A 62,487-nucleotide genomic window follows, 5' to 3' on the forward strand; every position below is an offset into this window, starting at 1 on the left:
GTGGCAGCACCGTTGAGCCTAGCACATACAGGTGGATGGCAGCCCAGGCTGGGCTCAGGAGGTGTGAGTGGAGGTGTGAGTGGAGGTCTGTGCATGGTACATTCCAGCCCAGGGCATGTGGTCTGAGGCTATGTAGTGGTTTTAACTGCTTAGGTGTTTGTGGTAAGTGCATCACAGGGTGGGATGCGCGGCTCTGCCATAGAGAATCCCAGTCTCAGTTAGAGCTCACACCCTCTGCCCCTGGCTTGGACAACAGGGAGCCATCCCTCCTGAACAGACAGAAGAGCAGGTCCTCTGACACCCAACCTCCCACCTTTTCCATTTAACTCATTAAGAAACTGACTTCCATGCTAGTGACACAACTTTATTTATGTTGATTTCTTTGGAACAGCTTTGCTGCCACTTTCTTTAGACAGTGCTTTACATTTTAAACTTGAATGAAGTCCTAATACAGAGTCCTTATTCTCACTGCCCTGCACCAACTCTTCTATTTAATTTTAATGCCATTTGACGTAAACATTTTTGATATAAGTTTTTCCCCAGTACAAGCAATTGCAATTTATTCTGACCTTGTATTGTAATGACCATTTTGTAACTGTTACATTGCTGTAAAGTTCTCTAAAGCAAGCTACATATGCCTTTGCTATGGGATTGTGCATTATTAGCAACTAAAAGTCAGTATGTTTGTGACTTATAGAAACACCATCCTTTCTTTTTCTGCATGGTTTCACTCTGATTTTTTTAAAATTTTTGATATTTGAAATAGCCTGTTTCTTTGTGACAACTGCACAAACACTGATCCGAGATGGGGATGAGGGACAAAACCCAATCCTTTACCATTGCCAGGAATTTTTGGCAGGGGAAATCAAACATTTTACACAAATTTGCATAAGGCAGAGAATTGTCAGCAACAATCTCGATCATTAGATTAGGATCTGGAATGCTGTGGTTGTCTGAATCAGAGCTGAATCATGCATCTGAATGTTTCCCATTAGTAGTATGTCCCTTCAACCCTGCTAGTGAGTCCCAGTTGAACACAGCAAATATAAATTGTGTGCTGTATGTGTTTTGCATCAATGTGTTACATGTGGGAGCTGAATTTCAGCTTCTTCACTGGCTTCAGATTCGGACTTTGCTAGCTTGGAAGATGCTTCCTTAAATTCCTTGTTGACAAAGTAGTAACAAATGGCATCCAGGCAGCAGTTGGTGTTTGCGAGGATGGAGGCGAAGTGAACAAAGTTGCTAATGCTCTGTATTGCCGAGCAGTCGGAGCTGATGGAGTCCATTATGAAGCGGAGGAGATGCCCGAGGTAAAGAGGCAAAAAGCACACAATGAACACAGCCATGTTTGCAGACATGACGTAGACAGCCTTCCTGGTTAGCTTTTCATTGTGACAGTTTTCATTCCTCTTTCTCATGAGTTCTGCAATGGTTCGTACGGAGCAGTAACTTAAGATGACCAGCGGTATGAAAAACCCCGTAATAATGGTACACAGCGTGATCACCGAGGGCGTCACAGAAGATTTCTCAAAGCAAAAGTCATCTTGGCTTCGGTCCTCTAAGCTTTTAATGAGGGAAGTCTCACAGATGATGATTATCCAAAGAAATCCAGAGGCAAAAGCTGCCTTCAGAGGTGACCTCAGTGCCTTGGATCTCAAAGGATACTTGATTGCAAGATACCTATCAGCAGCTATGAAGGTGATGATACCGATGCTCATAAAGCGGTTCATGAAATAGCCACCTTCCAGAACCAGGCACCATGCATCTACCTTCAGGTGCTGGAACTGGGACAAAGTTTTAAATGGCAAAGTGAAGAGCAGCAAGCAGTCAGCCACAGCCAAGTTGACCATGTATACTGTGGTTTCTGTCCATTTGCTGAGTTTGCAACAGAACACCCACAGCACCAACACATTCAGCACAATGCCCAAAACCAAAACTGGGATGTAAACACACAGCTGGACAAGCGAAAATACTTCGTAGGCTGTGATATTGCAGCTGCTGTGGTTCATTTTGGGCGTATCAAAAGGTACAGTTCCTGCAAAAGCAAATAAAGCCTTTTTCAAGGGAGGTTCTGGACTGAATCAGTGATTAATACTAATTGAGAGAGTTCAGGGCTTTACCAGCCATGAAAACCTGACAATTGAGATGGCTGTGCATGGCTGGGTGTAGGGTACCTGGTGGGAAGAAGAGGAACAGGGACACAAGCTTGATCAGTTGTGAAGGAGAGAAAAACGTGGATTCTCCCTGGGTCCCGTGCGGGGAAGACTACTCCTGGAGGATGGCAGGGAAAAGAGTTTGGGCCCCTATTTTGGCTCAGAATTGGATCAGGCAGCAGCAGATATCCTGCAGCAAGGAGTTATGTGAGCCATTGCAAACATTTAATAATGGAAAGGGGATGCCTAAACCCAGCTCTCATCCCTTCCCTTATAGCAGGGCTCAGTGCAAGCCAGCCGGAGTCCTCACAGCTTAAAATGTTCCAGGAGATGTGTAGCAGAAGGACAGCTGTCCTCTCCTTCAGTCCTGAGATGTCTCTGCATCACTTCTCATTAGTGATACGAGCAATTATTTGTATACCTCTTATTAGTATATCTCTCACTAGTTTCATCTGCCATCGAATCCTGTACTCAGAGGTCTGCAGTGAGAATCGGAGAACCCTCACTGCCTTTCAAGGATTGTCAAAGCCGGTCTTTATCCCAGAAGTATTACATCAAACTGCCACAATTCCAAGACAAAAGAAACTCACTGATGCCATGGCAGGAATGTGATCAGCAGCCATGTGAAAGAAATAAGCTGTGTTTGGTCTAGTGGGTGGTTTCCTCACCTTGGATCTAAGGGCAATATTGCTGTTTGCCCTCCAGCTTTGGAGGAGTTAGTGCAGAAGCACTTTCCAGGTGCAACAGTTCATGGACAGAAAAGACCCAGGATGACATGTCTTTGGGTTTCCCCTGCAAGGGAAGTGTGGCTACATGGGTGAAGGTTCCTGGGTCTCAAAAGCATCCCCAGCGAGCAAACCATTAAGGCAGTGCTGCAGCATTTATGTGCATCTGTGGCTCGTGGTTAGCCTTGAAAATCATGCAGCAGAAGAATCATGCCAGGAGACCTCTGAAGAGGTGAGGGAATGTGGTACAGCAGATAGCTGCAGAAGCTCTGTCCTCTGGACATGAGAAATGCATTACGAGCCCATAAGATACAAGGGAACATCATAACAGGGAGACCTAGCAAAGGCTGAGACAGCCCTTAAGCATCCAAAAACATGTCAGATGTGGTCAGTATCAAAATGATACTTTGAAAATACATTGGCTCCAGCCCTCTCTTTCTCCATCACTGTTCTGGTGTCCCACCATGGCTGGGGAAAGGTGATGCCTTGCAGAATTCAAGTAACCTTGTCAGTAAATAGCCAACAGAATTACCTGTTCTCTTGCTGTCCTTGGAGAGAGCGAGTTCCTCCAGCCCAGGCGTGGAGCGCTGTGCAGGCACGATGAGCAGTGCTCCTTGCACATGACCAGGAAGGTGTCCTGTGATAACCAATTTCTGGTGGCTGTGAGAGCAGCAACAGTGCCTGAGGAAGCACCCGTACCCCTCCTGAACATTTCCCCAGGGTAGAGCTTCCTCTGTCAGCACTGGTGTGGCTTGTACCACCTCCTGTTGACTGAGGAGCCTGCGAAAGTCCTGCAGTGAGGTGAAAGGCTTGTCTGCTGTGCATCCCTGCAACAGTTCCTCCAGTGATGGAATGACTTCAGGTTTTTCCTTTGCTTTACTTTCCATTGCCTGATGTCTCAGTGGGCAATGCCTGTTGACCCTCCTTGCCCAACAGACTGTGCTTGGAGGGGACCCATCGCCCTGGAAAGGTCCTGAGGTCTTCTCTCTGCCTTCCAGAGTGCCAGCCCTGTTGGGATTGGAACAGGAGTGGCTTCTGTTGCCACACTGGCTGAGCCCTGGGACAGAACAGCCCTAATAGGCCCCCAGTCCTGCAGCTGTTGGAGAGGTGAGGGCAGTGGTTTGCAGGCAGTTTTGTGATTGTTAACAAGTGTTTCACTCTGAATCACGGTAGTTCTTTTGTCTTCCATAGTTCTTCTCAGCCAACAATTCTGAGAAAACGTGGCACCATGACCCTGTGACCTGCTGGCTTTGTGACTGTTCTGTGTCTGCAGGCACCTGCTGCCCAGGGGCTGCTCTTGGGCTCCCCGTGGCAGCATACTTACCAGAAAAGCTGACAAGTTGATCAATGAGCTTAAAGGTCCTGATATTAGTGCCTTGAATTGCTGTCTTAGGCAAATGTATTTCCCCTTTCCACTTTTCGGGTCATCTTAGACAAGCTTCTGGAGTATTTCTGCACTGTCTGTCTGCACATCACAAGCCAGCCCTTGAGAATAATTCCGTGCCAATGTACAGCCAGTGTAGAGCTTACCTTGCAAACCCCCTTTCTTTGGGGTGGCTTCTTGGTGAATGCTTACAAGTAGTTACTGACATATTAATGTGCCCAGCTCATTGATCCCCAACCAACAACATTCTTATGTCATGGTCCTTGTTGGTACTTTAGTTTTCAAAGTCATCCAGCTTCTGGGTTGTGATAGCTTCATCACTGTATAGAAAACTTTGCATCATCCTCAAGTGTTGTTCACACACTCCTCTTGTCTATGCCCAGGCAATCACTAGTGGTATAAACCATGAGCAGTCAAAATCAAGCTTGGAGGGGCTCAGCTCATAACACCTCTCCAGTGTGATGGTTCCCATCCAGAGCTTGGTGCTGTGGTTGCCAGATGAGGGTCTCATCAGCCCAGTGAGGTCTCAAGAGAGGGACAAGCCATGTCACCAGGCACAAAGCAGCTGGCTGTGAGCAGCAGGTTCATCAGGATGTGTCAAAGCAAACTCAACACCAGCTACCAGTAGGCAAAGCTAGGATGAAGTGCTGTCCGTGGAGAACTTACATGTCTCCTGCTGAGGCTTTTGGGTCTCTGCCTGATTCCTGGCCACCGCTGCATCACGGTCCCCATCATTCTCTCCAGCTCGTCTTCCCATCAGCCACCCTCATCTGCAGCTGCTCACGGTCCCCTCCTTCCATGCAGTCACAGGTTTCATCACCCCTGCCATGGACCAATGATGCTCACTTGGTATTTCCCCTGTCTCTGCAGTTTTCAGCCTGTCTCAATGCCTGTGAGTGCTGTCACCGTGTGGCGCAGTGGAGATGACACTTGTGCTGCGTTCTCACTTCCCTGCTGGCAGCTCTTGGGCAGGGTATTCCGGGGCCCAAGAGCACTGCAGAGCACTGGTGCCTGTACAGGCTGCAGCGCTGCCTGCAACAAGCTCCAAAGGACCTTGCGCTGACACCAGAATCCACCCCATTGTGCCTGGAAAAGTGCTTTTCTTAATGAAAGTAGCCAGTGGGGCAAAATATTTCTGTAAGGTAAAGAACCACTGGTACAGCCTGCTGACAGACAGATTGATGGGCTCCTGCCTCCTTTCCCTGCCAGGGAAAATCTCCATGCTCCCTGCATCCCAGAGACTGTGTCCTGTATACCTGCAGCTGCTGGTATATCACAGTGGGGCAGAGCCTCTGGCAAGATGGGAGGGGTACTGGGACCACCTCCACACATGGGAGAGGGACACAGGACTCTGGGCCACCCTGCAGCACCTGGGCTCTGCAGTGCCTCTGCCCCGTGTGTGGTTTGTTTCCCGGTTTTCTCACGGCAAGATGGGATGGCGCAACATCTTGACCAAAAGAGAACTGCGGGGCTCAGAGCAAAACGTCAGTGTTATTTTTAGCATGGATAGCCTGTGAAATGGCAGTGTGAGGCTAAGCACACCAATCTCACACAGTGCCCAGCCCTGCCTGTTGGGGCCGTTTCCCCTTTCCCCTTCCTCAGCACCGCACGGAACTGCCTGTGGCAGAAAACGCTGTCAGGGCTCTCTGTGCTGCAGCCCTCCCCACACTCCTGCAGCAGCAGGGACCAGCTGTGTATCTGTGCACACACACTGGGCAGGGCATGGAAAAGCCCGTGCTTCCCAGCTGCCTGACGCTGCTTCAGTGCTTGTGGCGTTCCCTGGAGGCTGCCGGGCAGTGCTACCACTGGAACAGCTGTGCTGCGCCAAGGAAACAAAGCCAGAGATACCTCCAACACCTGAAAGCAGCACCCAGCCCACAGCTCCCCAGTATGTGTCCTTCAGTCCCCTGGAGCTCAAACCTCTGGTAAGACCTCAGGTTTCAGGCCTGCCCAAATGCCACCAAAGAGCAAAATACTGTCTTATGCCAGCCCCTGCCTTCCATGCATAGGAGGGCCAAAAATGCTATATCCGATGGCTACTCGCTCACATAAAAGCAAGATTCTGAATTACTTTGTAGCCTTTTCCTTGTGTTTTTGTTTGGTTTTTTTTTCTCTCAAGCCTGAAGTGGAAACCATTATTAGCATTTTTTTCTTTTAAGGGACAGGAAAGTTGTATCTTGCAGAAATGTTGGTAAAATGCAGTGATTCAGCCTTGCTGCTTGGGGCAGCTGATGGACTTTGGCAGCTGTGGCTGGTCCCCACTATCATTTCCCAGACTCTTGCGCTAGGAAATGGAGAAGATTTGGGGATAAGCATGTCGCCATCCTCCTGGACTGCTACTGGATGGTGGCCATTAGTTTGTTGTGGCCCAGCATCTGATAACTCATCTGTTCCATTTACTGGGAGCTCTCAGGGAGCTGAGGATTTGTTCAGACTGAAGGAGGATGCCAGAAACCCATCCTAAACTTGACATATAAACCAGATAATAATTTTTGTTCAAGGTAGAACATACATCTTCAGATAATCAGAAAGTTCCTTGCCCATCTTTGGGTTTCACTGTTAAGTACCCTGCTGTAAGGCAGATCTTATATCTTGGAAAAAAGTCTTTTTTCCCAATCTCTAGTATAGGTTTCGCATTAGTAGAGGACTTTGATGTATAACGGTAATAAATGAATATTTATTTATAGATATATTACTGTGACACACCTTTATTTTCACTTGCAAATGTATGGATTTTTTTGTTTTCATACATTCAGTGAAAACAGCAGAAAATATTATGTAACGATGACAGGGATTGAGAAGTCAACTAATTTCCCCTTTACAATGAGAAAAAGGAACACTTACACTAAACCACGAGGCCTTTATGTGAGGCCACATGTATAAAAGCATTGCTGTTCTGTATTTCAGAGTGGATGACCTATTTGGAGCCCCTTGGAAACTGAACAAGTTCTCCTTGTCAACTGGGAGAAAACATGAGCATTACTGGATCTGCAAAAAAAAGCACATTGTTTGCTTTCTAGATTAACAGTAGGTTAACAGCTTGATATGAATCTTCATCTCTTTTTTCAAAATAATAAAAAATTTCATAGTAATCTTTTTGGAACATGCATTCATTATAAGCAACGAGATGCAAGGTCCCAGAAGGGAATCCCAGATCCAAAAATGTTTTTGAACGCCCTTTGTGCTGTTTCTGAAGTGGAAGTCCTTTTCCTTGCTGAACACCACTTGCCTGGATAGTAAGTGGTGTCTGTCAAGAAGCCTCTTGCTCTCTGGGGGTAGTTAATTGCAACACATTTGTTGATGGCTACAAGGATGACAAGACTCACACATCTCCCTAAGGAATAGATGGTTGTTAAGATCAGGCACTATTTGTCTCCCATATCTTTTCCTGTCTTTGAAAAGAGAATTTAGAAGGCAGAACAAGGGCTAAACAGTGTGCAATGATTAAATTGGTCACATACACAGGCCACTTGCTCTGTTTGCAGTGAAATACCAGTAATGCCAGAGCATTAAAAAATACACCAGTAAAGAAAATTGGGACATAAATTATCAGCTGAATGACCTAAGTAGTTTCATCTGGTTTTACGGCACAGTGGCTCACTGCAGCTTCCACCGCATTGTCTGCCAAAGAACTGACATAAAGCAGGTGGATGTAATGCTTGGATACGGGATACTTTCTGTGCTGGGAATAGTCCTTTGTGTGTTTATTTGACCAAAGTCTAGTCAGTGGTTTCAGACTGTGATCTGAACAAGTGTCACTACATGGTGACAGACTTGTAGGGGAACTTTATGTCAGTTGTCACCAAGGAAGTTAATTGCCTCTAAGTTTAAATGAGCTGAATATGAGCTTGCAGTCCCAGGAGGAAATTTTTTAGAGGTTTGCAAGTCAGAAGACACTGAAAGTGAAGGACCATGAAGCCAACCAAGACAAGCTGTCACCAGGAGGCGCCTGGAGCTGCGATGCAACGATGCAAGACAGTAGTCAGAGCTGGAGTCAAGTCACTGAGGACAGCAGGACAAAATTCAAGTTAACATCAGACCCTTTGGAGGGTCTGCACATATGCCTATTCCTACAATAATTGCAAATACTGTAGGTGGTTCCTATTCCCTGTGCCTGAAAACTTCATGGCACTTAACACCTGCCGTGCACTACACTTCGTTTATGCCATCACTTGATCCGTGGGTGGCTGTGACTCTTCGCTTTGGTTCATCTTGGACCTCATAAATATACACTTGGGGAACATACAAGAAAACTCTGGAAATTCCTTGGCTGCAAAATAATAGCAAAATGCATCCAAACAGCAGTTACAATTTGCTAAGCATGCAGAGATCTTAACATAGGTTGTAACTCCCGAGAGCAGAGAAGAAGCTCCAGCAACTTGCAATGCAAACCTCAAGAGCAGTGTGATGTAGAGAGGTGAGAAACAGGCAGTGAACACACACAAATTCACAGAAACAATGTGCACAGCCTTCTGGAGTAATTTTGTTTCATGAGGGTTCATGGCCATCTTCTTTTTTAGACATCTGATGACTTGTACTGAGCAAAAAATCACAATCCCTAAAGGAATAAAATACCCACAGATACTGGAGAATAATGAGAAATACATAGGTTGACTAGATTTTCTACGAAAGCAGCAACCTTCCCGGTCACTGTGAAGTTGTGGATACAAATTGGAAACAATTATCAGTGTTATCCAAAGAAAGCCACAGATGGAAGCTGATTTCCGTGGGGATCGAAGAATCTTTGCTTTTAGAGGGAACTTGATTGCAATGTATCGATCAATCGCAATCAGGGTGATGATAAGGATGCTCATAGGCATGTTTGTAAAATAGATGTTTTGTATGGCAAAACACAGCCGGTCTATGGGATGTTTGTACTTGGTAAAATACAGCAGGAAAGGCAGCGTGAAGAGCAGGAAACTGTCTGCGATGATGAGGTTGATCATGTACACCTTGGTCTCGCTCCACCTCTTGAGTTTGCAGCAGAAGACCCAGAAGGCAATTGTGTTCAGTGGGATCCCCAAAGTGAGCACTGGGATGTAGACAACCAACTGAAATAGCACAATGCCACGCTCCACTTCAGTGCAGTTGCTCATGTTGGGCCGTCTCTGCAAGGAGAGAGTGCAGGCATGAGACTGAGCTTGGCGACTGGGCTGGGTCCTGAGGCAGGGCCCCCCTCTCATGGCCCTGCAGCTCCTCGTGTCCCTGCATTGCTTATGTAGGCAGCCTCTGGAGGGGTTCAGTGGCTCATCAGCACCATCAGTCCCTCAGCCATCCAAGTCACACTGTCACTCACTGCCAGCTAAGACAAAAACACAGAGACAGCCCTCTCTTGTAGCTGTTGTAGGGTTAAGCCTGCCTCACCCTCCCTCCAGTCCTGGTAGGAACAGTTTGGGTCACAGCAAGGCAGAATGGTAATTTTTGTGGTCCCTTACCTTCACCTCCACTGTGGTTGTTAGAGCCACTGGCTTTAGGGCAGCCCACACCAGAGCTGGGCAGTGTTCCCCATTTGCCCTCTACAGCGCTTGCTTTGCTGCTGAAGCCACCCCATGGGTTTGCTCTGGGTCTTGCCAGGCCTGAGAACATCCTCAGGGCTTGAGCCCTTCCACCTGTGGGGTAGCTCAGGTGGCTTTGCTCCCAGGGGCAGTGGGAATGCTGCTGCAGGCTGCCCCCGAGCACAAATCCACTCCTCTGCTGGGGAGGAACAGCTCAGCAGGGGTACCACTGGCCCTAGCAGTGAAAGAAGGGAAAGTGAGCACATGTGTCTGATCTCAGCCTTCAAAGGTAGGAAGACAAAATTTTGCCATGTCAGGAAACATGAATCTGAGAACTTAGACTATCTCCTGCTCTTCCGTTAAATATTTCAGGGCATTCGCCACCAGCAAGGAGAATGAATCAGACTGTCTCCGCAGCTCAAAAAGGAAGTGTTTACAATGAGCCAGGCATGGAAAATGCTCAGATTCCTACAATCTGTCACAAATACATTGCCTTATAAGTCAGCAGCTTCTAAACATGTATATGTAATTTGTAGAGAAAATACATGATTGCATGAAGTAAGTGAACTGTTTTTAGTGTCCAAGATTGGGAGACAGATCTGGCAATCCCAGAGGGAAGCACAACACCTGCCCTAACACCAGAACTGGTACAGGAACACTGAACCACAGGTGTACAGTCATTTTTAGGGTGGAATTTATGGAGAAACTAACATACAGCTAGTGCCCTAGTGCTCTTGGGCTTTCAGCCTCATAGGTTTTGGCCACTCTGTGGTTTCAGCCTACCCTGAAGCTGTTCCCCGGCAGCCTGCTGTGGTCACCTTGCAGTGAAAAAGCCACTCTGCCTGCATACCCCTGGCCTGAGGAACAGCTAAGCCCACTGGGCCGGACATCCCAACCCCACTGAGTCCCCCATTTAAGGACAGAGCTGCTGGCACCTCCCAAGGCTGCGTGCTTGGGGCCAGGTGTCCCCACACTTGAGGAGACAGCATGGTAAGAAGCACTAATGGGAAACCGCAGCAAGGGGCAAGGACCCCCCTGAATGGAATGTAGCTGCAGAACAGTGAGGCAGAACAGCTGTGAAAGCAGGAGGAAACCAAGGCACCCGCTGCTGACTGACCCACCCTTATGTTGGCTAGCAGGAGCCTTGGCAGGAGGTGAGAAAGCACACCCTGAAGGGCCGAGCTGAGCACACTGCCACGTACCGGTGTAGGGCAATTAAAAGCCTTTACCTGCTCCCTGTGAGGCCGACAGGTGGGTTGGGTCCTCAGAAAGGCTGCAGGGTACACGCAGTGTCTCGGCAGGGAAGGAGATCCGTGGCGGCCGCAGGTGTCGGTGCGGGGCACAGCTGTCCCGGGGCCGGCTGCCACAGCCCGGCAGCGCTGCGACCCAGCAATGAACTCGTGCGCTCTACAAGCGCTTCATTTATCATCTGCATTTCTGGCAGATTCAGAGTCTCTGGTGCCCTCTGTTGTCCCGCTTCCAGCAGCTCAATGCTTCACCGCCAGTTTTTCCACCCAGAGTGCACTCCCCCACCTCGCCTCACACAAGCCGGCAATTAAAACTTAATATTTTCAGTCGTGGGAAAACAATTTCTGAAATAAAACCCATAATGGTTGCAAATTGCCCTTCTGGCAGCAGAAGGTTCCCCAGGGAGCCCGGCAGGCTGTGCAGCCTCTGGTGCGGTTGCAGAGGGTGCCCCGGGCGGGGACAGTGACCTTTCCGAGGGGGCAATCGGTGCTTGTGCACCCCGTGACAGTGAGCCCAGAGATCCAGCTTGCTGCTCTTCGGTGTCTTTACAAGCAAGGTGACAGATATTTTGGGCTGGCTCCCCCTCTGCACAGCAGCCAGGAGCGTAACACTGCTCATCAGCATAGCTGGGAAGCCAGGGCTGGTAATGACCGTCACTGCCCACCAGGCATGGGCAAGACACACTAGTGTGGCAGTGAGGTGCTGGGACCTTTAGGAACATGGTTAGGAGCATGCCCCAGTGGTATTTCACAGACATTTTGATGTTTTTTTGCTGTCCACTGGCTACAGCAGTTGCAGTCCCATCTCTGTGAGCCAGCTGACAGGAGCCAAGCTGACTCCCTCAGGATTTGTCCCATTAGCTCTTGTCTTTGGAGCTGTTGTGGTTTGACACTGGCCAAATGCCAGGCACCTACGACAGCTGCTCACTCGCCCTCCCCTGCCACAGCTGGGCAGAGGAGAGGAAAATTTAACAAAAGGTTCCTGAGCCTGAGATAAGGACCAGGAGAAAACACTGCAAGGGCAAAACAGGCTCATCTTACAGATACAAAGTGAGTTTATTACTAACAAAATCAGAGGAGGATAATAAGAAGTAAAATAAGCCCTTAAAAACACCTTTTCTTCCCCCAACACCTCCCTTCTTCCCACCAACAGTGCAGGGGAGAGGGCATGGGTGTTTTGGTCAGTTTGTCACCCGAGGTTTTCTTCCAGTGCTCAGGGAGAGGAGTCCTTCCCTGTGAGCCCGTGGGGTCCCTCCCACGGCAGACAGTTCTCCCTGAACTTCTCCAGCGTGGCTCCAATCTCAGGAGCAGCAGTCCTCCCAAAACTGCTGCAACGTGAGTCCCTCCTATGGGCAACAGTCCTCCCAAAACTGCTGTGGTGTGGGTCACTCTTCCACGGAGTGCAGTGCTCCAAGGACAGGCTGCTCCAGCCTGGGAGCAGGGTCCCCTCTCTCCACCGAGTCTCCTACTGGATCACAGCCTCCTCCAGGCATCCACCCCCTCCAGCACGGGCACCTCCCCCAGGCTCTGATCTCTGCATCCCTGAAGATCTCCATGTGCTGCAGGTGGATCTCTGTATCCCCCCTGGATCCCCATGGGCTGCGGGTGGATCTCTGCATCCCTGAGGATCTCCATGGGCTGCAGGGGCACAGCTGCTCCACCATGGTCTCACCAGAGCCTGCAGAGGAATCTCAGCTCCGGCACCTGGAGCATCTTCTCCCCCTCCTTCCCCGCTGACCTTGGTGTCTCCCTGTTGTTTCCCTCACATGCTCTCACCTCCTCCTCTTCTCTGGCTAGAAAAACACTGTGTCCCACTTTGCTTTGATTTTCCTCTTAGATATGCTATCACAGAGGTGCTACCATCACCTCTCATTTGCCCAGCCTTGGCCAGCAGCATGTCCATCTTCAGAGCCATCAGGAATTGGCTCTGCTGGACATGGTGGAAGCTTCTAGCAGCCTCTCACAGAAGCCACCTCTGTGGCCCCCTGCTACCAAAAACCAGGCCCTGCAAAACCAACACAGGAGCTCATGGTCTCAGAGATGACAACAGCAGATTGAGTACTAGCTGTGGGCTCACAGAGTACTAGCTGAGGGCAGAGGTAGGTCACAGGGGAAAATGTGTTTGTGGGCAGGAAGGACTCTCCCACACTGTCTGGTGGCATGCTCTCAGAATTGCTGGGGCAGAGCTCAGTGCCATTTTTGAGATTTTTCAGTATTCAGAAAGAAAAAAAGCCCAGTTCTAGGGAGTATTTATCCACTTCCACTCTCCTCTGACTTTTTTAGGTTGCTGGCTCATGGAAAAATACACTTCCCTAAAGGAAATGATAGGGGTGTCAGTATGGGCAGGCTTTGGAAACCCAGCCCCAGCTGGGTTCAGCTGGGGGATGATATTCTGAGCCTGGGCTGTGGTGAACCTGGGGGCTGGCCTGATGCCACAACACAAAACCAGGGAAGAGCAGTGCAAGGGTGGCAAATGCCGAGGCAGCAGTAAAAGAGCCTTCCTGTGGGTGGGAGGGACAGGGACGGCTGCCCTGAGGAGGTGTCTCTGTGCCAGGGCTCAGCAGTGCAGCTGGAGGGGAGCTGGCAGGAGGACCCAGCTCTGAAATCTGGACTTTGTGCCTTTATGGCATTGGACAAGTGTTGCTTTCATCCCAAAAGTGTTCCTTCACACCTATCTGACCTGTTGAGTTGAAGGGCAAGGAGGTCAGGACAGCATAGGCTGTTTTGTAGGGACGTGTACTTAGTACTATGCCAGAACCACCTGAACACCCACCCAACCCAGCCTGCCAAAGGAATAGGATAAATATAAACCAAAGTATTTTAATAATGCAAACAGCCTGAAATACTTAATGAGGTAAAATATGGTATATGCATTTTTACATGTTGGCGAGAAGGATCAATAGATTTTAGCTGCAGAATGAACTAAAACAAGACGCTCACCTGTCTTCCTGTAAGAGTAACAAGTAGGTGCTGGAGGGTGGAATGGAGGCATGTTAACAGCTAGTGATCACTTTTACACATCTCTGTGACCTATTTGTTTAACAGAAACATAGAGTAGAAATTGTAGTTAGTAACGCTAAACCTAACAAAGAGCTTGCTAGAGAAACAGAGCAATAGTTATCCCAGCAGCCCTGAAGCTGAAGTATTTCCTCTTGCAGATGTGGGGAGGTGTGGGTTAGGGGGATTTTGTTCCCCTTTTTCCTTTAGCAAGTCTGTATCTGCAAGGGGTGGGTTGCATCTGTTTTTTGAGTGCTGGGTTTGGGCAGTAGAAAGGCTTCATGGAACTCCCTGGTGACAAAGTAGTAGCAGACACTATCGAGGCAGCAGTTGGACGTGGCAACGCACCTCATCACGGAGGAGAAGTTGTTCACGACACGGAGCAGGAAACAGGTAGCTCCAACGCTCTCCATGATGAACCTGGCAAGTACCCCAAGGTAGGCTGGCAGGAAACATATTAGAAATACAATCAGATTTGCATAAATAATGTGTACGGCTTTCTGGATTGATTTCTCCTCCGGTGAATTCTTGTTCAGATGTTTCTTGAGGTTCCTGATGACTTCTGTGGAGCAAAAGGTCAAGATTGCTAATGGGAGAGTAAAAACGAAGAAAATGGCCAGGAGGCTGAGAGCAGCAGGCATGGGGGTGTGGGTCTGGAAGCAGAGAGCTGTGTGTCTCTGCCAGAGCTGGACGGTGGCACTGATTATCACCAAGACCCACAGAAGCCCACAGAGGAGGGCAGCCTTTGATGGGGACCTGAAGGTCCTGGCTTTCAAGGGGTGCTTTATGGCAATGTATCGATCAATGGAGATAAATGAAATGATGTAGATGCTCACTAGCATGTTGATAAAATACATCGTCTCTACAAACCGGCAGAGCTCCCCTCGGGCTGACTTACTCCAGAGCAGATAAATCATGGAAGGCAAGGTGCAGATGACAGAGAAATCTGCAATGACTAAATTGATTACATACACCCTGGTTTCTGTCCACTTCTTCATCTTGCAGAAAAACACCCAGAAGGCAAGGATATTAAATAGTGCTCCAAAAAAGAAAATGAGGCTATAAAGAGCAAATTCAGTGAGGCGAACATGGTGATGCAGTTCTAGATTTGTGGTGCTGCAGTTGTTGGACACGTTCATTGTCCTGAGTTACAGATGTTGTAAGATGTTCTGAGACCTGAAATGGGAAAAGACATGGTAAGACCTCTTAGTAGCTGTAAGAAAAGCACATATAAGTACATATGTCCTTTGTTAAAAATGTGAATTTGAGCTTTACAGAGCTGTCTTTCTCAGTCAGCCTGTGCCATCCTTTGGCATCCTTTGTCAAGCTCTGTTCATGTTCACTCAGTTTATGAGTATCTCAGGGTACACTTCCAATAGGACATGGCAGACAGTCTTTATTAAACAGGGAAATCTTGAAGTGTGTGAGGGCAGGAGGCAACATGGCACTTAAAAGAGCCCCCATAGGTAGTGTGCACATCCTGTGACAATGGGAACACTAATTCCTTAAGCCAGGCTGTGCAGATGAAGTAAAATTACCCTTAGCTTGGTGTTAAGCTTGGCAGGGATTGCACCAACCAAAACTAAAGCCCAGCACAACCTATGAGCAAAAGCTCTTCTGTCAGTTCTGCTGGCTTTGGATTCAGATTGGGGGTGAAGGGCTGGGAGTGCACAGCAGATGTCAATTGATAGGCATCCTCATGCTCTGGCTCTAATTGAAGGTTTCTGAGCCTTTGGACCACCTTGTGAACCTGGAGCTCCTTCTCCAAGCTGAGGAAAACAGCTGAATCTGTGTTCCTGCTTTCCCAAAAGCATGCTAGGAATCGTGAGGGAGAGTGAGGTATGCTGCTCTCCACCTCACCAAGAGGGGAATGGGAGATGGAAGGATTAACTTGATTTTAAGCCCATTTGTTCCAGGAGAGAGTATGAGTCTGCAGATGCAAAGCAGAAAGACACATGTAAAAGAGGGAACACCACTGCAGAACAAGGAGCTCGCTGTTAAGGGCTGTGTTGGATGGCTCCTGCTTCAGGCAGGCATCCAGCCACCCTCAGAAATCCATGGTATAGGTAGTAGCTATTGAGCCTCTGTCACACTGGCTGCAAGATGTTTTGCAAGAGTATTAGTTGTGTGAAGAGTGTGAGCTCATGGGCTGATAAAAATCATCTTTTGTCAGACCCCATCCTGTGCAAAGTGGCTTCATGTGACATGCCCATGGAACAATTCTCTGAACTGGTGATTCTGAGTATCTGTCACTGGATTTCTGCTTGCATCTAGACACACTTCGGAAAAAAAAAAACAACCTTTCAATGTAAAATAAGTTTTTTACCACTCTAACAGGAGAGTGAAGTGGGAAGGGACACCATGTCTGCCTGGTTAAGCAGTTACTTGCCTCCACCAGCAATGCAGACCTTGTGGCCAGTTGGTGAGGGCACTGCCTGCAAATCAGAATTCAGTTCTGAAGTGACTGAAAAATACACAAATAACTCACTTGGTGGGGGGATATGTAAGTGGCTTGGGCAATAGCAGACACTAAGGTGACTGCTGCACAGATCTCTCTCCCAGTTCTTGTATGCTGAGGTCTGGGTTTCCCAGCAGAGGCTTGCTGCTCACTGCCTGTACCCTGGGAGGAAGGCGACACTCTTCCCCTGTGGAAAACCTCTCTGAACTATGGTAAGTAGCAGCAGGGAACTGCCACTGGTGATGGTCACGAACTGCACGAGGCAGAAGTCTGACAGCTGCACTGGTGCCCAGGTTTCTTTCCGCTGCTCTGGGATGCAATGCCAGCAGCAATGCTGGTCTGCAATGCCAGCAGCAGCCTCTGCAGAGGAACAACACAGGCAAACCACACTGCTGGGCTCTGCAGCATGAGAGGGCTCTGGCCAGTGCTGCCTTTGGAGCTGCAGACCTGGCAACCTGGCCCAATGCAGCTCCCAGCAGCAGGGCTCACAAGTGCTCCAGGCCACAAGGCAGTCCAGAGGCTGGGAGAAGGATGGAGGAAACAAGCAGAGGGTTTAAAGCAGGCCAAAAGCACTGATAGGGGATATTCAACAACAAAAAATCTTTAAAGAGATGCAGCTTGACAAGCTAGCATATCCTGTGGCTGCTGGAAATGCTTAACTGGGGTAGATGAAATGCCTGCAGCATCAGAGGGGCTAGGCAGCAACTTACAGCTGTGACAAAAGGATGGAGACAGCTGTGAAACTTGCTGCTGGAAGACCAGGAATAGACTGGGGCTCAACGGACAAGGTCACCAGTACTGTGCAGGGTGTCCTGCTTTTCCCACCATAGGCTGGGGAGATCTGGTCAGCAGCTGTCCCCCAGCATAGAAGCTGGTGACCATGTGGGGAGGAAGGCCAGGGCTGGTTTCCTCCAGCAGCTCAAGAAGCAGGAGGCTTCTGCCAGTCCCCAAACAGAGAGGCTGGAGGAAGAGATGGAAGGCAGAGGCTGAAGGTGCAGTGGATGTTGCAGCAGCACTGTGGTGGTTGCATCCCGTGCTTTTCCAGTGGGAAAGCAGCTGTGCTGAAGAGAGAGTCTTACACATAAAATCCTCTTCTTTCCTTCTGGGGGGAGCTCAAAACTGAGCAGGCACCAAGGGCTGAAGGGTGAATATGGTGGGTGAAATGGCTAAGGACAGCATGGGAGCCATGGTGGGCGAGGGAAGGAACCTGGAACTGAGCAGAGGGAGAGCAAGAAGGAAAATGGGGGTGAAGTTGGGTACAGCACAACACCTTCTGCATCAACTGCCCTCAGACCTGCCACCTCCATGGCAACAGCCCTGATTGTCACCAACATTCCTATAAATGGAATGGGCAGCTCTCAGCAAATATTTAATGAAGATGCAGCACAGGTATGAGAATAGGCCTGGACAGGGCAGTACTTCCCAGAGGTGTTAATGTACCCACAGCACTGCTGGCAGGCCCTGGGCAGGTGCATGGCCAGAAAGAATGAGCAGGCAAACTGCCCCCGTGGCAGAGGAGACCCAGGGGAGGGCCCTGCCATGGTACTGAAGTGAGGAGCTTTTCCTCTCTGTTTCCAAATAGCATAAAGAAATCTGCAAACTGCCTGCCCCAACTTTGCTGCTGTTGTTCACACCTCTCTCAAATGCAGGGATCTAAGGCACAGCACTTTTTTCTCTTCTTTTTTGAAACTTGTGTTCTTTCAGGCTTATCTATCACTGCCTCCCTTGAAAACTTTAATGTGGTCACCTTAACCATGATCTGCTTTGATAGATGCTGGAAGGGGATCTCTTAGGCAAAAAAAAATCTCTTAGAATCACTAATTTCCCATGTTGGGATGAATTAACTTCCAGTTCTCAGCTGTTGTGATATTCCAGATAAAGTACCCAGTGAATACCTTGGCTTAAGAACAGAAACTGAAAGGGTCAGAGATCACAACCCACCCCATGGACTCCTGCATCGCAGGGACCTCACTGCCCTGCAGAAATCACACTCAAAGCCTCCTCTGCCTCCCCCCAAGCACAGCAGGACCCTGATTAGCAGTTCACAGCCAGCAAGAGAGGAGGGAACAAAGTGATCTTACCTGCAGATTTAATGTGACAAAGTCAGCAGCAGGTGCCACCCAAGGCAGGGCACGCAGGGTCTGTGCAGCCACACAGCCTGGGCAAGATGAGCGGGGCCGGTCGGTGGGGCTGGAGGACGGGCACAGGCTACCTGTGCAAGGCAGGTGCCTGGCACCAACAACTCCCTGGTACTTGAGGGTTTCCATAGCACCTCCTCCTCCTGCGTAAGAGCAGATTTCACATCAGTTAGGCTTTGAATGCCAATCTCCTAGCCAAATCAACGGTGGCAATACTTTATGTGAGCTCTAGCGCCTCACCACTTGGCACTTTCTAAAAGGATGTGTTCTACGGCTAACTGTGATGCTCAGCAACGGGGGATTTGAAATGCTGTGCTGAAGTCTAAGCTAAGTAAAGCCAGGAAGGTGCAATATCTGGTCTGGATCGCCCCATGCAGCTAGAGGTATTCCTGAGTGTTGAGTTGTGCTTGCACAGCTCTGGGCATGGAAGTGGGCACATGGAGCAGCTTGGCAAGTCGTGTAGGCTCTCTCTAGGCTGCAGAAAGCCTCCCCAACCCTCCTCAAGTGCTGCACTCAAATGGTCCCTTGGGTTGAGTTTGGTGCCTGGGGCATGGATGGAGCAGGAGAGGGTCATGCTGGGGCCAGCATTAGGACTCTGGCCTGGACTCCTCTTTGAGCACAGGTACAGCCAAACCATCGGAGAGCTTCAGCTGGCAACTAAACCAAGGCCTTGGCATCTCACACGGGTGGCAAAGAGCTTCACTTGTTAAAGTCTGCATTGGCAGAAGTGGAGGGGGCAGACAGAGCTGTAAGCCCCAGAGGGCTCAGTGATGGGCTGTTTAATTGGTGTCAGTAATCAGCGTGCTCTAAAGCTAGTGGGGACTGCCTCGCTGCACACTCAGCCTCCGTACCTGGGCAGCTGTTGCACTGCTTTGTTGCAGTGATGCACATGGTGGTTGGCTGCTCTTCAATTAGCACGATGGGTGCTCTCCTGGCTATGGGAGCTGTGAGAGAAGAGAAGCTGGCTCGAGCTCAGGCTCTCAGGCACTGGTGTGGTGAGTGAAGGATGGCAGGATGCCAGCATGGCCTGCGTGTCCCTGGCTCAGGAGGCACCAGGTGGCACCAAGCAAAGGAAGCACTGCAGCACAGCTGTCAAATGAGGCTGTGCAGGGGAGAGGACCAGGAACAGGATCCTGGAGATAAGACCCACTCGCTCTGCTCCACCACAAGGCTTATGCAGCTTGCAGCCATCCTGTACCCACAGAGATGTGCGTGCTGATCACAGCCCTCAGGAGGCAAACAGGCATCCAAAGTCCTGGGTGTGCCTGTCACGGGAGGAAAAGTCAGTGTGTAAGGCAGGAGCCACGTCAAATATCTCTGAACCACATGCTGATAAGACCCTCAGATAGCATCTGGCATTTGTAAGGTGCTGTGGAGGAAGAGGGCAGTGACATGAAATGCTGCAGTGGCTCTTCGGGTCACAGTGTCAAAGAGGGACAGGAGAGTCACTGCAGGTGTTCAGGGGCAGGAAAGACCTGTGTGAAGAGAGCCACAAAGCAAAGGTGGTCAGAGCTGTTTGCCTGTGATAGCTGCAGCTGCATTTGCCAGAGAGGCTGTGAGTTATTTTTGAGTTAGAGCCCACGGTGATGGCCTTGTTCACGATCACTGAGGCTTGAAGGAATCTCTTGAGGTTTCCACCAACCCTTTGCTCAGAGCCATTGTCTGAGGCCATGTCCAGTTTGTTTTTGAATAGTTTGAAGGATATCTCCACACATTCCCTGGGCAACCTGTTCTAGTGCTTGATCATTCTGAGACTGAACTTTTTTTATCTCTAAACAGACTTACCTGTATTTCAGTTTGTGCCTTTTGCCTCTTGCCCTCTCAGCAGTGTCAGGGAGAAGGCAGGAGGCAAAAGGCACAAGCTGAAATATAGGAAAGTCTGTTTAAACATAAAAAAAAGTTTACTCTCTGCCATTAGGTGTTTATACACATGGATCAGATCCTTGAGAGACTTCTCTTCTCCAGGCTGAATAGTCTCAGCTCTTTCAGTTTCTCCTTATACAGGAGATATTCCAGTCCCTTACTCATCTTTGTGGCTCTTCCCTAGACCTGCCCCAATAAGTCCATGTCTTTCTTGTACTGGGGGCCAGCACTGGACCCAGTGAAAGTGATAGACTGAGATAGTCTCACCAGGGCTGGGCAGAGAGGCAGAGTACACCTCCCTTGAGCTGCTGGTGGTGCTCATTCTCAAGCAGCCCCAGATGCCTCTGCTTCCATGGCACACTGCTGGCTCACAATCAGTTTCATTTCCTCCTGGAGCCCAGGTTCTTCTCTGCCAAGCTGCTTTTGCAGCTGGTCAGCCCCAGGCTGTACAGATGTATGGAGTCATTCCTCCTCAGCTGCAGGAATCGTAGGGACTGACTGTCTTGCAGTTCTCTGGATGCTCTTTCCTGCCTTTCCTGAAGGGTGGGTGACATTTGAGGAAGACAGCAGTGCCGAAGGGAAGAGCACACCATGAGTGTCAGCTCACATGCAGACCTGGCTGTAAAAGGTGAGGAGATGAGCAGCAGTGGAAAATTGCTTTGTGCTACCATGATCTGCAGGGGCTGCAGTTGGTGGTGGGGACTAAAAAGTGCCAGTGCCAGAAGGAGATGGAACTCAACCTGTGGAGGAGAGAGGAGGGAAGGAGCAGTGCTCCATGGCAGGGAGGGGGAGGGGCAGGTTAGAACAGCTGATTTGGAGGTGGTGACCTAGGAAAGAGCCCCAAAGAGGGGTGTGAACCAGGAGATTGAGGTGGCTGGAGGAGAAGACCATGGATGTGGGACAGGGATGGATACAGGCTGGCCGTACTGTCCAGACTGATGAGCTCCACCACTGGAAGGGGCCAGGGGACACAAAGACATGGCAGTAGAGGACCTCTCTGGGATGGTGGCAGTCAAGCAGCACTGGGGGAAGGTCAGTCTGTGACAGTGGCACCAGCCTGCAGCAGTGTGTAGCCTGGACAGAAGGATTCATTCCCCCATGGAAGACAGGAGCAGGCTGCTCGTGCTGGGTCTTCCTGAGCACCTGGCATTTTTCACCTGTCTTCTACCAAATCTCAGTGCTGGAAGATGCTAAACTGATCCAGATTATATCTGTTTGTGTTTTGCTAAAATACGGTACACTAAGTAGGACTAAACAAAGTGGGTTTGGTTGTGGTGTGAAACAGGGGCAATGCCTTCGTGGGATGCTGCAAACCTTTACAAGCCAGCCTGGGCAACCTTTGAAGGTACCACCTTTTCCATGACAGCAAGGCAAAAGCACTCTTAAACTTGGTTTGGGTTTTTATTCCCCTTCCCCTCCCTCAATCATGAACATCTCCTTCCTACATAATCAGTTTGAAAGGTCACTTTGTTATGCAATCCTCTGGGTTTGGAAGGACTTCGCCTTCATTAATATTCCAGATTCAAAGCTTAATTTATTTACAGTTTACGTTCATATGTCCAAGAAGGAGGAAAACAGAGATGGGCTAAGGATGGCAGTGTTTGTAGAGCCAGCCATGCTTTATTCAGGGTGGGCTACAGCAGTACCCCACTCATACAATGCTGTACAAATACATCCCACAGGTGCCCCTGCTTGGAGTGAATTTTATGTATGACCAGCACATACTGGACCAAATCCTTGGCGCTCTTCAGGCTGCCCTCCAGCCTATCCAGCCTCATTACATTGATGCTATAGACTCACATCACTGATTTCCTGAGATGAAAAACTCCTTTTGCTCTCTCTCTCTCCCTCTCTAAGAATCATTTTGTTTCTGGGTGCCCTGTGCTTGAGTGGAGGTAACTAATGTTTCAAGAGCTCCATGAGATTTTTTTTCATCACTTTCCCTCAACCACAAGACACTCAAAAAAAAAAAAAAAAAAAAAGGGTTTGCTAATGGGAAGCAACAGAGGAGAGTGGAAGTAGGTCTGGTAATTGTAACCCATGCTCTGACCTTGTCTAATCCCAGGAAAGCAAATCAATTTATCCTTGGCTTTCACCAGAAGTCTGTAATTTGCCTGTAGTTATCCTCCCCATTTCTGCATTTGGTCAGAGGCACTTTCAGCCTGGGAGGAGCATCACTCCTGCAGTGTAGTACGTACGAGTGTTAGAGGCTTTTGCTTATACCTTTGGGCTTTGCCTCTAGGACTGCTTTGTTCTTAGTCTTCTAAGCATTACTAGCATAGATTAGGCTGAAATGTGTATATACTGGTTTCCTGAAATAAAAGTGTTCCTAAAACTCACTGGACTCATCACCCTTCTTCCTCCTGCTCATTTTTCCACTTGTCTTCTAAACCCCATTGCATTTTGTTTTTCGTAAGTGTGGATGAGAACGAGCAGCTTAGCTCAGAGGTTTTTCCCCTTCAGAAGTGTCTCCATTGCCCCATGTGGGGGCATTTTCTACAGGACACACCCCCAGCCCTTGCCTCTGCATCCAGCCCTGCAAAGGGGGGGCCTGGCACCACTGCTGCTGTCCCCTTGTCCCCAGAGCAGGGGGTGGCTGCCAGCACACCCCCAGCCTTCCTGGGTGCTGAGGTGGCTGGTGGCTCCAGCACAGCACTGCTCACGGGGTGAGCAGACCTGGAGCACCACAGGCACACACCATAGCATAGGGAAAGAGCCCAGAGCTAATGATGCAGGGCCATTTTCTCATCTTCAGCCACCCCTCAGGGTCCCACGGCCTCAAGTGTTCCTGCCTTTATGAACATACCCTGCCACCCAGACCAAATACATTATTAAAGTGGGAAAACTTCCGCTGCAGGAGGCAGGAAAATCATCAGAGGGTCTGCAGAGGTACGAGGAGGAAGAGTGCTCCATAAACATCCACTTTTCAGAAAGAAAACTATCCCATCATTTAAGAACTAGAAATAACCTGGCAAAGGAGAGGTGATAAATTAGATTCAAATGTGTCTCACCTCATTTGGAAAGGTGATGATGAATCTGTACCAAAAAGATGTTGTTACACCAGACTTACTTCCATTTCCTGAAACTGAAAGCAAATTTAGAAATACATTTTAATAATAACTTCAAAAAATAGAAATTTAGGAATAGCTCGTTCACCCTTTGATTCAGTATTTCCAGAAGGCAAATGAGCTAACTGACTAGAAAGGGAGGTTTTGCAGAGAATAATCATGCCAAGGAATTACATTTTGATTTCTTCTTCATTACTGCAACCCACCCTTTTACTGAAACCCACCCTTTTTTTTCTGCTGGAGAGATGGGCCACACAAAGAAAGGCCACAGAGCAGCACGAACAAGCAAAATTCAGTGTGGCAGGCTGGTGAGAGATACGGTGATGATGGCTGATAAAGCATCTGTGTCACAGCATAGCACGTGGCACTGCTTGCACACAGCCACTGCTGCCTGGCAGGGCTTGGGCTGGGCTCCTCAGCAGCCAAGGGGAGGTGGAAACCTGGAACAGAGTGTTTAGTGGAGGGTCCCTGAAGGACTTGGGCACAAGCTTTACCTCTCCTGCATGAACACTACACCACACGAGCACTGCAAGCACCTGTCCCAGTTCCAGTGAAGATCAATGTCTCACCAAGGATTAAGTGGCTGAATACTTGTTCCCTACCAGAGATACACGAGATCTGTCAATAGCTCCAAAGCACTGTGGACAGAGGGCAATCAGCTAATGATGACAAATGGGTTTTGCTTTCCTGTGCTTGCTACTGAGCATCAACATCATGACATTGTGCTATCGGAATAGCAGCACTTAAAGCAAATGACACCACCTTGATCCTGCTGGATCTGGTCTGTGCAGTTAGTGAAAATGTAATATGTCAGTGATGGGATTGCTTGGTAACCATTGCAGGGCTGCCTTGTAGAGTAAAACAGTAAGTTGGTCATGTTTGCTTTGCTTTTCAGGCCAGGGAAGCATATAAGCATATCTATAAATGTTAACCTTTCCCCTTTGCAGGGCTGTGCTGACACACTGTGCTCAGAGTATAAAACACAAGAGCAAGGAACGTGAACTTGGCTGAAAAACACATATGTGAGATGTGCATTTTTCTCACTTGCACAGACACGAAGCAGGGAATATGTGGTTTGGTAAGGTCAGCTCCAGCCTCAGACACTGGAATTTAATTTTGAGCTTGGACATCTTGGCTTTCAGCATCTCACAGTTAAAATACATGTAAAGCTGTGCACCCACAGAGAGCCACTGATTTACACGGAGGCATTTTCATTCCTCCTTAATCAGTCTGGTATCCAACCACTCATCAGTGGTAAGAAATTGACATAGCACAACACTTACAACCCCCTGGCCTCGTGCCATAGACAGCCTTTTGCCCAGAACCTTGACAACATTGACAGCTCTGCCAGCAAACACAGGCTTTCCATGGGCCTCCCACTTCCAGACCTCCCTGTTGTCTAGGAAAATAAAAACCAAAACTGGGTGGGAAAATTGGCCAAAAAAGACCCCATGTGGTGGTGGTGGCTGCTCCCCTTCCCAGCACTGAGCAAGCAGGGGCTGTGCAGGACAGTGAGCTCAGGGCATCAGAGAGCACATGAGGAGGGAAAAACAAGAACCCCATAAAGTTGTGCTGGACCCCATTTAACCGCAAAGTTCATTTGGTGGCTGGGTCTGTGTCTGCTTTGCTCCATTACTTTTCTCCTGTTTGACAGCCTTTCATCACAGCTTCTGACTCAGAAAAGCAGCAAATTTTCCCCCAGCTCCTTTGCGCAAATATCTGACCGCAGTGCATATTCCAGATGTCACTGATACGGCCCTGAGCCTGCACATAAACAACCGTGCACCTCTTCATGCCTGTTTAGGGCAGGGCTTCCCTTGGTGCTAGACAGTGACATCTAGACCTGCCCAAGTTTTGTGGCTGCAATAGTGACAGTAGCCCATTTACCCTTATTTGGGTCCCTGCCCTTTACCTCTCCCTAGCTTTAATGGCTGAAATACTTTCAATGCTTTAAAATACTCATTTATTGCAGTATTGGTTCTTCTGGAGAAGAGAAGAGAAGACCTCCTGTGGGAGGTTGGTCCTTAAGAAGCAACACAGGTATCTCCTGACCTGCTTATCTAGCAGAACACTGAAGCACAGTGACATGATCAACTTGTCCAGTTGCTTCCAGAGCCCTGAGGTGGGTTGAAGGGCTGTGCCCCTGTCCCAGCACACCAGTGCTACCCATCTGAGAGAGGACATTTTGGGGTTACTTGCTGGGAGTCTCCATCTGCTGTCCCTGTCACTGCTGCTGCACACAGAGCAGGCCCTGAGAAATCCCCACCTGAAACATGAGGCTTCTGAGCAAATCTGCTGCTGGTGCTGCCTGAAATGCACTGCCCAAACTCACCCTCTAATGCAATACCTTACAGAGCAGGCTGTGACCCCTTGGGTCACGCTGAGCAGGAACTTCTGGGGACACGTATGCTGCTCTAAGTTGCTGATGCAACTTCAGGCTATTGCTTCATCCCAACAGCCCCTAAAATATGCATTATTTCTTCCACTGCATCAGTATCTTTTTGGCATTTCGATTGAGATGTCAGTCACTCTACTCACCACGGCCTTGAGCACAGTATGGTGTGTCCCACTCTCATCTGGTAGTTCTCCTTTCCTCCCTGAAGTAAAGATCAAGGAAAAATCAGCCTCTTCCGCTGGTATTACCAGAAGGTATAAGACACAAATGAGATGTGATGTTTATTTTTTGCCTCCTAGACGCCTCGGTTTAAAAACTTGCAGGCACAGGAAGTAACCCTCTGTGACTTACTTTCTTTAAATTTTAAAGCAATTTCCCAGTTTGCTACAAGGTGACAGTCTCTCGGTTTATTGAAGTTCTGGGGTGCCTAAACAGTTCCTATTAATGTGCCCATAATCCTTCATCCCACAGGAAGGAGGACATTGGTCCTGGATGGCTGTGAGCACACACCTGCCCACCTCAGCCCGGTGAACCTGTGTGTGTTCAGGGAGATCACCACCAGCCACACAGAGGGAATTTCTTTCCTGTCCCCTGTGTTGAGGGGCTGGAGCAGTGCATAAACTGGGGTGAGGATAAAGGGGGGCTCTGGGCACAGCAGGATGGGGAGCTGGGCCAGGCACCTCCAGCACCCACCCTGCCCCAAAGCCTTCCTCATACCCACACCTCTGTGAGCTGCTGCCCCACAGCTGCATTCTGGTCCCTCTCACACTAACATAAACCCAGAGCGACAATTTATCAGCCAGACAGACATAGATCCTCAAATAGAAATACCCAGGACCAGTAAATCCAAGCAAAACCATGTCCTCTCAGGGAAAGAAGCAGGGAGCAAGGAAGAAATTATTTGCTCATCTTGCTTATGTGTTTAATGAAACCAATCATGGTTCCTCCTTTCTCTTCCATTAAGTTACACTAATTTCACTGTAAACCTTTTGTCACAGGAAATCTCTGCTTGATTTGCTTTCCTGATTGCAGATCACTGTGTTACTTTTCCTCTAAACAGTGATCAATCTCTATTTTGCTTGCAGCCAATTTGCAGTAGCTCTGACAGGACTTAATACTATTTTTCTTATCACCCTGCTGGATGCTGTTAACACCTGAGGTAAGCAGAAGGTTATCGTCAGGGGAAAATGGTGTCTGAACTAGGTGTCTAAAGGTCATTTTTTAACTTTGTATCATCATTTCCAGATAAGACAGTCTGTAAGTGCAAGAACTTGTACCCACTCAAAAATTCAGATTAGCCCCACATTGTGTGGGCAGATCCTCATGTCAGTGATATTTCCTTTTGACATTTGAGCACTTGCAGCTCTCACGACCTCAAGCCCCTCTCTAGGGAAAGATTCCTCCCATCCCTGGAAGGGACACAGGACCCTGTTCCAGGGCAGGAGCACCTGAAGTCCTAAACCTGATCCAGGCTGCTTTTAGGTGCTACACCTACATAGTAAAAGTAATTCCTGCCTGAAACAACTTGGGGTTTAAAATTGCCAGTTCTGAAGACACTGGCATCGCCATGGTAAGCCAAAACACAGCGCAAGCAGCCCTCCCTGTGAGCAGTGCTGGAATATCTGCTGGGCAGTGTTCCTGCTGAAGCTCAGCTCTGGTACCTTCAGTTAAAGTGCCTGCTGACACCAGTGTTAAATTTGGCTGGGGAAACTGATGCTCAAATTATTTTTAACACAAGCCAAAGAGAGGAAACAGGCTCATTTGTGGTGTTAAGGTCTGTCTGGCAGACAGCCCCTCAATACCACAAGAATCAGGTATGGATAACACCAAGCTGTAGTGTAATTCAGGCTTCTATTTCAACCATTTGAGCTGGTTATTTCTGAGAGCAGCAAGTGTGACATCTCAAATTCAGGCTGCTCTGGTGGCATCAGGACCCACAGTGCAGCAGGGACCTGGGATGTCATTTACACAGACCTGCTGGAGGACGTTTTAAATACTTGCAGCTGGACAAAACAAAGTTAAACAGCAGGTCCAGAATTATTCTCGGGGTGTGGCTGTGCATAGCTGAGTGCCCCAGGACACCCTGGTTGTTCATCACCTACCCCATAACCTTTGCTGTGGCACTTGTGCACCCTTCAAAGGGGACAGGGGGAGCTGACACCAGGTTCACCCAGGTTTTGCAGCCAGGAGAGCAAAGAGGTGAGTGGGTAGTCTGGGAACCTACTAAATGGCCTTATGTAACTGGCAGCAGGGAGGTATTTTAGGGAGTCACTCCACAGACAGTGCCTCCCGAGCTCCAAGCACTGTCCTGCCAGGAGCCAGCACTGTGCTGCTCTCAGGGCACCAGGGCACCCATGGCTGTGGCAGCAGGGCACATGAATGTGCACCAGCAGCATCTGATGGCTCAGAGATTCCCCCTGTATTTGTCCTTGCCCAGTTCTGGAAAAAAAAAATAATTCTGGAAATGTCTGTAACATGCAGAGCACAGGGACCTCTCTGCTATTAGCACATCCCAGGAGCTTTAATAGGCCTTGAAAAAAGAGATTGAGGAGAAGTCATTAAGCTTTTTCTTTGTTTCCACAGCTTATTATCTACCTTCTTCTTTGACAGCCTCTTTTGTGGTTCAGCATAGGGCAAACAGTGCAACAAACTGCTGTAAATGCCAGAACCTCCCTGCACTTTGCTGCTGGGGCTGCCTCAAATGCAGGCTTGCTGCACGGGCTGGGGGCTGCCAGCTTCTGAGAGGGGAGCAGTGACACCTCCTGCATCCCAAAGCACATCCAGCTGGCACTGCCGAGAGGGAGCGGTGGCTAAACAGCAACTGGAGTCCTGCTGGGGCACTGGGGGAGGGGACAGAGAGGGGGATGTTCCACGGCCTCGTGCGAGGAAGGCTGGCGGTACAGCAGAAATTGTTTTGGAACTGAACCATGATTTTTCCACTCCTGTACTGAACAACCAGGCACATAAGAAGAAAAACAAGAAAAAAAACCCAACAAAAACCCCAGGAGAAAATAAGATTTAACTGTTTTAACCCTTGAGACAACAACATTTCTGAACAGATGTGTCAGTGACCAATTTCCTAGGATACATTCCTCACAGCAGGGCATCCTAAGGATCCCTTTCATGTCACAGCTCTTCCGTAGCCTTTGAGCTCTGCTTCAGGAGCTTTACCTGCCATGCTCCCACCTGCCTGAGCCACAGGGAGTGGGAAGAGGCCAGTGACTCCAACTAGCCAAAGCCCTTCCCTTATTGCCCTGGAGATTTTTGCACAGGGAACACCCTGTTTCTGTACCAGGTTGTCTTTCAGACAGACATTACTGACTTTAACATCTCAAGCAATAAATTTATTTTGCTTTTTCTTTGTCTTTTTGGTGTCTATTTGCTCCCAGTGCTAAATTAAATTCTCTTTTAAGGTTTGATGTCCATCATGTTTAATTTCCAGGTTCCCTGAGACACCCATTCCTCCCCAGACTCCTTCCCTGGCATGGAGGAGCACTCAGATCTCCTGGCTCAATAAGGACCACAGTGCTGTGTTCACCTGTTCCACCACACCCCATCTTTTGGGGAAGCTGAAAGGCTGGAGAGGAGCACAGACTACAGGTCTGCACTAATAAACAGCACAAGAACAACATTTTGCAGAGAGATCTGAAACCCTGTGTCAGCAGAGTGATCCAGGCTGGTAGAGCCAGTACATCTCTGAGACACTTAGGGGCTTACAGCCCTACAACCACGTGATGATTTATAAAGATCTTTTTTAATAAAAGAATCTTTAAGAAATAAAAAATACAGCCCCAAAACTTAAAACAAGCATAAGAAGGACTATGTAGAAAATCCTGTTCCAAGCCTGCCATTTATAGCAAAGAGTAGCAATTGCTCCCATGGGATTTAATCACACAATCATTAAGAAACTCATTAGCTGATAGATTTTATTTTGGCAACTAAAGATAAGATATCAGCAGAGACTACAACAGAAAAAAAAAAAAAAGATAATATCAAACCACCCTTCACACATCTCAAATGTTCAATTACAAGCAGTTAGAAGAGTGGCTTTTGGAGGACTTAGGCTGATCTGCCAGCACAATCATATCTTCATTACCCTCTCTGGCGAACCCCAAAGAGCGGAGGGCAAGAAATCCTGTGCAGTAATTGGCATTATGGAGTCCAGGAATCCAGGACAAGGTAAATTGCTGGTAAGGAGGCTTTATTGTGCATGTTCCTGGCAGACAGGCATGTGCAGCTCTGGCAGTGGTCATCCTGGTAGGTGTTACCATTCCTGACCCAGCACAGCGGGGCTGAGCACTGCAGGTGGTGGCCAGAACCTGCACCTGCTTGGTTGGCCCCTACCAGAGTTTTGCAAGTAAGGATGGACAAGGCCAGAGAGCACCCCAACCTTCCCAACACACATCCCAAAGAACCAGGGAGCTGCCTCCAAATCCACACAGATCATGCAGTGCAATGCCAGGGAAACACCCAGAAAGCAGTCGGAGTTCTGAGCCTTTGGGGAAATTACACTGATTTCTGAGAGCAGCAAGAGGAGCTGGCAGTGGGAAGCAGAGCTGTCACATCCTTTGTGACAGATAACCCAAGTTTAAGTCAAAACCAACCAGAGTTTTGCTTCTATAGAATTTTCCAGTCCTTTTCCTGCAACAGTCAATCCTCTGTGATTAATTACACCCTGATTTACTGAGATCAGAACAGATGGGACCAGAGAGAGCCATGTACAGAATAATAATCATTATTCACATAAGCCTCTTTCTTCATGTAAACTGTAACTTTTCAAATGCTGGCAAAGGGAGTTCTTTGCATTAACACAATTTCTCTGGCTGTAATTAGTCCTGTAGGAGGATTATTACTTCTCTTATCATTAGTAAGAGAGAAAAGATAATTTGCTACAACGCTCTTGACTTCAGTGCCATTGGTGGCTGTGGCTGCTGTTCAGGGCCATTGGGAATCACTGCAAGGGTCTCACTCACCCCTTCAAGCCAACACCACAAGCCACGAGATCCTCCCTGCAGGACTTGCTGTGTGGTGTTGTGTTAAATAGCTAAAACAGCAGTGCAGGAGGTTACTCTGGGTTTGTTCCAGCCAGCCCCTCCACCCCCCCATGCTGCACACACCCCAGCGCAAAGCCCCGTGCAGCCACCTACACCCCACCAGTGCATCCCCCTGACAGCTCTCCACACGCTGGGTGAAATTTATTAAACGTCTCCACAGTCTACTAAACGACACAAAAATTCCAGCCAGCGCCCCACGCAGCACAGGCTGGATTTCCACATCAGGACAAGGGATTTACAGGACAGCACAGCCCAGAGGGTGGTGCAAACCAGGAGGAATTATCTGCGTCTCTGTCCTGCCCCTTTCCAGCCATTATCAAAATATTTGTGTAGGAGATGTGTTTGGATACTGGATAGCTGGACGCTGATACTCGATAACCAGCAGAGAGGCACAGCAGCAAAGCTGCCGGCACCGAGTCCAGCTGCGGATGCCGCATTTTAGCGCTGCAGTGCCGCCACTCCTGCGGCCACCGACAGAAACGCCACCTCCTTGGGTGGCCGGCATCGTGCCCTCGGACCCGCCACAAAGCCCCGGGGATTGCCCGTTCTGCTGGCACGCCAAGCCCTGCCCTTGGCTCCCCGGGCTGTGGCCACACGCCAGGACAGCTGGCGCTGGGCAGCGCACGGCCCCGGCACGTGGGTGCTGCCCACACCACGGCAAACACGGGCAACACCCAGCCTGGCAAGGAATTTACCCAGCCCCATGGGTGAGCTGGGGCGCCGAAAGAGAGCCCTTGAACAAGACAGTTATCTGGCACAGCCCGGCACAGGGCTGCTCTGGGAAAGCCAAGGCGACACGAGGGACAGGCCACCCTCTGCCCGGCTGGTCCCAGACACGGCCTGAGGCCACGTCTCATGGGCATCGTGTGCCCGGGGCTTGTTTTCAGGCTCTCAGCCAATCCTCTTCCCCAGTGGCGCAATTCCCACCTTACTCCGGGGGGCCCTGTGCCATCTTGTGGCCGGTGCTAAAACTGAGGGAAACGTAACCAAACCTCTTCAGATTTCACATTTGGTTTTAGGTAAATCCTATCCTTTTTTCAGAGGGTAAACCAGTTTCACCAGCAGCTGTGAAATTCCAGCCAAGTTCCCACATGATCAAGCAGACAGAGGTGCTGCAGTGTAGCACCTTTCCCCCAAACGAGGTGCCAAGTCCCTTTACCACAACAAATAATAAGTGGTGTGATTTTCCAGGTGACATGAAACATCAGAGCAATTTTACATTACCAAAACGGCTATTTGACACATTTTCAGAAAATGGTCTGAAACATCCCACAGCATTCTCCTGGAAAAACTGGCAGCCCACAGCTTGGACAGGCACACTCTTCACTGCATTAGGAGTTGCCTAGATGGACGCACCTCAAATCCTGTGTCCAGTTCTGGGCCCCTCACTCCATGAAAGACATTGAGGGGCATGTCCAAAGGAGGGCAACAAAGTTGGTGAAGGGTCTGCTTTCCGTCCTTATTTTGTATCTAAATGCACAGGCCCAGGTGACTGACCTCTTGTGCTACCTGCCCAGTTACATTCTGGGTCTTCAGAAATGCTGATAAATAGTATCATCAGCTGGACCCTGTCCATCCCTAACCCACCATACAATTAGCAATCCAGAGGAAAGGCAAAAAGCAGCCAGGCTTCCCAAAGTGCAGGGGTTTGGTTTTAAAAAAAATTAACTTGGTCATTACAAGCAGAAATACTCTGAACTGCCTCCTCCCCATCATAAACAACTGATAAAAAGAGAAAAAAAAGAGAGGAGGATATCAGACTTCACGTCCTCCTTTTCAGTACTAATTGCTCATAGCAACCAAGCTTCAGGAAATTAGACAAATTCACTTTTTATCTGCAAATATAGAGAAAAATTCCCTTGTGAATAGAACAGTGGGGGTGGTTTTTGATTCTAGGACAGCGCATCAAAACAATAAAATGCCTGACAGTGCTCTCCTTACTGAGGGATGGGATATGACCAGAACTTGGCTGGGTTGCAGAAGTGCCCAATAGATTTTAAGGAACTTTAACTGATAAGAAACGCTTTACTCTCTAGCTGGTTGGCAGCTCAAGCTTCACCTTTCTTGCACTCTAGGAAAGTCTGCGTCAGCCCGTGCTCTTCACAGCGTAACTCTGAAAGCTCTACCGGCCGAGCTGAGACTCACACATCACTCAGTGCTTTAGTTCCGTGTGTCCAGGCGGTGCCTGCACCCAGCCAACGCTGTGGCTCTGGCCTGGATTTACCGATACCCTCAGCTTTGCCGCTGGGCCCCCTTGCCCCACAGCGAGCCCTGGGGTCTCCAGGGGCGCCGCAGGACGCTGTGTCCCGCACAGCGGGCTCGGGGTGCCGGGCTCGGGGTGCCGGGCTCGGGGTGCCGCTCACCTGTGCTCAGCTCAGCCGGAGCCAGCCCCGGGCGGGGGGAGCGGAGCAGCGGCGGGGCCGGGGGCGGAGCGCGGCAGGCGCGGACCCTTGCGCCTCTTTCCCCGCGGTGTCGGCGCGGAGGCAGCGCGGGGATGCCGGCGCCCGGCGCCGCTGCCGCCTGCGGGGACGGCCGGGACGAGGCGGGCCGGTGCCTGAGCCCCGCGGGGCGGCTGGCGGCCGCCGTGTGCCTGGGCGCCGTGGGCAGCCTGGGCTTCTGCAGCAACCTGCTGGTGCTTCTGCTCTTCTGGCGCTTCCGGGCGCTGCGCTCCCCCATCAACCTGCTGCTGCTCAACATCGCGCTCAGCGACCTGCTGGGCTGCGCCCTGGGCACCCCGCTCGGGCTGACCGCGGGGGCCGCCGCCGCACCGGGGGCCGCCTGCGCCTGGCACGGCTTCGCCACCGCCCTCTGCGGTGAGTGGGACCCGACCGGGCCGGGGGGCGGCCGGGAACCGGGGGGGGCTGCGGGGGCTGCACCCGCGGAGCGGAGGGCACGGCTGTGCCCGCCGGGAGGGGACGGCCAGCCCCGGCAGCTCCGGGGAGGACAGGGGAGGAGACGGGCCAGCCCCTGCAGCGGGGCAGAGCCCCGCACCACGGGCAGGTGCGGTGGGTGCGGGCCCGGGTGCGCGCAGGCGGGAGAGCGGCGGGTGCGGTGAAGCTCGGGCTGTGCGTGGGGAGCGGGACACCCGGCACGCCAGGAGCACAGGGCTGGGGTTAAACTTTCCCAGCTTCAGTGGTTGCTTTTCTGGAAAAAGCCCATAAGCCCCCAGGCAGCGTTAAGTGTGAGTCCTCATTCAGGCTCCAAAGTGTGTTTCCAGCAGCTACGGAAGAGCTGTACAAACTTTAAAGGATGAAAACGGAGCGTAGAATCATAGCCTCGTTCAGGTTAGAAAAGACCTTTAAACGCATCGAGTTCAATTACTAACCTAGCACTGCCAGGCCCACCACTAAACCCTGTCCCTGAGTGCCACATCTCAGCGTGGGCAGCTCTGTGTCTCCACAGCTGCGATTTCTTGGAAAGCTGGTGGCTTCCAGCCCTGATCCCAGATCCCGCTGCAGGAGTGGGAAGCACTGGGCTGGACAGACCAGCAGAAAAGAGCAGCCCTGTGTGCCTCTACCTTTACCCAGCCCCGTCTTCACCTGCCAGCCAGGCACACAGAGGGAGAGCCCCGGTGCAGTGGTGGTGGTGAGGGGGCTGTGGGGACAGCAGGTGCAATATAAATCATGTTATACATAACAATATCTCATGGTTTAAAGCTTCCCAGTGCTGACAATCTCTCCCAGCCTGCTGTACCACTGCAGACACTGGCACACATCAGAGGGGTTCTCCCCCAGCCAGCACTCATATGGAGCAGAGGCTTTACCAGCAGAGCATCCCTCTGCCCATCAGGACAGACCTGAACAACGCAAGGACCACAGCTCAGCCTGGCATCCAGAGCCACTTTAGGAGGCACTCACACTGCTTATGCACACTCTAAAGATGTATTTGCAGCAGCTGCAGTTCAGATGTTTGCTGCCATCTCTTTCCCTCCTGAAGTTATACAGGGTAACAAGCCAGCTGTGTGCATGTAAAACCTTTACTTGGCAAGGAAAGTTTACCAGGAGTATGTCAGCATCCAGCAACATTCCCTTGTACAGGCCAGCATCGCCTGTACATCGGGAGGTGTGTGTGGAGGGAAATTGCAAACTCTTTTATCAGCTTTAGAAATTAACGCCCCTCCAGCATTTCTGCATGCAAAAGAAGCCTTTGATTTGCTGCTGGTGGTTTTATTGCCCCATTTGTGTCTGCTGGGAGTACCCCAATTGCAGGAGACCAGTAACTGGCTCTGCAAAGGCTCATGAGCTGCTTGCCCCCCTGAGGGGGGCACACCAGGGCACTTGCTGGCATAGGGGGCTTCAGGACAGGGGTTTAATCTACAGCTCTTCATTATGCAGAGCATGAAATCCTTATGAAAACCCTGTGGGACTGCACTTCCCCAAGAAGGGTTCAGAAAGCTGCACTTTGGAGATGGAAGAGGAGCACCAGATCAGCTCCACACTTAGGGCAAATCTAGATAATTTTCTCTAATTTTACATGTGCAGCAAGAACAAAATCTGATGGAGAAGCCAGGATTTTGCTGCAGGTCACACACACACACGTATCAATTCAGACAGATGTGCTTAATTATTGATCAGCATTTATAACTGACTGGCTTTGGCTGGACACATGTTTAAACACCCCCAGCTTTTGGTGAGTGGGGTCAGGCACCTCCAGTCCCAGTCCCAGTCCCAGTCCCAGTCCCACCGAATTTCCAAAGCCAATGCCATCAGGCTCATCCAGAGCTTGAAATATTTTGGGAGAACATACAGCAAAGCCTTCATTCATTCACTTTTGCTGATACATGTGTCTGGTTTGATACAGGCATCATCTCGCTCGTCTCCCTGGCTGTGCTTTCGTACGAGCGTTACTGCACTATGACGAGAACAACAGAGGCTGACACCACAAACTACAGGAAAACATGGACAGGCATCATCCTGTCCTGGACATACTCCTTGCTCTGGACTGTTCCCCCACTTTTTGGCTGGAGCAGCTATGGGCCAGAAGGACCAGGAATAACCTGCTCTGTGAACTGGCATTCCAAGGATGCCAACAACGCATCCTACATTGTCTGTCTTTTCGTCTTTTGCCTCGTAATCCCTTTTGCCATCATTGTCTATTCATATGGGAAGCTGCTCTGTGCTGTGAGACAGGTAAGTTGATTCCTCAGCTGCCTTTTGTCTGTGGCCCCAAACCAGGCAGAAGCCAGTGATCACCATTTTCCACCTTTAGAACTCCTCTGCTGTCACATGTGCTGCTAGCCCTGGAAACTGCCTCTCCTGTGACTGTCCTGGTGACAGGCTCCAGTCTACCAGGGCTTTACAAGTCACACCCAGGTGTGTACAGCTGGAGGTCCCTATGACAGCATCACAGACAAGGGAAGTTTGCTAGATACTTCAAATTATCCCTAATTAAAACTAGGAAAGATTGATGAGATTGGTCCTAGGATTTAAATCTGCAGGAATGCTATGGAGAGGTGAGCATTATCAGCAGGTCCAGCAGCTGCATGGTCAGTGGAGGGTGTGGGAGCTGTGATTTCTGAAGATCAGCGGAACATTTGGTACCAAACACTGTCAGGGCAGCACCGTCAGGCAGCTGGAAATGCCAATGCAGAGGTTTGTCCACCTTTGTGGAGAACATCTGCCTTTAGCCACGAATCCCGGGGTGTGATGGACCAGCACTGCCTGCTCATGGCACAGTGATGCTGGGAGAGACCCATGAGCATGGCAGCCCCTCTTTGGGGACCAGTCTGTGGACAGGCTAGGACTTTCTCTCAGCACAAAAGGGTCATTCACCCCCTAAACACCTCCACATTGGATCCCTGCACCCTAGGAGCCCACCCCAGGCTGAGCCTCAGCTCCATCAGTGTTACCAGACCTCACTTGGGCTCACCTCATGCAGTGAGCACCTGAAAGATAAGAGAGAATTAGATAAAGGTCACTCTATGAGCCACATTTGCAGATGTAAACATTTAATTTAAGCTTGTTACCATCAGGGACTTTAGGCAGAAGTAAATTAAATCAGTGGAGATGTTTAAATTAATCCTCATACCCCCCAACCCATTGTCTTGTTACAAATACCTTTTGTTCCCCCTGAAAGCCAGCTCAGTCCTCTCTGGTCACCCTTTGCTGGGAACAGCTGCTTCTCCTGCACCACCATGGACCAGTCTCCTGAGTGCAGGCAAGGGCTGGCTTTCATAGGACTTCAATGTTTTTCCATCTTTAAGAGCTAAAAATACTGTTTTAGAGGTGCTGCTCGTTGCAAGGTATTCACAGCAGCTGGGACTGGAGCAGGTCCTACCTGCAAGAGAGGCTGTTCCTCTCCAAAGCTCTTCTAGGGGCAAGAAACAAGAAAACCTGCTTTCCTGTCAAAGGCTGTGCTGTCTGGTGTGTCAGAGTGATCCCCACAGCTTGGACAAGCTCTCCTGGCTCTGCCCTCCCCAGTGCCAGCAGAGCCTTTATTTCTGCTGGAGCTGCACCTGTGCAGGAGCACTGGAGGGTGTAAGTTTTTACATTAAATACTCTTCCCACTTATGCAGCCATCACATAAAAAGTTACATTTGGGCTCAGGAGAGCTGTCTGTCTTCAGGACAGCTGTGGCCACTAACCAGGGTGAGTTACACCAGCAGTTCAGGCAGCAGCAGAGCTCAGCAGCTTTAGCAGAGCCCTCTGTGAATGCAGCGAGCAATGGGATCCCTTCAGTGATGTGAGCTGCTCCACCAGGGACCAGAGTGGCATGGAAAAGGGACAGGGTGGTGGCAGGGGCTGTTACCCTCCCTGTCAGATGGGTGACAACTCTAAAGGTCAGGAGCTGCCTTTCCTGGGCTCTCTGGTCCTGCAGGAATCCCAAGACATGAGAAAATAATATGAAAATTATTCTTTTGTCTGGATCTGGACTATCCTTTCAAGAAGGGGGATTTTCCATGAAGAGGGAAAGTCAAAACTGGATGGTACTGTGGATGCACCTGGGCTCATTTGGGAAGACAAGAGGGAGGGGAGGTGCAGGTGCAGAAGCCCCAGAGCCTCTCTCCTGCCTCCTGCCCTGGCCCAGGCAGCGTCCCCATTCCCATCCCCAGTGCTATGCCCATTCCTGACCCAGGCTGCTCCCAGATGGTTGTGCTGCTGCCCAGGATCTCCCAGGGCAGCAAATTCCCTGTGTGTGTAAGAGAGAGAGAAAAAAAAAAGGAACAAAATAAGCTTCACATGCCAGCTGAATATTTAAAGAATTGAACAACAGACATCTGTGGTTTTAGTGGACTCCAAATTATAGGCAACACTCTGTAAGCCTTTAATAGTGCTTTCAGCTCCTGCCATGAAAAGTTGCCTTTAACTGAGATTATCTGCACCACTTACGGGAGTAAAACTGTACTGGGAGATCAGGGTGTTTGGTTTCAGCCAGGCATGAAAAATTGTATCCTTTCGCTTGACATTTGTATTTTCATGCTCTGATTTCTGACCTGATTGTCATCACAGGAGATATGCAGGGATGCTCAAACTCTGGGAAATTGGTCTCGGCTCCCATTCCCACTGTATTGCTTCAAGGTCACAGTTTCAGTAAACTTGAAGACAATTGTCACCACTACAAGCGGGTCTGTTTTTCCTCCCATGTCTTGTTTTAGGCAGGGGATGGTCAGAAGGAAGGGTTTGCTCTGAGCCATTTAAAATGAATACCACAGGAGCTGGGATGTATTACAGTACACTGCCGACAATAAATCGGAATTCTGAAAACAACCATTACAAAATGAGGGCTATCAAGGTTCCCAAACACATTGAGCTTTAGTCTTAATTATCTTATTTCTGAGGAGTGTTTCTGCTTTGATACAGGTCTCATACCTCCCCTGTGAAGGACTGCAGAGGGCCCAGGCAGAAGCAAAGGCTGCTGCTTTCCTGGGGAAGCAAGAGCACGATGCAGTTGCGCACTGGCAGCCAGCTGGGTGAGGGGGTTCATCTCTGCTTCCTGGGGTTCCTGCACAAGGGCTTCACCACAGTGCCCCAGGGGATGGCAGGAGGTGGCTGTGACCCCCATGTCCAGTCCCATTCTTGAAAGGGACCTGCTAGCAGAAATCTGCCAGCTGGGGTTTGCTGCCGAGAGCAGGGATGCTTTAGGATGGCCTTGGTTTTGTTAGCAGAGCCTCAAGACCGTGTTACTGCTCCTACAGCTGAGTATGCAGCTCCAGAGGAGTACACAGGATCTCATCCATGCTCCATGCCACAGCAGAGAAGCTGTAATCCCTCAGCTCAGATCACCTTGGGAGAATGACAGAATTTATGAAGGTTTAGAAATGACAGAAGTGAAGCAGAGCCTGCAAGGCAGCCAGCAACCAGGCTGAGCAAGCTGTGAGAAGCAGAAAAGCATATCTGCCTCTTCCTCTGCAGAGCCTGGTGCCCTCAGAGGGCCTGGCAGCCAGGGTCAGAGGTTGTTGGGTTGTTCAGTGCTCAGGGGGAAGCACACAGTGCTGCTTGGAGCAGGGCAAACCCTGTGGGACGTGAAGCTGGGCAGTGCAGGGAGGCTGGATTCATCCTCATCCAAAGCCCCCTGGCTGGTTTGAAAAGCTTGGTCATGTCTATAACTTCTGCAAAAGCACTCCAGCCAGCAGAAACAGTGCACATGGACTCTCAAAGACAACTTTGGCAATGCAAAGTTAAGGGGCTACCAAGAAACAGTAGTTCAGAATTTCTTCTAGTACAAGTACTTGGTAGCCAGCATTGGGTTCACCCCGAGCTCGTGGATGTCCTGAAGAATGAAGGGCTCTCCCTGGCCATTCCTGTGTTTCAGCAGTTTGCACAGCCCCAGGTGTGGTGTGTACAGATGCCCAGTATGGACCTGCCTGGGTAAACCACCTGGTCAAACATGAGTTGCATCCCAGATTCCAGCTGGAAATAGCCAGCTCACTGAAAGCACCACACAAGCAAAATCCATGAATCCTGCAGGAGACAACCATTCTGCTACCAGGTTTTGGAACAGCTGTAGTCAGCACATTCAACCTTAAAAATGCTCGCTGGAAACAGATAAATCATTTTGTGAGCACAGGGATTAGAAGGTCATTAATTAGAGTCATTGACAAGCTTGGCTGAGTCCTCTCCCATGACTTGTCAAAACGCAAATATAATCGATTCCAGCTTTTGTGTCACTACATTACAGTGTGGTTGGGGTTTTTTCCCTTTAATTCTCAGACAAGCTACTCTTCTATTATCTCTTTGACAAATGAATCCGAAGGCCTGCCTTCAAATTATTGACCAGTGTTCATCCTAATAGATCAGGGCAAGGCTCAATATTCTGCTTTTCTGCACAGACTCCTGCCCTGGGTTGAGTCACATCAGGGTAAATCTACCTCAAGCAGTAATCACAGGCAAGGCAGGAAAAGCTAACACCTTGGCATGGTTTCCACCAGCCCTCTGCCCCCTTGGTCCCCCAAGTGTTATGGAAAAGAAAAAAGTGCAGCAAGTAGGCATTTGGTGTGTTACATGTTAATTTCATTATGTCAATTAGCAAGTCCAACAGTTTCTAATGCTGGGGTAATAGCTTCATACAGCATGGGCAGGAGAAACTGGGGGAGAACAGCACTTTTCCAGCAATTCCCTTCCAGCGCCAGGAAGGGGAAAGGGTGATTACACTGCTCCTTCAGCATTAATCTGGCCAGTATGAATAGCAACAATAAACTGGGACTGAACTGGGCATGTGAGACAGACACATTCCCAAAGGCAGGAACCATGACAGGTTAAGCACTGGAACATCTCAGACCCCAGGGAAGAGAAAATCAGTCTTGAGACAGCTGAGCCCAGAAGAGCTGCAGAAACCATGCAGGTCAGTGATCAAAGAGGGCAATCACCTATAGAAACGGGATCGATCCACCCACGCGCAGAATAACCAAAGAATTGGCTTTCTTTGCTTCAATTGACTTCAGTCCCAGTGAAAATGCGGCGGGGGGTGTTTCTGTATTTCCCCACTCGGACGGTAGCAGGAGCTCTGCCCATTCGAGATGCTCGGATTCGCGTTCAGTTGGTCTCTGCTGCAGGTTCCCCTTCTCAGAGCTGCGGGAAGGGCTCTTTCGTCCCTCGGCAGCAGCAGCAGCAGCAGCTGTGGGCAGTGGAGGATCTGATACCTACGTGAATACAAAGCATGTGTGAGAGGAAGCCCAGAGCCTAGGTGCTGGCTCTGGAGCCATGGACAACATTTTCCCCTTCGGGATACTGTGATTCCCTGGAGGATTTGCTTAAAGAGGGGCACTGCCTGTTCTCAGCTTCTACAGAGAGCTGGAGGGGAGATACCTCGTGCTGTGCCACAGCATGATTTGTCCAACAGCAGTCGTCACCTGGTGAATACATTAAGGATTTTTCTAATTTTTTGAAAACAAAGCAGCTGTAACATTTTTTTTTTTCTCCTGAAGCGCAAATATTTTTCCACAGGAGCTTCCAAACCTCAGATGTGTCCAAGCCCGTGCAGTGAGGGAAGCAGAGCCTTGCAGAGTACTCTCCCTTAGGACAGCAGGGAGCAGCCGTGCCCCGCGGGCTGAGTTCCCCTGCCCTCCTGCCCAGAGAACGCATTCCCTCCTCCGCTGGCTCCTCCTGGTACTCCGCTGTGTATCACAGGTAACACTTGAGAAGACCTCCACTCTCAGTAAGAAGAACATACTCTCACCACAGTCATTACTGATTAAAGAATCAATGCAAGATGCAGAAGGAGGGGAACCAAAGCTGTGTGAACATCAGTGGTGCTGAGATGTTTTAATAACCATTCTCACTGACAGATGGGCTGTGCAGATTCCTAGCTCTGAAGGACATCCCTGCACAGTAAGCCCCCAAGCCTGGAAGCACGCTGGCTGTGTTACAGGGAACTCAGTGACTGAGAAGGATGAGGCCACACTTCCAACCCAGCAACCTCCCAGCCTGCACTTGGTACTCCAACCTTTGCAAACAACAACCAGGATGAATTATTTTAATATTCTGGTATTTGAGATTAAAAATTTACCCCCTTTAGTGATTAAAATACCTCTCCTTACAGCCCTCTATGTTTATAACAGCAAGAGAGGAACTGAATTTAGATATAAATCTTGATCTTAAATCATGTGGTTCACCCTTGAGAGGACAGAGGTGGATGTGAGAGGATGCTGCGAGCACTTCAAAGGATGTCTAAGCCATAGAGCTCCTCCCTTGCACACCACAAGGCCCTCACTGTGACTCCTTTAGCACCTTCCAAGCCCTCTCAGAAATGAGGTACTACAGCAGAGGTGAAAGACATCAGCACAGCAGCTGGAATTGGATTTCTTCTCTCTCTCCTCTCACATCCCTATAAGCTTTGGCAGAGGTCTGTGTTAATACTGGAAACAGCAGCTTCCAGAGAGCCATCAGTAGTGGATGGCCCCTGCATGGGCTGTGTGATCCCCTGCCAGCAGGACACAGCCTGAGACCACCTTCCTTTGCTTACAGCCAGCTTTAAGTGCTTTTGGCCAAATTTCCACAGGACCATTCTTGTTAACCCACCACAGGAGATTTTCCACAGCCTTCACTTATGGGAAGAGATGATTTGCAAAGGCAAATCTTCACCCAACTCTTAGTGCTGGGCAGCACCAGGAGCACAGCCTGAGGGTCAGAATTTTGTTTGGACCCACCAAACTAGTGGGTGTCCTCTTTGTATGAACAGGCAAACTTGGGATATTTTGGTGCAAACCCAGCTCATTAAGGTACATGAACATACCCTGTATTTAGGGTTGAAGCTGAGACAGAAGCATTAGTGGGATTAGGAGCACAAGACATTTTGTACATCATGAATGGTCACATTTGTCATACGGTTCCCTTCCCTGTGACACAGCCAAGTGAGGTGGAAGTCTCTACAGCATTCCAAAAGCAAGGAGAGGCTCAGGGCAACCCAAACTGTGTGTCAATTACTGAGGGAGAAAAAGGTAAAATATCACAGGAAAAAAGCCGGGGAAAAGGAAATGTTTGATTAGAAGAATCGATAATTTATGTGGACTGTTGTCAAGCTTGAGTGATACAAATGTATTCATGTGGCTGAGGATTTCTCTGCCTTTTCACAGGCCCTCAGAAGAGAGGGGGCCATCTCTCAGCTGTGCAGGTCACAGACATCGCTCTTGAATCTCTGCTTGGGCAAGAAGTGGGCATGGGGCAGTGCAGGGGAGCCCAGAAACCTTGAGCAGGGAAAGCAGAGCACCTCATAAGTGAAGCCAAACTTGAGGCTCAGCTCACAGCCTAACACCTCTTCTGCAAAAGAAGGATGGAATTCTGGTTGAAATTATTTAGCAGTTGGAGGCAAAAGCAATTTCTTACAGATGTTTTATTCCTTCCTGTGCATAAGGTGTTCCATTATCCATAAAAATACACTTAGTCCCAGGCAAGAAACCAAGAATCAAGAATGCTGTGGTTATGGAAGAAAGGTGCAACTGCTACTGCAAGGCTCTCCACAGCCCACAGACAGGCTTTCTTCTGCCCTGGAAATCCTGAGGTAGGATTTCCAGCCTTGAGAATAATTGTGGGGGGTTGCCCTAGAAACTAATTCCCACTGTTTTAAATCAGTTTCCATTTCCACTCTCCACTGCCAGCTCAGCTTTGCTGGGTGTGCAGCTGGGGCTGGCAGAGCCCCCTGGTTTCAGCCACGGCACAGCAGGAAGCTCTGCTGCCCTTGCAGAAAAGGGCGCTGCATTTTCTGTGACTTTCAGAGGACTGATAAACCCTTTTCATTTCACATCTTCTACAAAACATCACCCCCACCTCACACTCCCCCATCCCCCCCAAAGCATGCAGAAATATACATCTATATGTCTATGTAAATCAGAGGGGCTTCTAATTGTCCTCTTCCATATAGGAAGGACCTGGGCCCCAGCCAGTAGGGACAGGACTTAGCTGGTGTTGCACAAAGGGCACTGCATAAGGTTTGTCTTTCACTCAGACAAAGGAATTTAGGTTTTTGTCATCAATGACAAAGCTAAGGCTCACAATATGTCAATTTACCAGATCTAGTGCAGGTAATCAGCACACTGGGAAGCCAGGAGGCAGAGGTTTCCAAGTGACAAATGAGCAATGAAGCTGCTTTTTGCCTCACGTCATTTTGAGTCTCCAGCTTTGCTCTTCCCCATCTCCCCCTGTGCTGTCCTGCAGACTGATCTGCTGGGCTCAGGGCCTCACTGTTTGGTGGGGTAAAAGCCCCAGGTCTGTCAGAAGCAGAGCTCTCCTCTCACAAGACAAGCATTAAAACAGACATGGAACAGAGCTGGCAACTTGCTTTCCTCACTCTCATTTTCATGGCAAGGCACTGAATGGATGGGACTTTTAAGAAAGCCAATGCTTCACTGTGAATGCAGGTAATGAATTTCTAGCTTCTATGATTGCACTTAAAGGCTTTTAAACATAATTCAAAGGTTTGAATGCTAGGAGGGATAGAAAAAAGTTCCTTCAAAATAAAATCTAACTTGTTCTTGCAACATTTCTGTATGGGAGCGTCAGCTGTTTATCTCCTCTCCAAGCAAAACTTTTTAAATTAATATTTGGACAGATCATGAAATACTGTTAAACCAGCACTGAATGACTGCCCACTGTTTTAGAACTTCAAGGAAATTCTCATATAATCATAGAATGGGTTGTGTTGGGTTTGAAGGGACCTTAAAGATCATCTAATCCCAACCCCAAAGGGTTGAGGGTTTCCCCTGAAGCATCCAACTTAGCTACCTACATTTATCAATTCTTAGAAGCAGTGCATATGCTGATGTGCAGGGACCACCAGGAATTCTCACATCCTCTTCAGACTGACCTTCAGTGCACAGGCTATGCAATTTAATTGCATCTCCATTAGGTTATAGTTTGATTCCTCAGTGCATATTCAAACAGCCATAGCCATGAATTCTCCAGGGCAGAGCATAACTGAGTATATCTGATGTCACAGCTCTTGGGCTCTTTCTAATGAACAGGCAGTGATGCCTGAAGGTGTTCAGCTGCTGCCACAGCCCAGGAGTGCCTGTGCTGCCCCTTTTGTCTCTGCTTTGCTCACATAAGACAGGGGCTCAGCTGGAGTGCTCAGGCCAGCACATACACAGTTTGGTTGAGTTTTTTTTCCCTTTATCTCCCTTATTCTGACATTTCTCAAGGACCACCCTCTTACTCCCACGAGTGTTGCTGCCAGTTCTCAAAGCTCTAAATAGTATGGTGGTTTCACAAGAGAAGACATAGTCAGTCACTCAGCTGAGATTCTCACATAACCCTGAAGATTCAGGAGCTCTTCACAGTGGGAGCTTCATGGCTGAACCTCCCAGCATGGTACACTCAGCTGTGCTCTCCAGGCCTGGATGTCACTGAGCAATTTCCATATCCAGTGCTGAAAACACATATTTTACTTTCCTAGTAAGGTGATGACTCTTATTTCTGCACAGTGTCAGCAATATCAACCAGGAATTTGCTGTGTCCACAGTGACCTCTGTTTAAACCTGTCCTTATTGTTTGTTGCATTAGTCACTCATCCATGTCCTTGTATCTGTGACATCCAATGCCACACTGCACAAACACTATTTGTGAGCATTTTTGCTCCTATACTGGGAGGATGGTTGTGTAAGTTCCCAGTTATGGTCAGTGAAATTTTAAAAAAGGCAAATTAATCACTTCTGCAGGCTGAATCACCACCTTGAGGTGCTTCTCTGCAGTAGAAAACACAAAGTAACTTAGCCAGTACATGACAGATCTCAGCACAGGGACTGTCCTTCTCCTGTGTTCATGGTCACCTCCACCATGGGACCTGTCTGACAGCAGAGGATAATACATAGCACAGGCACATCATGGTTCAGCCTGTCCCTGGCAGAGGCAAACAGGGAGCACAACAAACTCCTGCTGCATCCAGCAAGCCCCAAAGTCATGGGTTGCATTGAGAGAGTGCATATTCCATGGAAATGCCTCTATAATGTAGGGGATTAACTACTGCACTGGCCACAGCATTTGGCATCTTTGTGACCAAGCTTCAGTGGAGTTTTACTGGAAAGGGCACAGCAGAGTGAGCTCTGGGATGAAAAGGACAGCTTACGTGCAGAGTGAGCGCACAGTAACATTTCCACTGCGTTAACCTTCCTCCTGCTCACATCAGTGGTCGTGGAATGTGACTCCAGCTCACGGGGAACCATCTCTTCACCACCCACAGCAGTTCCCAACGTCAGCCTTTACTGCATGCCCATGGCAGGGACTGGGTGCTGAGCAGAGCCCAGGAGAAACGGGGTCAGCACCTTACATGGGTGTGCTGGGTGGGTGTGGATATGCCCAGCTCTTCCTGACCCTTTCGTTGGCTTCCCATGGGAAAATCAACACCCATGGGAAGCAAAAGAAAAGGACATTGTAAGAGCAAGATGGGACCAGGGCTTCCAACTCCCCAGTCTCGCTAACTCAGTACACTGGGCCACACATTCAACACATAGAAGGCGTGATACAGAGGCAAAACAAATTTTAGGAAACCGAAAAGATCATTTTAGAAGAAACAGAGACTCAAATTCCGGTGAAGAAAATACAAGGGCTATAAAAGCACATTTTTTCATGGCTCTTTTCTATACCAAAACCTACAGAAATAGAGAGATTTTAAAAACAAATTTCTTGCACATGACATCGAGGTTTAGATTTTTGACCAAACCAGAAGCAAAGGACAGTGTAGAGCAGATCAGTGCACTGCCAGAGTACCCCTGTGCTAAACTCCTGCAGTGGCATTGCTGCTGGTAACCCAAAGCCAGGAACAGCCTGAGCTGACTTTCCAATCTCCATGGGCCAGCAACTAAAGGCAAGCATGGGCCAGACTTGTGCTCTTACCTTTCCTGGAAGTTATCAAGACAAAATTAAACTAAAAACCCACAGCACCACTCACCAGCATAATTTTTACATAGCTCTTTGCTTTGTCCAGATGCAGAGGGTGATCTGATGCCAAGTCTAGGCACAGCCCACAGTTATATGGTATAGCCAAGTCACCATCTGCTGATGGGGTGCAGCAACATTTCAAGGTTGCTGGGTTTGTTTAGTTTTGCAAAAGTTTTCTGCGTGTGTGCCAAATATGAATATCTCAGGTTTCCTTGACTGACCAGGAGAGCCTTGTAGTTGAAAGCAAAAATGCTTCAAGAAGAGTTACAGCAGTGGGAGCATGCTCAAACTTTCTGGCCTCATAGGATAAAAATAATAATTTCCTGCTGCTGGCAAGGAAATGGAAACCTTTCCTTGCTTACCCATGAAGCCATTCCCTGACATCAGCAGTCTGAGAACTGCAAGCTTTTCTCTTTTTTTTAGGAAAGCATAAAATACTTCAGAAGTCAAGAGAGCAATACCTAGCAGAGTTTACCTGAGAAGGGAGCACTGCCCAGGCAGAACATGCAGCAGCAGAAGTCCCCTGCTGGCTTTAAGTTCAAGCCAGTGGCCAGAAGCAGCTGTTCCTCCCTGTGCAGTTCCGTGCCACACCGCAGCAGGATGTGCAGGAGGAGATGTGGAGAGCAAGCATTACATAGCTCCCTGTGACCTTAGCCCTGCTCAAGGTTATTAAATGAGAAATCCCTCCAGAGTCCTCCTCCCATGCCCAGCCTCAGACCAGCCTGATTTTGATCTAGAAAACATCCGTTAAACATTTGTCCTCTCTGGCCTTATCTGAAGGAAGAGGTTGTTGGGTTTCCTTTTCTAAAATTTATAGAAATCAACAGAACAAAAAGGAGCTCTTGGTTTTCCTTGAGGTGCTCCACATGCAAGGCATCACCCACCACCTGCCCCAGGTGTCTCCTGGCACAGGGGGTGGACAGGAGGATCTCAGGAAGGCACAAAGAAACTGGGATTTGTGTGGGGATACAGAACCCTGGCAGCTGGTGCCAATGCCTTTCAGTGCTTCTTGTCAGGAGCCTTAAATACCAAGCGCACATGATGCAAAATGCAACCCCTCTCGTCTCCATCCTTGTTTCCACCCCAATCCAGCTGTTTGGACTTCATCACACAGCCTGAGTGTAGTTTTGTACCGAGGTGTGGCAAACTCTCAGAAAATCCACACACAGGGAATGTGTCATACAAAATTCTTATCAACACCATGAGATACAACATAAAAAGATAAATGTGAGCTTTCTGTCTGAGATGTCTGTGAATAAATCTGAGCTACTGATGCCTGTGGGTGGCTCTGAGAGAAATATTCACTTCTCACTAATGGAAATATTTTGATTAACAACTTTATTTGCCTAGTGGAAAATACCACTTTTTTTCCTTTTAAATCACAGACAAGTGTCATAAAAGATTTCATTTGCACGTTAACAAGATATTTATAAAGTACTTGGTATTTGAGTTCCCTCAGCAGGCAATTACAGATATGTTCTATTTTTTGAACAGTTTTGGTTAGGTTTTTTAATTAGTCTCAAGGTGACTTCCAGCACTCAAATACATCCCGACGGATTCCCCATAAAACTGCTCATAATAATTAGTTCCTCGTGCTTACTGCAGCACTTCTCAGTGCAGGCTTTACACAGCCATCACTGAAAGGTCAGGTTTTCAAAACACACTGAAAACTAGGAAACAAGGGTGAGGCATAGGCCAGCAGTGTTTATATGCAAGGTGATTTACTTTCAAGTATGTGTGAACCCAAAGTCCAGAGGAGGAGCCTGTTGTAAATCACTTTAATTCAAGTGCTGCCTTTTCCCATGGATTCAGGGAAGGAAGTTCTCTCAACCCCCATTCTTCATGTTCTCGCCTGCCCCAGTGCCCTGTGGGTACAGGGCATTTCATCCTTGCTGGGGGATCACTCCTGGCAGGACTCGGGCAAGCCGTGGTTCTGGGAGCACTGGGAGCAGCTGTGCTCTGGTCAGACCAGGGCACATTCCTTCTCCTTGCCTCCAGCCCAGGATACTCCCGTTAAAAGCTGGGATTTAAAGTAAGCTGGAGAAGGCTGCTGTAGATGAAGAGCACTTCTGCTGGTCCTGTTCCAGCTGTCAGGGACACACTCTGAGTACACAACACACCCACCCTGCCCACGGCCAGGCAGCTCCTCTCCAGCCAGAACGGTTCAGGTGACACTGCCAGCCCTGCCCTTAGTGCAGCTGCTCCAGCAGCTCCCATGCACCATCACCTGTGCCCAGTACAAGCAGTGCTAATGCCTTACTTGTGCCTCTGTCCCACCCAGGGGAGCAGCATCAACAAGGGGCTGGGCCGGAGCCGGGAGCAGCGCATCCTGGTCATGGTGGTGGTGATGGTGGTTTGCTTCCTCCTCTGCTGGCTGCCCTATGCAGCTGTGGCACTCATAGCTACCTTTGGGAAGCCTGGGCTCATCACCCCTGCAGCCAGCATCATCCCAGCCATCCTTGCCAAGAGCAGCACCGTCTACAACCCCATCATCTACGTATTTCTGAACAAACAGGTCAGTGAGATGCTCTCCTTCGTTGACTCGGGTTCAGTGTATGCAAGGAGTGAAGAAATAGCGAGGGGAGGTAACGAGAGTATCAGTGACATCACTCAAATCCATGGGAGGGAAGCTCTAAAAAAGGGCTCCAAGGACCAAAATTATTCAACAAATCTGCACTTTTGGAAGATGGATAACCAACTTCCCACACGTGCATATAGCAAAAGATAGGTCCTTCCTTTCCATTGCACAATTTGACAAAAAGAGAAGAAATTTGTGTTCTGGCAAGAGAGAAAGCACCAGAAATTGTCTGAGGTGACTCAGATACGTGAAGTCTTGTAAGGATGTGAGCTCTTGCTGCCCCGCGCCAAGCCCCAGCACAGCACATTGCCCACAGTAACTCCTCTTCTTCACAACATCAGCTCTCCCCTCCCTGATTTACTCTTTTAACCCCCCTCAAATACTTCAGTTGCTCTTTGGTCCTGCTCTCCCCCCCTAAGAGCTGGTGGGAGCCATGACCAGCAAGGATTTGTCTGAAAGCACTGCCAGAGGAGCTGGCCCTGGAGCAGGGGACAGCACACAGCAGGCAGGAGCTGGGGTACCCTCAGCCAGGTCCAGCTCCATCAGCCCACTCACTCAGGAACATTTCACTGATTTTTGCATTGCTGGGATTATAGCAGGTGGATCATTTGTTTCTCCGAGTCCAGCAAATCCTCCACTTGAAATGAGTTTTGGAAGCTGTTAGGAAGCACAGGCAGTAAATTGTTCACTCTCTCTTGAAAACAAATGGAGATAGTAAAAGATTGATTTAGGTCTGGCTTAAATTAGCTGTGGGTGTTTTTTCTGGGACATGAGAAATTCCCAGGGAGGGAAAGTTTCCATGATACCATCCATCATCTCCACACCATCCATCAGCTCCACTCACTGTCACAAACAGCTCAGGGGGGTGCACTCCCTTTTCTGGTCATGCTCAGCCACCTGCAGAATTCCCTGACATCTTCCCTGCAATAGGAGCACTTCTTTCCCTTCTCCTTTATTATTTAGCTTTTAAATAAACTCTCTCATGAAACTGCCTGGAACGTTGGAGAGCTGTTGCCATCCCTTACCAGGGGAAAAGCCCCAAGCACACCAACACATGAAGGGTGACTCTGACTCACTTCAAACACGTCCAACCCTGCTTAAATCCAGAGAGGCAGTTCAAAAATCACAGACTGATCTTAACGTGTGCATGGGCTGGAAAGAGCACTCCAAAACAACACAGACTGTGCAGAGGAGTTTTCTACAGCAACTCTTAATTAATCTTTTTACTAAATAGCTTGCTGAGAGGCAGCAGCTAGACACAAATTAAAGTGGGTTTATCCATGTCAGACTCCTTAAGTTCACCATAAACTTTTACTACTAGTGCTCCATACACACTTCATTTTGTTTGTGGAGGGGCTTTTTTATGGTTTTGGTTTGGGATTTTTTTAAAATTCCACTTGGTTTCCATTGCTCAGTTAGTATTTTAGCAGCAATCAGTGCTCAGGGTTCTTCTCTACTCAGTGCAGAATAAGAAGTCAATAGTCTGGGTTTCTCTACACTCAGGAGAGAAGGCAGTAGAAGCACCTCAGACCAGAAGATGCTGCAGCCACCCAGAAGTGCCAGGCAGGTGAAAGCAGGACGTGTTGGTCATCCAGAAAACCATGTTCAACACTGACACCATTCCTGAGGCTATGGAAATCTATAGGAGATGCCTTGACAGCTCACATAGCTGACATTTCCCTCTAGTTCTGTGCTATTTCTAAAACAATTCTATGTCCAGGCTCCCCCCCTACTTTGGTAAATGCTCACAAATCTCTAATCAGGATGGATAAAATCCAAGAACAGGCCAGATAAAATAATATTCACATGGAGGAAATGCATCCAGGCAAGGACTAGGTGAAGGTTAAACAGATTGAAGAGGCTCTCAAGCTGTAACAGAAATTTACTGGGGATTAAACAGCTACAGAAAGGTACCTGGGAAGAGCCACGTGAGCTTGACCATGAGGGGAGGGGGCAAAGCAAAAACTAGAAAATAGACACTACTCCCCACAAGTTTTGAAGGTGCTTAATGTTTCAATGCTCAGTGGTGAGAGGCTGGTGAAAAATTTATGATTATTACAAAGCAAGTTTTTAATCCTGAGAAAATGCAGTTTTTCATTAAAAAAAAGCAACCTCAGCTGACACAAAAATTGTGTAAAATTTTTAGAAAGCCCTTTTCCCCAGCACGTAAGGCTGCTGATGAAAAGGTAGCCTGATTTTTCACTTGGCTGTTGATAACAAGAGTGGTCAGAGCTTGTTGCTAGCAGCTGCCTTGTACAAAGAATTACCAGTAATGTTGTTTTGGACTCTTGAGTGTAGAGAGATTGGTTATCAGTGTTTGACCCTGCAGCTGTAGGGAGGCCATGCACACAATGCATACCACCTAAAATGCCTATTTTTCCAGCTACAGGCAGTTTCCTTACCTTCATGCTTAGCACATTCCCTCTGCCCTCAGATACACAGAATGTTTTGCCATGCAACTGAAAAAATCTCTCCAGTTATGGATATTGAACAAACCCCTTCTGAGAGCTTAAAGTTTTCATCTTTTCCCTGGTCAAACACAAATCAAACCAGCCAGCATTAATTTCATTGATTAGCCTCAATTAGCTCAATCCATACCACACTTTTAGCAGTGGGATATATCCATAACCTGACTGCAGGCCAGCATGAGTGATTGTCAGCTCCCCAAAATCTCCATGCCACAGCAGTGTTTGCATCAGCTCAGTCAGCTGACAGGATCCTACAAACCTGAAAGCAGCCTGGAGAGCATTTAGTCCCTTCTATTCTCTGCATTGCCACAAAGTCAGTAATATTTGTAATCAATTAAAACACAGGACAACTGTTGCAGGCCTGTAACCTGTCCAAGAATTTTGTTTGTGACTCTCTCCCCTGTGTACTACTTGTGCTGAGGTCAAGGTCTCTTGGCACAATGACTTTTTTCCCCCCACAAAACATTTCAACCTCTAATACAAAATATTATTACATCCATGTTGTTTCAGAGCTATCCCAGGAACTTAATTAATATAAAGACCATGAGATAAAGCCTGTCTTATAAAACCTGAGATGAATTAAATTCCTGCTAACTTGCTGTTCTCTTCGTGTGACAGTTTTACAGGTGCTTTGTGGCGCTTCTGAGATGCAACAAATCCACCGAGAGTTCCACCAGGGCCTTGCCCAGGCCCTGCCGTGCCCTGCAGCGGGGACAGGGTGGTGCTGGCCCTGCAGGGACTGCCCTGGCTGGGCAACCCCTGGCTGGGCAACCCTTGGCCAAGAGCCAGTGCCCAGCACCGGGGGACACCGTGGCAGCTGCAGGAGCCATGCCCAAGGCTCGCTGTGGCACCTGAGCGGGGCTGCCAGGCCAGCAGCCCTGCCGGCCACTGCCTTTGGGACCTCCCGGCCTCACAGCAGAGTTCTGTCAGATAACTTCAGTTTGCAGCTGCATTGCTAATGGAGAATTGCCCCTCTGCTCCTTCAGAGGCTGGTTTCACCAATAAACCATTGATCTGCTTAGCAAAGGCTCTTTCTCAATCAAATAACAGGAGTTTTATGGGAGTTTTGGAAGGAAACAAAAACCCACAGATGCCTGTAGGAAAAAGGTTAAAAAAGCAACAACAAAACCCAGGTTCTAAAGCCCTTCTGCCAAAGCCCAACCAAACCCACCCACCACAAAACAGAGATCCAGAGCATGGTGCTGTATGACAGCCATAAGAAACAACCTGCATTTGAAGAGAGGAGGCAAACAGGCTCTCCAGGAGGGAATGATGAACTTGCAGATGGTCCCTCTCTCCCTGGTTTGGATTATGCTCCTCCATAAATTCTCACATTGCTTTTCAATACAAACCTGAATAGATTATGAAGAACTGTGCAGTTACAAAGTAAAGCTCTAATAAAATTTAAAGTGCATATATTGATTATGTTCCAAAGTCTAGAAATTGCAGTTGAAGCTAAAGAAAGTAAGTCTTTTAGGGACTTTTCTTTTTAATTATCAGCTTACAAAGTTACTGCAGCAAAAAATAACTTCATCCCAACAGTGAAGAAGCAACTCTGAATACATAGCACTCAGCTGGGTAAAGCCCTTGTCTCTGGAAATCTGCCAGTTTGTGAGCATTAGGGAAAAACAAGAGTGTGTCCAGCCCTTTCTGGAAGTGTGGGTATGAGGGCATTTGTGGAGCCAAAAGGGCCAGGCCAGTCAGCTAAGGCTGTGAGCAGTGAAGTACATCAGTGAAACCCTGCAGCACCGAGCAGGAGTGGGAACAGAGTGGTTTTACCCAGAACAGTCCATCAGGAAAGTTGGTTGGGGACCTTCTACAGGATCTTCCTCCTGGACCATGTTTGGGAAGGAAGGTGACAGATGGTGTCTCCTACAAACAGAAAAGCATTGGAAAGCCGCAGAAGTGCAGCTGGAGGAAGAATTATAAACAGACAAACAAACAGGGAATGACCTTCTCCCTCATTAACTCTGAACACAATTTCAATATTTTGACAATATTTTCATCCCAAATTGGAAGGAAAATAGCATGAAATAGCACCATTCTGTGGAGAATTACTTTTCAAATCCCAAACTACATGAAAATGCCTTCTTTCAGAGGAGTTTCACACAGAAGCAAATCCACAGCCCTGTCAACACAGCTGTCAAAAACTTGTACCACAGTGCTTTAATTACCATATATTAGCCAACACAGGGGTCTGGGTGAGTGAATGCTCTGTGCATAGCACTACCAGGAACTACCTATTCCAAAAGGATATTTTTGATTTTTCAGATCATCACAGCTGTCTTTTTCTTCCAGGGATGTGGGTGGTTTTTTTTTTTTTTTTTTCCAATATTAACAAAAGCTTCCTCATAGTCACAGCATTATTTCACAACCTATTTCTTTGTTTATCCCTAAACCACAATTGTACTATTAACCTAAATAATACCAAATGTTTTAAAATACAAAAGCAGAACCATGAATTGAGGCTTTTACTGAGGTTGTATTAGTGGATGAAATCAAAGCAGTGGATGCACTCACTGCTAAGCAATATTAATCAATTATTTATTCCCAAATACATATTTTTAAAGGGTAGTTTGTTATTTTCAGATTAGAAAGCACGCCAGGAATTTTTCAGTTTGTATTTTCCCTTGATATTGTCTCTAGGTGGATTCTTAAATCCCAGTATGAATTTTTACATTAATAATAATATTGCAGCTCTGTGACTGGTGGGTTTTGTGTACGCAAAGATCTGTTGTCTTAGAGTATACAAATCTGGTGTTGGAAGGTGCGTTTGAGGTGTTAAATAGTTCACAGTTTGTGATACAAATGTATGTTTCCAACGTGAATTGTTAGTTTCTGTTCTGTAACCCTGTAACCTGCTGCAAACACCACCTGCAACTCAGCTCCAGAGAGCAGCTTGGAACTGCCCTGCTCGGAAACATGCAGGATGTTGTAGCTATAAATAAAAACATTCTCCTGTGGTACCTCACCAGCCTTATCTGCTGAACAACTCACTACCACAGCCCTCACACAATTCTCAGAACATGGCACCAGAGAGACAGCAACTACACTTGACTTCATTTGGGATACTCTGGCCAATTTGCTGGATAATACGATCTAGGTGATACCAATTTAATAAAAAACATACAGAAAAGGCCACCCCCACACACCAGCACAAGCAAAACAACACAAAACCAAACACATAAATCCCCAGATTCTAATTTACACTTCTAAAGTGAGAGAAAATTCTCCTTGAAAAGGAGGTACAGCTCCCATTTTTTCAATGAGTGTACAGCTCTATACTTTCTGAGATTTATGAGCAGCTTGTAATTTCATTTCAGCAGATGGATTTTCTGTCTGCGATGGCTGTCATTAAAGGGAATGATAATTTCATAACCATTTACCTGAATTTTTTTTTGAACAAAGCACAGTAGCTGTGTAACCAGCAGTATCATGGGGTGTTCAGCCACTAGTCAAGCCCTCCCTTACCTGTTTTTCAGCACCTTCAATATATGAAAAATTAGCTAAATGACCAAAATTCACTCCTAGCACTACTTTGCATCCTTTTTTTTTTGTGATAAGGAAAAGCTATTTGGCTTTGAATGTAGGCATTTCACTGCATGCAGACTCAATCCCTAGTAAACCCCTAGGATATCCCAAGAGAGACTTTGCAGAGTTTTCAGATGCAAATCCAAGAACTGGGTTTAGAGTCAAGCAAAACTGATACCAGAAAGGAAATGAATATTAAACAGTTCCAAGCAGCCCCGTCTCCTTTAGAGCTCCCCCTTCCTAGCATCAGGCAGGAGTAACAAAGGATGATTACAGCACAACCACCATGCATGCACATGAGGGGGCCTTGCAGTGTCCCTTGGGACACATCAGATGTCACCTCCCAGAGGCACAGACCCCCTTGTACTGATTAGAGAAAAAGCCTTCAAAGACTCTTTCCTTTTTTACCTGGATTGTGTTGGCCCCGCTTCAGGAAGAAACACAAGGAAGCAGCACTGAGGAAAAGTCCCTTCAGGCTATGGGAGTTTTCTCACCACTATAAGGGAGCTTCAGGCCCACAGTCTGAAACTTAATTTTAAGCAAATCAGTTCTCAGACACCCTCTGCCTCACCTTGAATTGAACATAAATACCAGCTTAGCTTTAAAAGACCCAGGTCCCAGATTAGAAGCAGAACAGGCACAAGTCCTATAGGAGAAGGAGGAACACCTGCTGGAGCTGCAGGGAGCTAACTCCCAAGGAAACTTGGGGTTACTGGCCCCATGCAAGAGGGGACAACCAGCACTCATTCTGGAGTTACCCTGCAGAGTTTCTGTCAATAAGCAGGCCAGGTTTCTGACCAGGACAGCACCCAGAAAGGTAGGAAGCTGACATACATGTTATTTTTACATAGCACAGTACCAGGGGAGAACTAAACTTAGTGTGATTAACACTCACTGCAGTTGCTATAGTGACTGATTTCATTTGACTTCTACATGGGCTAGATGGCTTTTTCTCCCCTAAGCCTTAGAGAATATTGCCCAAAAAAATGGTGCTCTTGAGTCACACTGTTGACAACTGAAATAACATCCAGCCCCCAGAAAATGTTTTTATGTTTATTGGGTTTTTCCATCAAACTATAAACCAGTTCAATAACAGATGAACAAATTACAGCAGAATGACACCAGTACTTTAAGCAGCCCATAAAGGATTGTGCAACACTTTCATGATGTTTTGGCAATCCAAGTAGAGAGAATATACCAGGCAGCCCCTTTTCTTTTCCTGATTCCTTGATTTTCTTGTTTTCACTGTCCTGCTGGTAGGGCCAGTTGAACTTGCAGTCTGTGAACAACTTTTGCAGAGCACCTTTCACTTGCCCCCATCGGTTTTCTTGCAGAAGGCCTTTCAGCACCTTTTCTTAGCAGGAGAGAGAAGGCAGCATCAAATTCTCTAGCTCTAGGTCATCATACATGTGCTTGCATGTAATTTTACTTTAGAGTATGTTACTAGTTTTACTTTGCCAGAAGGCTGGAAGGCAACACTCAGCTAAGTGTGAACCCTATCTCTTACATGAAGTGTAAGTTATCAGTTGTGATTTAAATGTAAAAGGACCATTTTAGCAGCAGTGTTGGGACTGCCAGTGAAATTTGTCACTGGGATGATAGAGACTGAGAGCTTTTCCAGGTCCTTCCACAAGATTTTCCAATTAGAAGTGGAGCAGAGAGTGTCTTGTAGGCAGCTCTTTAATTACAATGCTGGCATTAATCGTAACATTACAATATTTGCTCCTCAGCAGAAAGAGAGGCTGTTTCCAATGAGGGAAAAAGTAAAGGTGAGGCAATTTTAGGCCATCAAATTCCTTTACTTAAAAGCTGGTTCTGCTTTGGAGAGAGGAACCACTCTGGAGGGCATTGGGGCTCTAGACCTGCCTGCACAGGGACACAGAGGGAAATTGATTTAACTTAGGGGTGTGGATTTAAAGTGAATGGGTTGATATGCATTAAGTTGCTTTGATTCTGAGTTAGTGGTCCTTACTCTACTTTCAGATATAATTAAACTGAAGTACCTGATAGTAAAGCAACACTATTTGAAGTCCAAGTCCACAGGAGGGTTTAACCAATTTAAATGATATCCATCACGGAGCCCTGCTCCTGCCAGCCTTTTCCCATGCTTCCCGTGAGGTGAAGACCACTGTAGTGATTTGGTTTAGTTACTCAGCAGAGGCAAGGCTGCACCAGCAAGGGTCTGGAAGCAGGATTGCTGTGAGCAGAGAGCTCCTTCCCACAGCTCTGCCCTGTGGGCACAGCACATCCCACCCCAACACCATCACGGGGTGGGAAGGAACCTCCTGCCACAGGGCTGGCCTGCCCCAGCCACTGGAGATACCCCAGCCCACAAGAGTTTTTATGAGGCACCACCACTCATTTGCTGATGGCCACAAGACAGCGTGATCCAGCTGCACACCTGCAGCTCTCTAAGCCACAGCTATAATCAAAGATGAAAACGAAGCCAAAGATTTTAACAAGCTCACAGAAGGCCTATTGCTACATCCCAATGACAGCACATTTGCCATGCCACATTTGGTGCTGCTAACAGACCACATTTCTCATTGCTTGCAGTCCCACAGCAGCCAGCCTCACACACAACAGACATGTTTTCATCAAATAAATCAGAGCCTGCTGCTCACACCTAATGAATCCTTGCAAAGTACCTCCTACAGGTGAGATTTAAAAGCCTGGAGTGCTTTTGAAGGTGAAGATGCTAAAAAAAGCTCCACTACGAGGGTTCATAAAAGTGTGACCCTTGTGATCTAAATGTAGTAAAAATGCACTAAGTGCCAGCCACAAATATTTCCAGCAGAAGTTGCTGTGATCCAAGAAGAAAAAGTCCTTTCAAAGGAGACATGGGAGGAATGAATAGAGAGGATCCTATTCCACTTGCTCTAAATTATCAACTGACACAGTTATACAGCCCAAACTGATGAACAATGGGGAAGGAATTTCAGCATCTATTTAAAGAAAGATGGAAAATAAAAGAAGATTATTAAAGTCAAAGTGCACACAACCACTGGAAACAGATTTATACAGACATTATATGACCAATTACCTGCCTTTGCTTTGCTGAACTGCCTGGGTTTAACAATTCATTCACATCAAATTGGAATTTGAGGAAACACAGGGAAAAGGTCCTATCTTGTCCATCTACATAACCCAAATACAGTCAAAAATTTGAGGTGTTGTTGCACAGTGCCTTCTATAACGACCTCAGAGAGGACTGTTTGTTTCTTTGTCTTTATGTCTGCCCATTGATGCTTAATCCTCATGACAGAGGGGTTTGCTTTCAGAAAGAAACCTCTGCATGTGCACTACCAAGCACAAGAGGGATTTAACTCTCCCCTTAAGCTCCAAAACAAGGAATCCAGTCTGGCTGCAAGTCTTCCAGCATAACAGAAACCAGGTTGGAAACTTCTGCATACTGAGTCAGTCAGGTGTGAAAACTGACTTCTCCAAAATAAGTTGTCCTTGGTGAGGATGTATGTGGTCTTCTAACTTTTTAGGAGCATGGCAGCTAGAGAAAATCTTCACTCAGCAGCCTAGTTTTCAAAAGGTACAGATTTTGGGGTATGGGAGTCTCTTTGACCCCAGTCCCACATGCATCCATACACATACAAGCCTTTATTTGAAGTCTTTTAAGCAGTTCCCTCAGCATCAATGTGGTCAGTCCAAGCTGAGAAGCTGCCTTAAGTCTGCAGGATTCACCCTCTTCAGTGAGCTGCACATTTGAGTATACTTAATGAAAGACTTGGGTCCCTGGCGAGCCTCCCTGAGTGAAGTTCTCAGGCTTGCTCTACAGAAAAAGTCCCTCTGGGCCTTTGAAGAGCCAACCAGTCTATAAACAGTCCATGAGAAACATCTTACAAGTTTAAAATTAGCATGAACAACACTGAGATCTCAAGTATCTCGGCAGAAATAAAAAAAGCTCCTTCTGTGGAAGCCCGACACTGACCTCTCTATGTGCACTCCATGGAGAGCCCTTCCTCAGCAGGGCTCTGCTCCCCCAGCAGACCCTGCCAGAGCACCAGAGACACCAGCACACAATGCCCAACTCAGCTGGGGACAGGACGTGCCAAGGACCAAGTGACCCCTCAGATCCAGGGAACAGTGGGCACTCTCCAGTCACATCAGGGTTTTCCATTGCTAAACCCCAACATCAGTTATGGCTTTCATCTTGAAGGGCCTATCTTACAACTGAGATACAAATGAGGGAGAGGAAAACAAAAGAAAAAACCAAGATAACTGACTTATAAATACGGTAAATAACAAAAATGTTCCCTCCAATACAAAATTATGATGAGAGAATAAAAATATGTTTATGGAATAAAGGAAGATTGATTAGCAACAGAAAGCTTAATTCAATCTTAATTCTACGTGTTGGGGTTTTTAATATAATTTGCCTAAAAAGCCCCAGCACTTTGCATTAAAAAACAGACAACGACATAGTGGTAAATCAATGAGAATAAGATTAATCAGACAGGCTTTCCAATGCTAAAACATCTTCAGCTGAGTCTGAAACTGTTAATGGAACCAGGAGCCCTGGCTCCTGATTTGGTGTCAGGAACCAGCTCAGTGACATCAACAATTCCCTGCTCCTGGAGAGGGGCACTTGCTGCACACAGCTTCCCCATGCAGGCAGCACTCTCAGGGCTGCTCACCACCGTGCACATTTCCAAGGCCCACTCAGCAGGAAGTGCCTCCACCTCCTGAATTTTCCATCTGACACCAAAGTAGAGGAGAGGTTTACCCCCACGCTGCATTAGAAAGTCAATTAACCTGGGAGGTCATAGGCACGTCTAACTATCAGGGATCAGCATTTCCAAGAAATGAGAGGGCATGTTTATTTTAGTTGTACTTCTCTGAATTCACTTTCAGATAAGAACAAAATAATTAAGACAAGGGGGACAGAGGAAATCCATCTAGACCTGCTGGAACTGACCAGGCAAGTGAGGGGGTTACAGAAATGAATGTGCTTGGCCACGCTGTGCTGCTCTTGAGTGGGTGCAACCTGAGGCAGGAACCCCAAACCCCCAACTCGGAGTTCTGACCTGACCCATCTGTCAAGGCAGAGGTTTATTTACAGAATAACTGTCAGATCCAGGCAAGAGACACTGCAGCTCCCAACCAGCTGGCTTTTAATGAGCAGCTCCCCAGGTCAGGTGTCAGTTCTGCCTTTGGGTGATGTGCAGCCATGCAGTAGGAGCTCCCTCGATGCAGTTCAGGTGACCCCAAAGGGATTTTAGCTTATGCCTTTTCACTGATGACCCAAATGCGCAGCAGGTTCTCATGCGGATGCCCTCCAGATATTGACTTACTGATCATGGCAGTTCTGTGTCTTGGCAGACAAGCCCAAGGCAAATGCCATTTCCCACATTTCAGGCATATGATTTCCCTGCAGGCTTCCTCAGGACAACTGGCTCTGTTACTCTAACAGGGATTCTCACCAGTCAGTCCAAAGTTTGCTACAGACACTGCAGATTTCATTGTGGTGGAAACAGCTAAAAGCTTTTTAGTAATTTTTCCACCACCTGTATCTTTTAAGAGTACTTTTAACAGCTTTTTCTATTTTGAATAACAAATAGCCAAGTATCTGTATTTTTTCCAAAACCAGTGAAGAGTGATCTTAAGCTACCCAGTTAAACAAACACTTCTTTTGCAAGTTGCTGTTGGTCTGCAAATTGGAGCACTAAGATGCCTTCAGCAATCCACATTCTCTCCTGAACAGGGTAGCAGGGAGAAAGCCAAGGTTGATTTAAAAGCTGGTGCCCCAAGAGTCAGGGAGGGAAGGTGAGGGGGAGAAGCCCCGGGGAGCTCTCCTGCACTGGGGGTTTGTCCCACTTGCACACTGTAAAACTCCTTGGAGTAAATCAGTCATCACACTTCCCCTATTGCCTTCCCAAACATTCAGCCTGTTTCAACACACCTCTCATGAAGCTGAGCCCCAGAGATACACCACAGACATGTTACTTCTTCCCTTCGGCAAATTTCAGTCTGAGACTGGTGCATTGCTCATTGCTGCTCATTGCAGCAAAGAGCAATACTGGATAAATTAATTTGTAATTGGAAGAGTGATTCAGAGCTGAGCAGAGGCATTCAGTCCTGGAAAGATAAATGGTAATAACTTTGGCTTCCAGGAAGTATGTCAGAAAATTATAATTAGAAAAAAACATGCAAGAGGGGAAAAGCCACACACATACATAAATGGTTGAAATAGAAGGGTATAAATTTGTTCCCAATTTATTGAAAATAGACAGGGACATGAGTCTCCTGACCCTGTACAACAGAGTATCCCCCATGGAAGAGGGAACTCTCCTGCCCTGGGAACCTCCTGGCAGCTGGAACCACTGCCTCTGCTACCCCAGCAGCTGCCCTGGCCCCTGCCCAGAGGCAGCAGAGAAGGGGCTGGGGGGCCAGGAGGCAGCACATTCCCAGCTGCACTCCCTTCTCCTGTGCAAGTCCCCAGGAGAACATGGAAGAATCCATCATGTGTTATCTTTCCCCACCATCCGTGGTCCAGCTCACCCACCAGTGCAATCCCACCCCTTAGCTGACTCCACATCTTTCAAGGTGACAGAAACACTTCAGAATTTGAACAGAAATTAATGAACTGGGGATAGGAAACTCCCCAAACAAGGACAAATGCTTTTCTGAGGTGATGCTAAATTGCTTCACGTGAGAAAACTATCAGGCTCCAGGTATTTTTCCTCAAACAATTCAAGTTTAAATACTCACTTTAAATATTCAATTCCTTAGCTTTGTAATGAGACAGTTGCAATTGTGCAAGTTTTTATAACACGTACCAAAAATTGCTTTAAGTGCTTCACTGTGGAAAGTATCTACTGCAGTTGGAGGGAGGAGGCTGTGATTTTATCCCATTTGATATATTCAGGCTGGGTTTTTTTCTGAGTTCTTTTCTTGCAGCCAGATACCTAAAAGAATCATATTATGAGTCTTGAGAGAGAAACTGAGGAATTGCTGTGGCAGCAGACATGAGAAAGCTGATTTTAGACTACACTAGTGGCTTTAATTACCTCAAATACTGCAAAACCAAACAGCCAAAGGGTGGCAGCCTGAATGGACTGGAAGCACTGACCTTGGGAACTCAATTAAGGCGGGCAAAATTCATTAAACAGCAG

General features: G+C 48.1%; 4 protein-coding genes across 5 annotated transcripts; 1 reads left to right on the forward strand and 3 right to left on the reverse strand.

Annotated features, from left to right (window-relative positions):
- Positions 1 to 371: 371 nt before the first annotated feature.
- Positions 372 to 5,140, reverse strand: LOC104693099 (G-protein coupled receptor 35-like). Its single transcript, XM_010405537.3, has 2 exons — positions 3,411 to 5,140; positions 372 to 2,035 (listed from the first exon to the last, which is right to left on the reverse strand). The coding sequence occupies exons 1-2, from the start codon at positions 3,763 to 3,765 to the stop codon at positions 1,074 to 1,076; spliced, it is 1,317 nt and encodes a 438-aa protein (XP_010403839.1). The 5' UTR covers positions 3,766 to 5,140; the 3' UTR covers positions 372 to 1,073.
- Positions 5,141 to 6,786: 1,646 nt separating this feature from the next.
- On the reverse strand, positions 6,787 to 11,321 carry LOC104693049 (G-protein coupled receptor 35-like). Of its 2 annotated transcripts, XM_019289523.3 has the most exons (3): positions 10,987 to 11,321; positions 9,698 to 9,992; positions 6,787 to 9,370 (listed from the first exon to the last, which is right to left on the reverse strand). In XM_019289523.3, the coding sequence occupies exon 3, from the start codon at positions 9,356 to 9,358 to the stop codon at positions 8,423 to 8,425; it is 936 nt and encodes a 311-aa protein (XP_019145068.1). In that variant the 5' UTR covers positions 9,359 to 9,370; positions 9,698 to 9,992; positions 10,987 to 11,321; the 3' UTR covers positions 6,787 to 8,422. The 2 variants fall into 2 exon arrangements, with proteins under 2 accessions (XP_019145068.1, XP_010403738.1); XM_010405436.4 differs by lacking the exon at positions 9,698 to 9,992 and having other exon boundaries at positions 6,788 to 9,370.
- Positions 11,322 to 12,949: 1,628 nt separating this feature from the next.
- On the reverse strand, positions 12,950 to 19,488 carry LOC104693050 (G-protein coupled receptor 35-like). The gene is made up of 3 exons (XM_039557069.1): positions 19,449 to 19,488; positions 18,713 to 18,740; positions 12,950 to 15,144 (listed from the first exon to the last, which is right to left on the reverse strand). Exons 1-3 carry the CDS (start codon positions 19,486 to 19,488, stop codon positions 14,208 to 14,210), a joined length of 1,005 nt encoding a protein of 334 aa, XP_039413003.1. The 3' UTR covers positions 12,950 to 14,207.
- A 13,983-nt stretch (positions 19,489 to 33,471) lies between these two features.
- On the forward strand, positions 33,472 to 54,993 carry LOC104693100 (pinopsin-like). Its single transcript, XM_039557070.1, has 4 exons — positions 33,472 to 33,790; positions 35,778 to 36,106; positions 49,065 to 49,298; positions 52,448 to 54,993. The coding sequence occupies exons 1-4, from the start codon at positions 33,472 to 33,474 to the stop codon at positions 52,682 to 52,684; spliced, it is 1,119 nt and encodes a 372-aa protein (XP_039413004.1). The 3' UTR covers positions 52,685 to 54,993.
- Positions 54,994 to 62,487: the final 7,494 nt, after the last annotated feature.

The sequence above is a fragment of the Corvus cornix genome, chromosome 9 (genome assembly GCF_000738735.6).
Source record: "Corvus cornix cornix isolate S_Up_H32 chromosome 9, ASM73873v5, whole genome shotgun sequence".
Taxonomy (NCBI): Eukaryota; Metazoa; Chordata; class Aves; order Passeriformes; family Corvidae; genus Corvus; species Corvus cornix.

Coding starts and splice junctions, on each gene's coding strand:
- LOC104693099 (XM_010405537.3), bottom strand. CDS start 3,765: ATGGAAAGTAAAGCAAAGGAAAAACCTGAAGTCATTCCATCACTGGAG. Junction 2,036..3,410: donor CAAGGACAGCAAGAGAACAG/GTAATTCTGTTG, acceptor TTGCTTTTGCAG/GAACTGTACCTTTTGATACG.
- LOC104693050 (XM_039557069.1), bottom strand. CDS start 19,488: ATGTGCATCACTGCAACAAAGCAGTGCAACAGCTGCCCAG. Junction 18,741..19,448: donor GCAGTGCAACAGCTGCCCAG/GTACGGAGGCTG, acceptor GCTCTTACGCAG/GAGGAGGAGGTGCTATGGAA. Junction 15,145..18,712: donor GGTGCTATGGAAACCCTCAA/GTACCAGGGAGT, acceptor TCTGTAACTCAG/GACAATGAACGTGTCCAACA.
- LOC104693100 (XM_039557070.1), top strand. CDS start 33,472: ATGCCGGCGCCCGGCGCCGCTGCCGCCTGCGGGGACGGCCGGGACGAG. Junction 36,107..49,064: donor TGCTCTGTGCTGTGAGACAG/GTAAGTTGATTC, acceptor TGTCCCACCCAG/GGGAGCAGCATCAACAAGGG. Junction 49,299..52,447: donor ACGTATTTCTGAACAAACAG/GTCAGTGAGATG, acceptor TTCGTGTGACAG/TTTTACAGGTGCTTTGTGGC.
- LOC104693049 (XM_019289523.3), bottom strand. CDS start 9,358: ATGAGCAACTGCACTGAAGTGGAGCGTGGCATTGTGCTATTTCAGTTG.